At 38.8% G+C, this 72,089-nt stretch overlaps 3 protein-coding genes across 4 annotated transcripts; all 3 read right to left on the bottom strand.

The window, feature by feature from the left end:
- Positions 1-10,951: 10,951 nt before the first annotated feature.
- On the bottom strand, positions 10,952-28,060 carry slc1a2a (solute carrier family 1 member 2a). Its single transcript, XM_073464555.1, has 11 exons — positions 28,044-28,060; positions 19,321-19,460; positions 18,303-18,455; positions 16,413-16,663; positions 16,208-16,316; positions 15,399-15,525; positions 14,987-15,220; positions 14,060-14,254; positions 13,385-13,519; positions 12,133-12,343; positions 10,952-11,023 (listed from the first exon to the last, which is right to left on the bottom strand). Exons 2-11 carry the CDS (start codon positions 19,448-19,450, stop codon positions 10,952-10,954), a joined length of 1,617 nt encoding a protein of 538 aa, XP_073320656.1. The 5' UTR covers positions 19,451-19,460; positions 28,044-28,060.
- A 6,136-nt stretch (positions 28,061-34,196) lies between these two features.
- pamr1a (peptidase domain containing associated with muscle regeneration 1a) lies at positions 34,197-42,384 on the bottom strand. Its single transcript, XM_073463821.1, has 10 exons — positions 42,231-42,384; positions 41,862-41,987; positions 39,804-39,918; positions 39,305-39,516; positions 38,125-38,337; positions 37,823-38,017; positions 37,322-37,388; positions 36,950-37,206; positions 35,390-35,730; positions 34,197-34,769 (listed from the first exon to the last, which is right to left on the bottom strand). The coding sequence occupies exons 1-10, from the start codon at positions 42,358-42,360 to the stop codon at positions 34,197-34,199; spliced, it is 2,229 nt and encodes a 742-aa protein (XP_073319922.1). The 5' UTR covers positions 42,361-42,384.
- Positions 42,385-48,809: 6,425 nt separating this feature from the next.
- On the bottom strand, positions 48,810-54,397 carry slc35c1 (solute carrier family 35 member C1). 2 transcript variants are annotated; one of them, XM_073465288.1, is made up of 3 exons: positions 54,316-54,397; positions 52,592-53,103; positions 48,810-51,482 (listed from the first exon to the last, which is right to left on the bottom strand). In XM_073465288.1, the coding sequence occupies exons 2-3, from the start codon at positions 53,070-53,072 to the stop codon at positions 50,902-50,904; spliced, it is 1,062 nt and encodes a 353-aa protein (XP_073321389.1). In that variant the 5' UTR covers positions 53,073-53,103; positions 54,316-54,397; the 3' UTR covers positions 48,810-50,901. The 2 variants fall into 2 exon arrangements, with proteins under 2 accessions (XP_073321389.1, XP_073321388.1); XM_073465287.1 differs by lacking the exon at positions 54,316-54,397 and having other exon boundaries at positions 52,592-53,220.
- Between the last annotated feature and the right edge of the window lie 17,692 nt (positions 54,398-72,089).

Here is a 72,089-nt window from a genome sequence, read left to right on the forward strand (position 1 = left end):
AAGAATGTTGTTGTTTGCAGCTGCAACAACTCCTTGAAAAGCTCAGCGGAGAGCAAAATGTAGGCCAAGTAGTTTCACCGCTACAGTACTTGTATAAAACAGTTTACTCATTAACTTTCACGATTTAGTGGGAACTCTTTGCTTTGTCATGCAACATCATTAAAACGTCATTGTGTGCTTCCTCGAAGTTGTTTTGCAGCAGTGACTCACCAGCGTCTCACTGTTAGTTTAATATGCAACATAAACAGCACAGCGATTCACCACTTACTAAACTGGGAACTGATTTCAGACAAAAAGAGTTGGCAGGAGAGAGGAGAAACTTGTTACCCTGACTAAGGGTTGGATGTGACTCATTACAGCTACTCAAATTATTGTAATTTAGTCTTTTCTATACTTTCTCATGTATTTTCTCATGTCTAATTTTACTCAGACATAAGTATGCATTACACCATGTAATTGACTCACTAAAATCAGAATTGAGTACTGAGTACAATTTGAATTAATATCTAATAATTGAATTAACATTCAGTGTATAAAAACCTCTCATCTGCATTTGTAGCCAATAAGGCTATCTGATCACAAACAGGCCAGTGAAAACCCTGACATACAGCATGAAGAGTTGGAGAAATAGAAACCCCTTTCATTGAATGCCTGCTGTTCATAATGTATTAAACATCAACAATTAAAAAGTAATACTAAACAATAATAATGAAAGTATTATTTTAATGCCAGTAGTTTTACTTGTAATTGAGTAATATTTCAGTAATGTAACTGTGATTGTATGCAAGTGTAGATGTTCAGTAGTCTTCCCACCACTGCCTTTACTACAGCTTTGGAAAGCCTCTCTGTTTGTGACTCATATAAACAATGCACACTCATGTTACAGGGTTTTTAATTTAATTTCTTACTCTGAATGTTGTCTGATGTTTATGATTGAACTGATTTTTGGGGGGGTTGCATATGCTCTCTGACATTTTCTTTGTATTCTAACTGACCTCTTCTGAACATATCTATTGAGCACTATCTTTGAATGTTAATTAATTATGTGAACAAATGAAGGGTTAGCAGTTACTTGAAATAAAAATATGCAATTATGTATTTAATTCAGTTTACATTAGAAGCATACGGTAAGAGTTTGATTACTCTAAAACTGAAGAATACTTTAGATGAACAATGATGCATCAACTCTCCCAACTGTAATATTTCCAATTCAGTTGAACATTACGTTATCTTCCAGTGTCTATGTTATTATTTTCACGTCTCATTGATATGGTCAAAATTGGATCGTCGTCAGGCAAACAATACTGTTTTTCCTCACCCAAAACTACACTGAGCACAGCTATTATGTGTTGTTATGAATCAGATGCAGAAATGTGTCGGCTGAAGAGTATATTTGTCCATGTGGAATAGAGGAGATAAAGGTTAGGACTAGTTTCTTTAGATTATTCATGTTGCTAATAGATGTTTGAGCTGCAGTGCACAGGTCGCCGGACTCGGCTCCTTTGGGATCCTGGAGTCGGGAACAATGGTAAGTTTCATGAAACATGAGATAACAGCGGGTTGGATGGAGGGAGTCTTTTACAGCGGCTGCTAATTGGCCTGCACATGCCCAGTGGAGTTGCCCTTGAAAGACCCTGTGTTCTGCTGCTTTGCAAGTGTTTATCCATTCATACATTTGATTGTACATGAACATAGAGAAAATTTTGTGCTATGGAACAGAGATGGATGTGTTTTTCAGCTACTCGAGAAATAATTATGACCACTGCAATTTTCCTCAAATGTAAGACATTTGGCCTGTAGCGCTGTGTTCAGTCGATGTTTTTTTAAATTCAGACTCTTCCACTTTTTAAGACTTAAGTGCACTTGGATTTTTTAAGAAAACCCCACAGCAACAGGGGCCAAATGTTCACGGTTTTGTTTGTACACGGTCTTTTGAAAAATGAAAAATGTTCAACCAAAGTGAAATATTGCTCCCAGTCCAGATATCTTAAAATGCAAGGTAAAATCTCACCCCAAATTGAGAACTTAGTCATGATTGATTAAGCTGAGAAGCCGCTGAAGTTTGCAGGGTGATGAAACACACTGCCAGTGAGCTTTCATCGTTACATCTCAGCCTTTCCTCAAACTACTGATGTTATTTTACTGCTCCAAAATCATCACCACATTTCAGCAAAAAATGCATGTTTAGCTCTTACCCAAGTATTCTATCAGGACTTATAATGTTTGACCTGTTTAACCTACATTAAGATAACTTGACTAAAAAACTCTGACATACTTTTCCATCACTTTCCCACAATGTAATGTGTCGACCCACATCTGTTACCTATAGTGACTAAACAATCACGCCATGCAAACAATTTGATGCTGAATCATTAGTGTCTAGCCAGGGAAAACTGACTTTTACATGTGAATGCAACACTTGTGCTTGAGCCTTAAGGGTTATTCCTGTTCAGCACCATTGCTAATGTATTGCAAAATTCCAGCAGTTACAGAAATTAACTTTTGTCTGGGTGTGGAGTGCAAGACTGGACAAGTGTGCACCCACACATGCTGAGTAATTCATGACGACTGTCGCGGATTGAGGATCGTGCCAGATCGCCTGAAGCTCGGCAGTGACGCATCAATTTCCGTCACATACCAACGAATCACAACAGTCATTGCATACAGTACGCACTGCCTACAGGGATGTGATACTGAGCTGAGTTTGTGGCAAAATCCGTCTGGTCAGGTCTAAAATTCAATGCGAACATTTTGAAACTAGCTCAAAAAGTGAAGATTCTTGTTGTGTTGAGACGCGTCTCCTGTGACGTGGGAGTGGTGGAAAATAGAATGAGAGGGAAGTAGTGATAAGAAAGGTAGTGTTGTTTCATGTGTATCCAGAAACCGCACATATTTCATCCCGTCTCTTAAAGAAATGTTGAGCTGCTTCCAACAATGTTCCCAACTGTCAGGTCGGTTACTCACAATGATCCACAGAACTTGTTGTGAGCAGTTTCATGTAGAGACTTCTTTCTTTCTATCTAAATGACGAGCATCCTTGTACTGACTGTCATTTTCATTTTTTTTTTTACATATTTATATTTTCTTTCTCTTATCTAAATCCTTTTTAGTATTTTTAAGTCTTCTTGTTACAGTCCATTGTACTTATTGTATGTCTGTCTACCTGCTACTGTCACAAGTGAATTTCCCCGATGTGGGATGAATAAAAGTCTAAAGTCTAGGTCAGGTGTATCTATGTATGTATGTATATTCTTTCCAATATACACGGGCTTATTGCCTATACATACAAAGATGAATATTACATGTATACACATTTTTCATTTGTCATTGTCACCAATTGCCACCAGTTATGGCCATACTTGACCTCAAAAATAGGGAGGATTTTGAAACCAAAGCAGGGCTCTGGGGGTCATACACATGAAAAATGTGAGATTCATGGACTGTTTCCTGTTTTCTGGTGGCATCATAAGTAAGTTTTCATGTCAAATAATTTTAACTTTTAATTCTCAGAAAACAATGCAGAATATTTACCCTCTAGCGTATACTTACATAAATCGGTGGCAGCAAGTCATTTTTACTTTTCATTAATTTATTTTTTTTTTTCCCCTGCCCCTCTGCCCTATTTATCGGCCCTGATAATCGAAGAAAAATCTGATTTTACAGCCACTCTCTTTAAACTTTCCATAACCGCGGGATATCTTCTCTGGAGGGTGTCTGAAGTGTGTTTAAATACTCCTTCTCCTCTCCATTTCTCAGTCCATCTCTCACTCATTGAGGAGAACGAGGCGCAACAGTACAACAGACAACATTACTACATAGACTACATGACTAAAAGTGTAAAAAAAATGGACCCTGGGAAGAAACCAGGACAGGGCACTCACTGGAAAATCAGCAGTGTTGACAAGTATGGTTTTGCCTACTAGATGTTAACCAGTCGGTCACTGCTGTATCACAAATGTATTACAGGGCGTTCGTTGCTCAGGAGGTAGAGCATGTTGTTCAATAATCAGCGTGTCTGTGGTTCGATGCATGTCTAGGGCTGTATCTCAAAGTGTCCTTGGGCAAATTAAACCCCAGATCGCTCCCACTAGCTGTTCCACTGATGTGAAATATATCCAAGCAAAATGGTTAAATGGCTTTTCTGATGCTTATTTGTATATTTTTTTGCCCCATGACTGCTGTTTATGTTTCATTTAATTTCGAATTACATGGAACTGAAGGGGTTGATGACATCTTTCAGTCACATTTCGTCAGAAACCGATGCCATCTTCTTCCAGCAAAAAGTATCTGAAAACCACTCAACTTCCTGTACAACCTGATTTTTCATTTTTTTCCACTAGTGGCTTGTGTGCTGTGTCTGAGGAAGAGGGGGAGAGGGACCGTGAGAAAGTGTGTGAGAAGAGGAAGAGGGTGTGTTCACAGGTGTGCCAGCCCTCTTGTGTGTGTTTGTGTGTCACCAGCCATTGTTATACTAATGCAACACCTACCTGCTGTGAATAAAAGGCGACGACATGATTCATTTGCTTCAAATTATTGGTCCAGTGAGTCAAATAGTTCCGGCTCCCCAGCACTTAACTACTTCAAGTCTTTGGTTCCTTCACAAGTTTCCAGTACGAAGATGAGGAATCCTCTTTTTGTGGTTATTCTTGGACTTTTCGCTGTTGTCCACTCAACACCTCTAACTAGTAAGTGAAAGTCTTTTTACTTATCTTATCTGTTTTCCACAGTTTTTTCCTTTTTAACCAACACCTTCTATTTGAGTATCTATATGAGGGTATTAGCCACGTGATGTCTTTGTTAAACTGTAAAATTAAGACCAAAATCCAGGTAGATTTTTTCTACTTTTACCCTCATGTAAGATATTCACTGGTGGTCAATTAAATTCTTCATCAAAATTACATTCTTCCACCTCAGGACTCACAAGGCCATAGTCATTGTTTTTTGCAGTCTGACAAATACAGTAATTCTTCTACACAGACCTCTGAAATTTCAATAATTCCCATGGTGTCCTTTTTCTTACCCCGTGAGTCAGCACTTCCCTCACCGCCACCTAAGATGCTCTTTATATTTCAGGTCTAACTCTTTCTGTAGGAATGCCAGAGTAGTATTTCATTGCCGGTGTGCATGGTTTCACTGGCGTCTCCAGATTACACACAGAGATCATTGTAAAATGTCCCGAGCTGCTCCAGGAGGTGCATTAATGCGTATGTCTAGAGTAAGGTGAAACCGAAGATCAGCTAAGAGCTGTTTCACAAGTTTGGGCAACTGGTAACTTCATAGGGAACAGCGGAGCTGAACATGACTGGGCAGAAAAAGAAAGTGGAGATGTGTGATTTGATTCTTAGGCCTTTCTAATTTTTTCATTTAGTTTTTTTAACCCTTTTTTGACATTTTTGTTTGTTTGGTCATCCTATTCACAAAGGTTAAAGTACTTGTACTGCTGAAAAATGGGGATTTTATTTTATTGAGGATTAGCCAGTTTAAAAACTTTGTATGTCAGCTTAGGTCAGTGGTTTCCAATCTAAGGCCCAGGTCCCTCCAAAAGGTCACAAGATAAATCTGAGGGGTCATGAGGTGATTAATTGGATATGAAGAACTCATTTGTACTCGTGTTTTGAGTATCCTTTAATCTTTGCTCCTTTAAAAATGAAATATTCATATTTTCTTTTCTCTTTGGACACTGAACACTGATTCTAATGAGACCGTCTGAGAAGTTTAAAAATGAATCTTTCTTTGGTGGAACTGTCAACAACTTTTATACATCTGAAATCATAGACTGCACTTTTTTGTAAGCAGCGACACGCTAAGAAGGTTGGAAAACACTTGTTTATCTTGGACAATATATTGTATTGTGCAAGCTTATCAATTATTATTATTATATTTTGAAAAGTAAGCAGTTGCTTCAGCTGTCAGGTTAATACAATTGGGGAAATAACACGATATTTACGATTGAAATGTAGTTTTATAAAGTTGTATAAAGTGGAAATGCTCAAGTACAAGGACCTCGAAACTGTACTTAATTACAGTACTTGAGCACATGCCAAAGAAGAATCAACACTATCAAGCTAGTAATATATGATGATGCAGGGACTGGGAGAAGAATACTTTCCAATGAGCAAAAAACAATGAATACTTATATTGCATTGATGATAATTCTAGGATGAAGTACATTGCCTAATTTGTCCTTCCTCCTGATAAGGGCTTCCTTCCAACTAAAACAGTCATGGTTTACTCTGTTGCACTGGGCGAGTCAAAAGTGTGGTATGCTCTTGTTTAAACTGATACTTTGATGAGGCTGCCTCTCTTTTGTTGACCCACTCATAGATGATTAGTCACCCCTGTTAATCATTACTGTTTCTCACCACGCCTCATCAACCGCAACGCAAGTTTATACAAGAATTTGGGGTAAAGCACATAAGCCCTCTGTGATATTTAGTAATACAGCATCAAAGCTTGGTAACTTTCCTTTCTGCTCATGTCAGGGCTGGTTGGTAAACACTTAAGGTGACCTGTGGATTTTTCCATCTCTCTTTGTCCTAGCTGCGATCCAGGATGATGTTTACCGAGAGGCCGTGACAGACGGATACCTCGTCGATCATGCTTTTGAAGCTTCCCTCACAACTGAGTCACCCAAAAGCAACACAACCGTTCCAGCATCCCAGCAGCCGTCCTCTGAGTCTAAAGACGGTGGCTTGATGGAGGGCAGTGGGGACACCGATGACAACTCCATGTTCCCCCGGGATGAAGGTGACTCCAACTCAGAATCCTCTACCACTGAAAGCCCTCAGTCTGGCTTTACCTCCTCGTCAGAGCCAAATGAAGCCATGACCAAAGAGAGTGGCCTGATGGAGGGCAGTGGGGACACCCATGACAACTCCATGTTCCCCTGGTATGAAGGTGACTCCAACTCAGAATCTTCTACCACTGAAAGCCCTCAGTCTGACTTCACCTCTTCATCAGAGCCAAATGAAGCCATGCCTACAGAGAGTTACCAGATGGAGGGCAGTGCTGATGAAGACGAGTCCTTAACCTCCACAGTGTCCCCTCAGTCTGAAGACCAGTCAAGCGTCACCCCAGACAACATCTCTGTCGCTCAAACTACTGACCCCGCTGTCTCCACCACTGACGTCCTGGATTCTGGTTCTGGTTCTGGTTCTGGTGACACCAGTACTGCAACATCAACCACCACAGTTGCTAATGAAAATGCTCCACGACGCATTATAGAAGAAGAAATCATTCAATCAGAAGCAGTAAAGGAAGGTGAGGGTTCAATCCAAACTGCTAAATAATGGTTAATATCCTATACCTGCCCTAATGATTATTACATTGTCTATAATATTTATTGTTATTTTCTGGCAGTAGCTGCCCAGCCTCAATTACCCAACAAGCCAGAAGGAACACCAGGTGAGTCTAGATAAAAAATGCATGTAATACACCAGATGTTTGCATGATTGAACTCTGGCTTAAGACAGTTCATCTTATTAACTCCTACCCTCTCATATCTCCAGGCTGGATCATCATCGTTGGCTTTATTGTCGGTCTTGCAGCACTGGTAATGCTCTTTGTTGCCATCGCCACCAGAGACAAGTGAGTATCAGAAATACAGAACCATATTTTTGACTATAACTATTATGATTATAGGATTTAATTCTCATTTTTCCTCATTTCGCAGGTGGAATGGACCAAGGCAGGCATACCAGGTGGAACCCCAGACTAACTCCTCAGACCAGCAGAGGGGGCTAGAGATGGAGACATTCCTGCACAAAGAAAAGCCCAGGGAGAATGGAAAGGCTGCAGAGTACACAGTCATTCCCCTGGATGAGCTTCCAGGCGATTATTCATCACACTGAAATTCAGAGACTGACCATGTGGAGGCTTGAGACTCATCACTGAACCACAAGAGTGCATTTGAAGCGGATGAATTCAATCAGCGGAACAAAAGTGTCGGTTCTGGTGAGCGTTTTTGTGGACTTTCACAGCGCTGGGCCCGGTCTGAATCAGAATCATGGTCGGGTTTTTCCGTATGACTTTCAAAAACTCTTTTCATAGCTTAAATTTGAAACTACAGCACTATTTTGGTTGTTGTATTTATTGCAATATCAACTCTGTTAAACACAACTGTGGTAGGGTGAAAAAAATTGCCATTTATTTCAAGCAAAGCTGAAAAGTCTTTACAGTGTTTTTATTTCCTGTTTTCCATTGTAAATAATGTGTTTTATCAGTCTGGTGAAACTATCTCTTAAGTGTTTTGTTATAATGTTATTTGAACTCTCTTAATATTATTGAGGACTGTGTTGTGGATTGTAACTTATATTAAGATGCTCTAGTTCCCCTGTATTTACTGTGGAAGCTCTATACTAAACAGCCCACTAAACTCATTATCTTCTCTCGACAACCTACACGGCACTTCAGCTGTTGCAACAAGCACTTATGGAGCGTTAATATGCTGTATCACACCCACCCTCCTCTGAGAAATAAACACAACGGCAGCTCATCAATAAACATTTATTTGTTTCAGTTCATATTTACACACAAGTATTAAAACATTTACACACTTTCAGTCCATTTGCCTGACAAATATTATATTTGTGCACTGTTCTAGTTTATTTAGTACGAGTGCATTCAATCCTGCTTGCGTTTAGTCAAGTCAAAGTCAAAAGAAGTTTTGCATTGCAATGAAAGTCAGACACGAGGAAACTGTTGAACACATTCTTGGACCAAGTTGTGCATAGAATCAAAAAGATAGATAGAAAATATACATTTTAGTACCTAAAGATTGTACAATTTTACATGTTCATAGAAAACACTTGCTACACTCGGCCAGTTGACTAAGACATAAACTTTTATACATCAAGGCCCAATAACAAATGGAATAGATGGAGAATGGATGTAATAAATTAACAAATAATGGATTTTTGACATAAATCAGGGTGTGCTGATGATTACTGAGGAAGACTCTCTTCCATTTTTGGAGGAAGGCAGTGCTTGCGCCAAAAACTTGATGGCTTGTCAAGGTCTCAAAACATGCAGACATACTGTAGCTGCCAACACCAGTATTCCACACACACAATCACAAAGTTGCCTTAGCGTGCACATAACCCTTAATAATATTTTCACTCTTTATAAAAGTGAAAAATATTAGGCTTTCTCGCCAGACGACCATTTGGAGCTCAGTAGTGTCTCTTAAAAACGGATAAATTGATTGCATTGTTTGCAAATAAACAAGCTTACTGTAAGTTCACAACCTATTGTAATAACTACAGTTGTGGCCCATAACAGGAATATCAACATTGTACTAGCATTGTTATATAAATATAGTTATATTCTTTATAGAAACCTTTAGCATAGCAAAAACCCTTCTGATAGATTACATAAAATGTCTATACATTTGATTTATACACTTTATCTAAAGAGAGTATATACACAAAGTGCAAGGAGGCACTTTAAACATGAATATATAAGCTGTTGCTTATATGAAAAGAGAAATAAATCATCTAGGTTTGAAAAGAGTTGCTACACAGAGTTAAACTCAAAGACATACACATTCAGCCAACATCCAATGACCTTGTTGTTACGGCTTCAGATTTATGCGAGTGCTGGAGGCAGAATTTAGTGTGCACTTGCTAAACAGACATGACCATAGCTAATTAACTCTATTTGTAATTATCACAAGCTTATTATTTATATTCAAAATCTGCTGTGTAAAAACTGTAAAATGTAAGTATTGGTGAGGAAGGCCCAGCCATCCTTTGCTCTGAGTGTAGTAAAGCTGGAAGGTGGAGAAACTTCACTTCTTCTACTAAAATGTCAGTCTTTTATCCAAAAAATGTGTTTAGTCATCACACTGACTGCACTCTGCAGTTGACATCGTCAAGGCAAGGTTGCAATATAGCAAAGAAATAAACAGAAATAAAACACAGAGCAGTGCGCTGTCCTGCTGAGAAAGACACCACCTCCTATATCTCTGGTTGAACCTCAGAGCAGAAACTCAGCGCTTCACTCATAAAGAACATACACAAACATAGAAAAATAAATAAATAATTAACGGGAGAGCACCCTTCAAGTACTCTATGTTCTGCTTTACGGCTCTCTGCAACACATCCTGTACTGTTTGTTGCCACATTTAGAGGGCACATGCTCCCCTCTTATGGTCTATAAGTCCTAAGCTTTGCTTCTTAGGCTTGACCATGTGCGCGACATCAGGGTGTAATCCCTTAAGTCAAACAGTCAAAGGTAATGCAGTGTTTAAGTATCCTGCAGTTACGTCATAATGCCACATGAAGTATTGTTTCAATCAGTTAATTTCCTCCTTTTAAGAACCCAGTTTGTTTGTTTTTTGTAACCTTTGGTGCGTTTAAAAGAAAGACAGAGCGTGTCAGAAAGCACAAATACACAAAAACCATAGTGATAGTGACTACCATTCAATAATATCTGTCAAATTCTGATGAGCTGCTTTTGCTCATTTGTTCTGAGTCATTTCACACCAACTTTTACATTATCTCTCACTTGGTCCCTGTATTAAATTTAACTGGCAAGGCCATCATCCAAACCATCATCTCTCTGCTCTTTAAACTACAAAGAAAATGTGTCAGTACAAAAGAAGAATGAGATGTTGCACAAGGTCGAAGAATTCTTTCATTGACAGAACAGGAAGCTTGCGGCAGCACCAAGTAAGGCCCTGAGTGTTGTCAACCACGTGATTAATTCTTCTGTACAAAGTGCCGGAAACGCACCAGTTCATTAGTGCAAATGCAAGATCATACAAGTTGGTGAGTCATCTGTCGTTTGCACCGACTGGCCGACTGTTGTTGCAGTATGGTTGAGTCTGCTAACTTTTTTTTCTCTTTGTGAATGTGATTTTTTTTTTTTTTGTTGCGTTTGTATAGTCGTGTCTGCAGAAAGTAAAAGCTGTCGGAACTCAGGATAAGGCGCAGCAGCATCTGGATCTGCTTTACTCGCATTTCCATGGTCCCTCCTCAACAAAAGAGAACTCTGCAGTCTTGCCATTTTTGCCCATGGTGACCTGTAAGCAATTACCAAGAACATCTGACTATGGGGCCAAGGCACCATCATTTTACACACCATCAACAGTTGGGAGCAGAGAAGCCACTGATTGATTACTATCAGGCCATTGACCATGGGGCGGAGGTAATGTGTGAATCTCCAACATTGAAATACACTTCATCTCATACACTGATACAATAATACAGTGATGTTGTTTACACCTCAATGTGGCTTGTCAGTTACAAGAGGATATGAAAACAAGGAGAGTAATACTTTTTCAGTGTGTTGGCCATGTATTTTATGGATTCTCTGCCCAACCGAATTACAATGCTGAAATAATCAGAATGCAACTTTGTCATCAGACACAAAGTTGCATCATACAGACAATAAAATACCAACAAAATGACTCTACTGATAACAACAATTTTGCTCCTGTTTGTTTGGAAAGCTAGCTACTATTGCTAGCTACTACTATAACATTGATAGGAAAGGATCTTTGTTAGGCATTTCATGAATGTATGCGTAACTTTGGATGAAACATGGTGAAACAGCAGTCTTTATGTATACCACTGGCTATGAAAACAAAAGATGGCCAATGATTAGAAACTGTAATTTGGTCTGGGCTGCCACAAATACATGTCCAATTAAGTAGACAAAAGAAAAAGAAAACAGTTTCTTAATATAATCAATAGATATCACAACAGAATACAACTCAAATATAATTGGGTACAAGACAATGCATTAGAGGTGGTTGATGCTTAAAAAGAAACACTTTCATTTAGATTTTATGAGAGTAAGACAGAGTTTTGGAGAATGATAAAAAAAAAGGTATAATGTAAAAAAGAACAAACTTTGCTTTTGATGAAACTGGTATCACAAAAACTGCTTTTTCATATGATTAACAGGTGAAAAAAATAAATATAGAAATATTTATTCAGCTTTTTCACCCCTTAAAAAAAACACATTTTTTTCAATGAAATGTGACAATTACTATTCACATAGACACATATACACCAACATGAGAAGCCACATGGAAAAGAAACACGAGCACAGAAAGACGAACACAGACACAGAGCTGGGGAGGAGTCTCTACATACAAGTCTCTATGTCCGTTAACGTGAAATGTACCTTGCAGTCGTCTATCAAGATTGAGTTGTGGTGAGCGTATACATTCTGGTTGGTGTTATTTTCAAAGAAGGACTGATTCCTTGCCACCTCAAAGTCCTCCATGCGGGTCTGCTGAGAGTCGAAGGAGTCAAGCTCGTGTTTGGAAAGGTGGTACACGATACCTGCTCCATAGGAGTCCCCGACCACGTTAACTGATGTGCGGAAACGATCCCTGCATGTTGAAGAGGAGAGTGGCAGGAAAGATACAGGAAAATAATTAATAGAAGGAAAAGAGAAAAAAAAAAGGCAAGGAAAAGTGTGTTGGATAGAATTTTACTGCTATTCAGCCAAGAAGATGTAGCTCAGGACACAAAAAGAGGATTACTATGCTATGTTATGTTAATATATTAGCAATTAAAGGTTAATTAATTTCGGATGGATAAAAGCATTTCCACCTTTCATATGTACCATTTAGCCCAAGGGTTAACACGACCACAAGCAGAGTATGTCCTGGCTGAGTAATATCAGCATTGTCGCCGACAGAAAAGAAAAGTCTCAACCCTTTTTTGTCTTTTTGCAAATGGATTATGTTCTATAGTTATGTTAATTCTGTTCCTGAATTAACACAGAGATGTCAGTGAGTCAGCGAGTGGGAACATGGAGTAGAACTCTCCATTTATAGAAGAATTATCGAAAAAGCCTGACTGCCAGAGATGTTTACACCCGCAAAACATATGTTAGCGAACTCCTTGTATAATGAGACACACTGGTAAACACCTGCACATTCTGCACAAGTCAAGCATCTGTTTTGATGATACTTTGGCCAGTATAATGTGGTGTAGCTCCACAGTTTAATTGTGTACGAAAAAACATACTGAAAGCTGTCAGACCATGGAAAAACAGGCAATTAAATACATATATGTTTCTTTAAAATGTCAAAGAATGTTAATATGTAAAAGAAAACAGGCTTTTGGGTTGACTTTTAATCCCACAAAAATCATTAAGATTGTAAAGTAAAAGAAAGCTGTTACTGTTCAACCAGGCAATTAAGTTGTGCGCAGCTTTACGGTGAAGAAGAGTGAGATTTGCAGCTCCCGTGGATTATTGTTATTAAATTAAAAAAACACAGTGAGCATGTCATGTTTTGTTGAGATGATCATACAGTCTAAAGGAGGAAAATACGGATTTTGTCAGACAAAAACCAGAGCAATATAAAAGCCCTTGCACGGTGCTGGAATGTAACTAACAGTATTTGTATCTATGTTGAACTTACAGCAGCCAGTCGACAGCGACCAGGAGGCTGATGTCCTGAGTGGGCAGCCCCACCGCCGTGAGGATCAGAAGCATGGTCACAAGTCCAGCACTGGGGATACTGGCTGCTCCCACACTGGCAAGGGTGGCTGTCATACTAAACAGGAGACAAGTTTCACAAACAAAAGGCCTTAAGGCTACAAAAAAAACACCGACCTGTACACTTTCAACATTCAGTCACTGTATCTCTGATAAAAATGGAATGACGACAGTTTAAGTATTTGAAATCACTGATCGATCAAACTAGAAGATGTATGAGGCTACAGTCCCTCACTGTAATCGAGGTCAAAATGATCTTTACAAAATTGATAGTGAAATTTTATTGTGAGAAAATGTTTGAAGAAGAAAAAAAACATGATTTAATGTGACATGTTTCCACGTGTGAAAAAAAACAATCACTTTTGAAAATGTCCAGCTCACATGTGACATTATTTTCTTTTCACTTTTGAAAAAAAATGAGTTCACATGTGAAATAGACAATCACTTGTGAAATGTATATGCACATGTTAAATTGTGATTTTCACATGTAAAAATATCACGTATGACATTTTCACAAGGGAGCAGAATGAGGCTCATTTATTACCAAAATGTTACCTTTTCAAATGTGTTGTGTATCTTTCTGTCACCACACTCTTACCTGACAGTAATAATCTGGCCCCAGTCGAGCGCGATCCCGTTCATCTGAGCGATGAAAATGGCGGCGACAGCCTCATAAAGCGCTGTGCCGTCCATGTTGATGGTGGCACCAACTGGGAGGACGAAACGCGTTACTCTCTTGTCGATGCCCAGGTTCTCCTCCAAGCATCGGAAGGTGACAGGCAAGGTACCAGCACTGTGGAGAAATAAGAAAGAAAACAGGAAATAAGAAATACGTTATTATCATTGTCACAAAAAGCATGCAGAAAGGTTTAGTTTCTCTTCACCCAGTTTGGCACTCAAAACTTACAGAAACAAATAACTCGACAACAAATTATAGACTGTCTGTGAAGAATTAATTCGACTGAGTGACAGTTTTCAGTTTTCAACTTAATTGCATGATTTTTCTTTGCATATTAAAATAAGTCCACTCTCAACTATGGTGATTTATTAACTGTTAATTTGTTACATAAAACAGACTCACGTAGGCGAAGACTTTCATGACTTCATCAAAGAAAGTTATACTAGTTTGAATTCACTTGGTGGGTGAATCGTAGAGAAAACAAAAGTTGCAACTCAGCAGTCATTTCTATGTTTTGTTTGATTATTAATAAATATTCATCCTCAAGTTCAGGCCAGAACATTTGAGAACCGAGGTCACCTTAGGAGGGAAGAGCGCATCTATATCATTAATAAAACATCAAGTATAGAAGAGATATCCCACGTGGATTCAAAGTGAGAAACCATACTAACTGGCAAAGACTTCTTCATAAAGGATGAAAAAGGGGATTCGGAGTATTCACAAAAACATGCAGCACGTTGGGGAGGAAACCTAATTTAGAGACAGTCCAACTGTGCTCACCGGGGTCAGAGAGTCTGAACCTTAAATTATAAAACAGGAAGGACGGCAGGCAGAAATCCCTCATACCTGGATGCTGTTCCAAGAGCCGTGACCCAAGCTTGGAAGATTCCCATGAAGAACTTGAAGGGGTTTTCTTTAACTATCACAAAATATATCAGCGGAAGGAAGATGCCTCCATGGATGATGAGACCCACTATCACAGTGACCATATACATCCCCAGCTGCCTCGCCACCACCTCCAAGTCATTAATGGAGATGATCTTTCCACAGATGAGGCAGGCAATACCAACAGGGGAGTACCTGAAGATAGACACAGGATATGTTCGTGATCAGGTTACAGTAAGTGTTTGATATGTTGCTGCAGGTGTATTGTTAATATTTCCAACATAAGTTAGCTGTTGAGCTCAGCTGGCAAAAACCAGGTGGTTTGGCAGTGTCACTGAATGTGGAGTGATGCCTGTAGTGGAGAAGCACTTACCACATAATAGCGCCAACGAGCTTCATGATTATCTCATTCAGGACGTTGAAAAACTCCAACATCAGTTTGGCCTTTTCTCCCATTTTCCCCATAATGACTCCAAAAGCGACAAAGAATCCAATCAAACCTGTATGACACAGAACATGTTCATGTTAATCAGTATTGGACAAGACCCGGAAAACCACTATTGTCCTTTCTTTCTTTTTTTTTTTTTTAGATATATCTATATTGCCTTATATGATATCCAATATGTGCCAATATAATTCTTTAGAGATTATATTGCAGATAAAGATGCTTGAGGTAAACTATCATTATTAAATACCAAGTGAAGTATTTTGATGATATTGATGATAAAATGGGACTTTTAAATTCAGTGTTATCTCTGCTGAGGAGGTTCGGCTTTTAATTCTGTTCTTTTGTTTTTCTATCAGCAGAATATCTCAAAAAATGAGAATCAGCTTGGGTGGGCGGTTCAACCATCGAGTAATAAGTGATTCATTTTGGTGTGGAAAGTCTGAACTCTTGCAGAATTAAAAAAACAAAAACATTTTCCAAGGAAATACTGAGCTTCCTTGACTTAAAAACAGTTGGCACATGCATCCCATGAGTGTCTGTCACTACATATATACTGATGCCAAAGCAGAGATTTTCTTTTATTAAATCTGTTTGCTCAGCATAGCGGGTGGTATGTGTCATCTGAGTGTTTTCTATTCATTATGTAACAGTATATAAGAAAATAACTTTTGTTTCTTTTACTGCTACTTCTTCTTGGTTGTGCAGTGGGTGTGTTTCCAAACTTTTTCACCTACCCAGGACATTCATCCCACTCTTGAACTGAAGCGACCTTTTGACTGTGAACTGCGGAGGTGCCTTGGTTCTATTAGTGGGCACTTGTACTTTGGTGATGACTGTCTGGATCTGGACAAGAAGCAAAGAAAAGAACAAACAGTTGGGGCGACTGACATATGAATCAGATATCTTGTGGTGGGTGAAAATCATCTGTGGGACTCCTACCTGCTGAAAGCACGCCTGCACCAAGTTCTCTGGGAAGAGGTTTCGGATGAGATCGAAGAAAGCATCCACGCTGGACACCTCGTCGTTCTTCTTTCCCTGTCCGAGATTGGCCCTCAGCTTTGGGTTGCCGGGATGGATGAGCAGCACCAGGACCACCCCCAGGATGGCTGCGATCACCGTCGTTGACATGTAGTACACCATGGCCCTGGTGCCTAAGCGGCCACTGGATTTGGCATCCAGACCGGCAAGTCCTGTTGGCATAGTATGTTTGACAGGAAACTAAAGTAAGTGTCCATTAATAAAAAGATAGTTTGAAATACTTATTACAGTATTGCATGTATCCTACTGTAGGAACTCATCAACCTCATCTTTCAGATAATGTCAAAATTGGATTTGAGATTTTGTATGCATACAGTATACTGACTTCTTCTCCAGGCAGTTATGAAAGAACTGATGAAGATCACATTTAAGTTGAAATGTTCCTCCAGTCAGACCAGCTTGCAGCGTTTGAACTGTGAAGCCTCCACACATTAGGCTATTTAGACAAGAGGTGCTGGTGTTGTGATTGGGACTGTTTTGTCTGTGTATATTTGGGAAAACAAATTCTGTGTCCGGAAATTTCATATGAGTTGCTTCCAAAGTGAGATGACTCACTTAATTACACATTACACTTAGCTAGACAATGGGACTTTTTGAATTCAGTTTTTAATTATCCAGTCTGACAGCAAGTGGATGTAACTCTGCTTATCTGTTGTGGAGGGATTAGATGTCTTGAATTCCAGAATAGCACATGATGAATAACGGCGGTCTTCAACACGTGGATTGGTAACCGAGGGTAACGGAGTTGCTGGAAGTATTTGTGCAACTTTTGTATTTGCACTACCTACTTCTTTACTTGTGGAGAGGCAATATTATAAATGTGTCTGTACACTGTGCTATAGACAGTACATCTAATATCACATGTGTAGGTGATTATTATGATCACATTAACTGGAGAACTGGACTTTTGAGCATGATTTAGTATTATCTCAGGTTATTATGTTGTTATGTTATGTTGTTGTTATTGCAAAGTTGCAACTGATCAAATCCAATTGTTAATTAATACTGCATAGTTAATCTATTGGCATGATTTGGATGGCCAGTATAAAGTTGCAACTGATGGGAATAAACGACATTAAATCCCCATCAGCTTTCTCATACTGTCCAGTGTTGCAGCACTGCATTTCCCCTCTGTGTGAAATGCTCTGTTTTAGCACTTGTCTCTTTAAGGCCCCCCCTCCCAAATACACAGTCTCCTCTGACTGGTCAGCTCACACACGCCTGAGCCAGCACCGCTACCAACAACAGAGCAGCTTTGCTAAATCAAGTCTTACATGCCAAACTAGCAGTGAGGCATAAATTCTGCGAATGTATTTACCTTTAACATTATACAGATGAGACTGAGACTGATATTTGCGCCCATAATTGTAATACTCACAGGTGGCATGCAGTAATTAAATAAAAGAATATAAAAATATATAAATATAATTGCACCAAGACCTGGATTTCACAGGATTGCAGGCAACTTTGCATAACTATGCTTATGTTCTGAATATCAGTAGATTTTGCATTCCTAATTTTATTTTCTATGAGGTTTGTGTTCTCGCCAAAAAAGTGTGAAAAAACAATAAAATGTGTTTACTGGTGCCTGTGTGCTTCCCGTCCTCCACACAGGTCTTGTTTATACACAAATAGCCTGAAAAAAAAAAAAAAAAAAACGCCCACTCTCTTGTCTCTTCTGTTGCAGCTCAGCTCCCAGAGAGCAACAAGTTGCACCATGCGACCTCATTTCAGGACAGTTGTCAGCAAATTGAGCAGAACATTTTGCAGCAGCCACTGTACCTTACCCACCTGTGACCAGACTGGAAACAACAAGAGGCAGAATGAGCATCTTCAGCATCCTCATTAGGATCTCCCCAGGGAAGGCGATGATCATAATAACATCAGGAGGGAGAGGAGATATGTGCCGCAGCAGCATTCCAGCAATGGAGCCCAGAAACACACCTGAGCCGGCGAGAGGAAAACACCAATCAAACACAAAGCCAGGTGACTCAGTCATGAGATACTAACTGTGAACAAAGTTTCTGAAAAAGAACACAACATCGGATTTAAATAAACTCAACTTTTGCTTTTTTGAGTCTAAATTAACATGATACCTCAGTCATGTTGCCATGTAGGTGTTACCTATACATACTGTGATAATCGTGTTCATGTGTGACAGGTAAAACCTTCAACTTCACAAGGGCACTTCACATAATGACACTCAGATAATCTAATAATCTTCGCATCTAGAAAACTAGAGTAAAACATCTAGTTTAAAACAGTGAAAAAATAATAATGAAGACAAGACTTTTTCCTTGTTTAGTTTGCCTTTGGTACATTCAAATGAAACTCTAAAGTAGCTTTTCACACACAGTTTTACTATCTAATTTAAATGCAATATGACGTCAGAAACAGAACACCATGAAACTACTTCTCTTTGCTAAAATGCCTGCTATTTTTACATCAAGAAAGAAGCTGTGAACCATTTTCCTATTTAAATGGTGTGTAGTGAAATGTTTTGGCTTCACGTCGGGCGGCACCAGTGACTCAGTGGTAGGCGCTCTCAGCAAGAAGTTACTGTATTTGAAAGACTGAAGTTTTCTTGTGTGAGGGGATTTTCTCCTGAAGTTTCATGTTATTTCCACACTCGGAAGACATGCAGGTAAGGTTAATTGCCCTTATTGTAGGTATAAATGTGTTTGTCTTCTTCTCTGATGGACTGACTAGCTATCCAGAGCATACTCTGCTTTTTATCAATTGCATGCTGGGAAAGCAGAAGAAGTAATTCGATGAATTGTGGATGGAAGTAGCGGGAGCAAAAACTCACCAAGGATTGTAAGAGTAAGAACCATGTTATTCATGATTTTGTTACACAGGCCGCCGCATGGATTCTCAGGAGGGTCCACTTTGGGCTCCAGGTGGCTCTCGGCCATCCTGACCTCCACTTGCTTCTGCATTTTGTTGGCACTGAAAGAAATAAAGAAGGAAGGATAGATGTTATTTATTATGTACTTTACTTACTAACATGTTAGACAAGATGTTAAGCTAAGAAAAGCAGTTGAAACGAAAAGTAAGCTGTTGCCAAACCAGCCTTTATAATTCACATTGATTAGCGGCACATCCATCTTTGTTGTGCATTGCAGCGTACATAAATGGAAATGTTTACCGATGGGAAACCGGAGACAGATAATGTGCTTGCTACTGCAATTTCATCTCCTCCTGCTTGGTCAGGAAGTCTTCACAGGTATGCATACGATTTCAGCAAAGCTCCCAAGCAATATATCATGGCAACAACTCTCATTATCTATACTACTACTATACCAGGCTTCAAGCACGTTTGTCTGAACCACAGGGGTTCAGATCAATCAGTGTCCTATGAAGAACTAAGGATGTGGTTCAGATGTGACAACCAGCGAGAGAAGTAACTGTTGATTTGAACACAACAAAGGCAGCTCCAAAGAGGTCAGCGTAACTGCTACAGCATCATTTATATATCTCGGCTGGCTTTGCAAAGACTTTGATTTACCAACTGGAATGTTAGTTGGGTAAAAGTCTTAAAGTATCAGATAGTAAATGTATTTAAATATCAAAAGTACAAGTAAAATTTAATTATACACATATTTATGTAAATACTGTAGACTATGGGTCAGTTGATTATCGGCTTATTATATTGGATCTGATATTCAATTTTTTGTTTGTGAGAATCAAATTTATTTAAAAATGTGCACAATATTTGCCTCCAAACTGTAGCGAAGTGGAACTATAAAGAAGCAGCAAATGGAAATACTTAAAGTAAAGTACAAGTACCTCGAAATTGTAATTAAGTGCAGTTTTTGAATAAATGTACCTTTTCTAAACAGTTTCTAATGACGACATCCAGCTGGTTCTATGTAACAAACTATCTAGCACGTCAGCTTAATCTATACTACGCAATAAGAAAAATTCTCAATAGTGATTACATTCACAATATTGCATGCAAGATTACTATTTTGAAAAAGCGTTCATTGTGTCATTAAGTAATTAGCGGGGCACATGCTCACATGATTCAACTCAATTAATTCTGCCTACCCTCATTCTTAATGCTTGCAAATTGGTTAAAAAAAAAAAAAGTGTGCAGATGGCCTTTCAAAATAAGCGACTGACATTTCCAAACAATTAGCACAGAATCAATTAAGAGCCTGTTTATAATCTGCATTTTAAACAATTTATTCCAGTTTCACTCGATTCATCTGAATAAACACATCACCAGCTGCTTCTAACATTCTCCCCTCTGCCACTGCAGTTACTTCTGTTGGATGTCTAAGCACAGTAATTTATGATAATGTGAGACATTTTACTTCTGTGTTGAATAGAACCTGAATGTAAAGTTTCGTAAGGATACAGGTAATGGAGATTTTTTTAATTAATTATTATTATTTATTTTTTTTTACAAGCAAAGACTTTATAGGTACACATTTGTGTTTTTGTTATGTGGTCAGTGATTTGGCATCATGTTATCTGGCAGTTTCCCACACCTTCCAAATAATTTCACTGCTTAAAGATGTCAATTTGAATTGATGATCCATCTCACAAACCCACTCCTTCGTTTTCCTGCTTCATCATATCTGTGAAGCAACACGTATCTCAGGTTTGTTTTGGTCTGGCGCAAAGCCTCTTTGACTTAAAGATCAGCTCTCCCCCGTGTAGCCTTTAAATCCTCTGTAGAGCACAGACGTGCATAGTTATGTAACAGCGAAAGTCGCTTGGACACTTTCGACCTTCATGACTTGAACACCTGGAATATTAATGCTGGCTGCAAATGCAGCATAAAGCCACTGATGATTCTCTCAGTGAAGGTTGTGGATTAAGTGAAAAGTTCCCTCCTCATTTACGATGCAGAGTGGAAACCAAGATTTAATTATAGACAGTATTGAAACATAATGGACTCTTCTTCACTTATTCAATGTTGATGTTTGATAATTTAATATTTGAATTGCTTTCTGCAGGAGACATGAAAGGGAACATACAAGGTGAGGACAGAACAGCTGCCAAGTCAATCACGACTGTCTGATACACTGTGCTCTAGCATTAATGAGACTTAAGCCTTTTAAAGAGGATAAAATTAGCACCTGCAGAACACAAGTGATTGTGTTATGCAACAGAAAAGGGGCTTCCCAGGAAAAGTCAAGGTGTCACTGCCACCTGCCTGATGACTGTTATGCAGGAGATTAGTAATTTGAACACCAAACTTAAGTGTTAAGACCCGAGTTATCCTTGTTTTCCTGACAGATGACCACTCCAGCGTCAGTTATGGCAGAAAACTCCTCATGAATTAGCAAAGTTATACAGTTTGGTGCCAAACAGAGAACGTGTTTGAAATGGTGAGGGATTTCTTTTTCAGTGCAAGCTAGCAATTTTATGCTCTTACTATAAAGAGTCACACGAGATGCACTCTATGCAAAAGGAATCAAAGGGCAGGACAGCACAGAGCATATGCACTGCTTTTAAAGAGCAATAACCAAATAATCTGAAGAAATCACACTTACTCTTCAAATGCATCACCAACTCTTACATAAGTTAAGTACCTTCAGAGCAGTTCTTTCTTGATAACAGACAGCAGATCACAGCTATTACGCATCATTGATGCATCAGTCAGCTTTCAAGGGAAATCCTCACAGGAGCTGCTGAACATTATTCTGATGGCACCTCTTCAATGTCAATGTTTTGATGACTCATCTCATAAACTACCACCACATCACTACTACGTGCTACCAATAATTCTTACCAGTTGTTTTTTTTTATGTTGCTTGAGATTGAAAGTGAATTTGTGGAGAGATACTACACAGCCATCGGCGTGAGCGAGAAAAATATCAAAGTCATGGCTTATGCATTAGTAAATCCAGTCAGAAGCTCCAAAAAAGTCTTTTATCCCGTCAGAGAGGTCTCTTCGGTCCTTAAAAAAGTGCAGATCACTTCTTGCTCAGCATTCGGTGTACATCCACAATCACAGATGCCTTCTCATTCAGCTGCTGGGTGGTGCGTAAAGGTAGACTGACTAACCTGGAGGTCTGACAGGAGTGTCCCAGACATGAAGGGTGGAGTCAACCTGCTAGGATTAGTGAAGGAGTGAAAATCCTCGTTGCAGCCTTTCCCTTTTTTCTTTTTTGCTTACTTTTATTTGTTTACATCTCCTTCCAGAGGGAATGATTTACATTGCTTTAGATGTCCAAAGATATTGAGTCTCAAAAGGTCCTGACCAAGTAAAAAATGGTTGTAAAAAAGTGCTGAGAGTTATATTTTAACTGTTAAATTATTTGACTGCACTGAAAACACAAACGTGTTGGGATATAAAGCTAATTAGAATTTTATAAATGATGAATCAATGCACATTTATCTGAGCCACTCTTCAACCATGCTGCACTGACAGATCTTATGTACGGAAGCTTGGTTTGCAGGGCTTTTATTTTGTACAGCCTTTACAAGAAATACTTGAAAGACTAAAAAAACACCTTGGCTAAACATGATCACTGAGAATTGTGGACCATAGAGAGGCCTCATGATGGGATAAGTGTGACTTTGTGCCCCCAAGAGTGTTCACAGCTCACTGACTACTGACCAATCTCTTTGGTCACTTACTTATATTTAATGGGAGGAAATGAGACTTTTATATAGGTTTCTTTTTATAAATCTGAGTCACACTTCATAATGGCTGATCTAAATGTTTACTGTTCATGTGTGCCTCTGTGAAGGTCTAATCTTATAGCAATCTAAGTGAGTCATTTGTAATGTTGAATGGTTGCACTTGGTTTATTCACATGCTTTGCCAGTTACGAGAAAGGCACAAATTGATGGGGTTAATGTCAGGTTCTCAATTATTGTTCACAGTAAACAATAGCTTCCAAATTAAGCAGCAAAAAGCTTCAAGGAGAACTCATTTGGTAGAATGAAAGTTAATTATGAGGCATACAGAAAAGGAAGAAAAAGTGATTGCAGCTGTTCCCTCCACACATTTTTGAATATTTAATCATTCATAGATTATGGCTTATATTTGTGTAAGATTTCTTATTTCTTACGGATTTTACTGAACGTTTTGGAATACAAGCTGCTTCTGTCAGTTCTGTTCCTCAGTTTGGACCAACATTAGATCGCTTGATATGACTTAATAATTTGGATGAAGGCAAATAAAACGCAAATCAAGGCAAATATAAACTTTTCATAATTGAAGAAAATGTATGTTTATTGTTTTCCAATGAACCCTGAATGTTTCAGAGCAGCACTATATCTTCTTCCTGTTTCCAAGTCATGCAGCAGAAACTTTGCACAGCAACAACAGCAGCGAGTTAGGTTAAGTTTAGTGTTGCTATAGTCACTGACTGTGGGGCCATTGGTTCTTGAGTTTTCATAGAAAGTGACGTGGCTATTGAACATGTAGTCACTGTGATAGTGCATGCTCTTTAGCAGTAATGGAATGTAGTACAATTACTCAAGTATGTACTTAAGTACAATTTTGAAGTACTTGTTCTTGTGTTTCCATTTTCTGTTAATATATACTTCCACTTCACTACATTTTGGAGGCCAATATTGTGCTTTTACTCCACTACATTTGTTTGATAATTTTAGTTTCTAGTTACTTTGCAGATCTGCACGCAGTGTCAAAGACAAGGAAACACAATTTTAACTTTATTTTATAAACAATGGGGGAAAAAAAACCTGATTCAGATTACAAAAAAACGCTGAATATCGATGTACAATTTACTTTTACTTGTACTTTTTGACATTTACATCGACATTTATTGCCAGGAAATTACTTTCAATACTTGAGTGCATTTAATATCAGATAAGACTTTTACTCAAGTACTATTACGACGCTGCTCTTTAATGATCTGTTGGGCTGACTTGCTTTTTATGTGGACAAGATGATTACTGAGGTGATGTCACTGGAGCCATTTTAACATTTCGACAGTCCTCATGCAACATTTGATACCTCTGAAACATTTGAGCCTTATTCATTCTTATACAGGATCATTTAGTTGTTTCAAACAGGGCTTTGATAGTTCGACCACATAGTTACTTTAAACCTTCACATGGGAATCAAAGAACTGCTCGGTCAGAATCAAAGGAGAACTCCAGCTGTCTGATTGCATCGTGATAGACCATTAAAACACCATATAGGTGCTGTGGGAAATAAGTGGATTATCCCTGCGTAGTTTCTGTGTGCAAGTGTATTGAGTAGGTGGCACTTAATATCCGTGAAGTGTGTGTGTGAAGATTCCCATTACTGAGCCGCTCACAGAGCTTGGACAGGGAGACGAGAGACAATCTAAGAGCACATGGCAAAGCATTCGTCCATGCAATTCCACACCTGGCTCCACCTTTTCTCCCCTCAGCACCAAGCCGACCTCATGCTGCAACACCTGACAACACACACCACACTTAGACAGCAGGTGTCTATAATTAACTAATCTGTTCTGAGCCATCCTAATCCAGCACACATACACACTGAGATGGATCAGACTCACTCAGAGCAAGTCTACAGCTGTGAAATCCTCGAACATATTTCCACAAATCATAAAACAAAGGTGGATCCTGATAATGGATCACTTTGTAGCAATCAGATATAGTATATAGAAGTCAAGGAGGAAAGCCGCTTGGTTGTTTTAAACCCATACCAAATCAACAACATGCAACACAGATATGTGTTTCTTATCTGTCCAGTTTTCGCCTAAACGCAAGACACAAGGTAGGCAGGAAGATGTAACATAAAGCAAGCTTTATTAACGTAGAGCTCCAAGAAAAACTAAAGAGGAATACAAAACTAAAAGAAGTACTTTCATGAGTAAGTAAGTAGTAACTAGATGAAGCTCGAGGAACACAGGCAGGATTGCAAAACAAAAAAACCAAGGGCCAAAATAAAGAGGGCAGAAAACACAGCGACAACAGGAAAACAACAGATGACCTGAAAAAAAGTGAAAGCACTGACTTAAATGAACAGGGACTGATTAACTAACGAAGCACAGGTCTACACAGAGAAAGGGCAGGAAAAAGACAAAGACAGGAAGTTGAAAGTAAAATGAGACACATGAAGAGAAAATCTCCAAAATAAAACATCAAAATATCTGAACTAAAGCTGAGGAATGTTACAATGTAATGTTCTGTCCCGCATGAACATAACGATCATGTGGTTTTCTGCCTCTGCACACCACTCAAGTTTACATATGTGTCTGTCTGGACTCATGTAATATACATAGTGAAGACTTCTCAGAGACGTTGCATTGACATTCTGATGAACATTAATAAATGGTATTCAGTGTATTTTATGTGGAAATGTATGACACCAGATAATAATTTCCAGTGAGAAACATGCTGCCTTCACTCTGAAATACTTTCAAAAAGAAGCTGAAAACCTATCAGTTCAGTCTGGATTTTTTTGTAGTGTTTGATTATTTTATGGTGTTAGTTATTTTAATTTTTTTCTATCATTATTATTTATTCTATTATATTTTATCAACATTTAATTGTTTATTTTTTAAAATTCTATTATCAATAAATGAACTACAAATTTTAACACGTGGATGCTTCACACACATGGCAGCACAGACAATTTATACAATCGGCTCCTTTTTTCAAGGTGGACACTCAACAATAGTGTCACCAATTCAGTACCTGACCAAATGTGAATTATGGGCACAATCCTTCTCTTCCTGAGTCATGGTGTAGCCAGAGAAGTGTTTTTGCAGAACATTTTGCTGTCAGAGTGAAGATGACCTTTTAATCTTTGGATGTTAAATGTCATCACTTTATCCTATTAGACATTTCTGTGAAATCTTTGGTGCAGATCCGGATAAAGGGACGGATCTAGGATTTCCATAACATTGAGAGATTTTTTCACACGGACAATAACTTCCATTTCACCAAAAATACACTTTGTAGCTTTTATTAGATTCATTTAAAGTCATCACTGCATATATAATATGGGTCTGGACAGACACAGAGGTTTACGGCCACTGACACACCAGCAATTCAGGTGATCTGGAACATTTTAAAAGATTTTTCAGGGAGAGACAAGGCAACTCCTAGAAGTATAAAGATGCCCAATATTCTGTCCATCTTAGGTACTCAAGGTACTGTACATGACAACCTACCCCAAACTATTTACTATTTATGGAATCAGTCGGGACATCCTAATTCTTCACAATTTCTAGCCAGAGGCTGATTATCAGTGGTCATTGACGAATAAAATGAGCAGAAACTATCCGATCGATCAGCTAAGATGCTAGGGGAGTAAATACACAATTCCTAAATTTCAGACCAGATGACATAAAAAGGGAGAGTATATAAAGCATTATAAAATGTATACTCTATATATACTCATCACAAAAACAACGGCGTCCAAATGATAACAGCAATTGAATTTAGCAGCTGTCTGAACGTCAGTTTTGAGACATCATTGCTCTACTGGCCTTCATCAAGAAAATCTTAAAAAAACAAGTAATAAAACCAATCTCAGTATGTTGTAATAGCCCCCTTCAGTACAGCAACAGGAAACTCAGCTCTCACATGCACAGATCATCTAATTAAAGTCAAACTTAGTCAAAAGATACCACAACCTAGGGGTCAGTCAGTCGGTAAAATAGTGATAATTCAATGGGCCAGAAAGAATGAGGATAAATGAGCTTTTCTGATGGTTCCATGCGCCAAAGTGTCAACGCTTTTAGGGATTTCATGCTTTGTGATCAGTCAAATTTCATCTGCTTCACTACAGTTTTAAAAATCTCCATCTGCTGTAGAGGATTATGAAACTAGATAAATATTATCTCTGGAGACTGAGAATGAAAACCAAACTTTGCTCACAGTTCAGACGCAGGAAAAAGTTATGTTTAACTTTATATGATAACTTTAATGAAGGGATTTATATCCAAATGACAGATTTTGATGTACTGCAGTTCAGGGTAATCAGACATTTTTAGTTTACTAAAGGCCATGACATTATGAAGACATCTTAACATTTTTTTTACCCATGACCAAACAGGTGATGGTTAATGTTAGATGATTTCATGTTGTGAAGAGATTCTATGATGCTCCAACCGTTTCACCTTAATACATCGATAGCTCCAACCGAGTTTGGGCGCAGCTTTGCACCTGCCCTGTAGGCGCAGGGCAGGTGCAAAGCAAAAGAAAATCACCAGAGAACAAAGCTTCTGTTATCAATTATCTCATCCATTTGGTAACATTCACGGTGGTTGGTGCTGTGTACCTGGAAAGCCTGATTCTGTGATTGCAGATGTTACCTCTTCAGATCCACTGCGCTGAAGTGAAATTTGGATTTAGGCTGTTATGTTCTTTAGCCAGGCTTATAGCTGGTAACTACTTTTCACAGTCTGGACCAACTCTGCTGTGAAGAACGCAGGAAGGCACCTAGTAACGTTGCATGACCAGAAACCTTTTCTTTTCCTCTTGTGCGTCAGCGAACACAACACACAGCCTTTCAGTAACTATCGTGCTGCAACCTGAGCGTATCCAGACAATTCATGGATGAGTAAAGTAACTTAACTACCCATGACAAAACTTAACTGTGGCTGCGGCGGCGTGCTGGTACTTCTTTCTCACACTCACTTCCTCATTTCCCACAACAAACCCGCAAGACTTTTTGCACATACAAGGATCGCCCAGTAACACAAAGATTCTGAGCAAAACCCGCCACTATGCTTCAATAAATTAGCCTATAATAGGCTAAGCTCTAACTTGACCACTGCAAAATGGCAAGATTTCACCACAGTGTTTCAGCATTGAACGGGTTGTTGCCCCCCTAGCTTTAACTTTGGGGGCATATATAACTCAAGACCTCACAAAAGCATCCCAAATAATCTGGATTTGTATTTTCAGATAAATGCATTGTTTTGTTTTGGGTTTTTTTTTTTAAGGAAAGGGCTGTCACTTTTTCTAGTGTGTGATATATTTATTGTTTATTTTATTTTATTTTTTTATACTGGTTTGCCAGGGGGTATAGCAGAACTTCTTGTTTCCCATGAACACAGCAGCCACAACATGTCTAAAAATCACAGATGCTAATCTTCAAACCCTCCAAACTGATTCTCAGGAAAACAACAGTGCATGTCTAAACATTTACCATGGGCTACAACTGCTGAAGAAGTGTCAGCCAAACTTTAAGCTTCACTGAGCAGGGAACCACATGAGAAGTAAATTCAACAGTGCATCGGATAATGGCTTCTGATGTTCCACCTGTGTCGAATAGAAATCAACTATAGTTTCACCAAAGGCTCAAAGATGTGTGGAGAAGGATTTCCAACAGGACAGGTAAAACACATCAAAAATACAAGTAAAGGTAAAACTACTACTTATATTTACAGGTTAATTTACTGCACACTATGAGTCCACCGATCAGCAGCCTGGCCGAGTATTGGATCTGATTTTCAGCATTTTTCTGATTGTAGGGATCAGATTTTTTTTTAATTCAAATCGAAATGAAAGTGTAAATAAGAATGAATAACAACAGGGTTATAAGGTCTTTGAAGAAATATATAAGTGTGCATGTAAAATGCAACACAGTGGATGCACATATCAGGCTAAATACAGTTAGTGTGTTTTACATCATCAGGCATGATGCACGGCTGATGATCCTGTTTCATTGATGATTTTAATTACATCTTCTCGTGTTGTAAGAGCAGGGTTGGATCTGAGCCAGAGCTCAGCACCAGCTCCTGATTACGAGGGTTAACTGCTCTTACTTATGCAGAAGAAGCACAATTAAAAAATTTCAGATCGGATGAGCACCTCTTGACTTGCTCTGCCATCATGCCCTCCGCTTGAGAGTGAAGTTGGGAAGGAAACGCCAAGGCTCATTTTTTACAAAATCTTCTTGTCCTTCCTCACACAGAGTCAGGCAAAATTAAAGCTAAATTATTCAGCTGTAGGATTATGTGCTTCTTTGCTGTCTTAGTGGGAGTGGGGCAAGAAAATTGATATCAATTTCCATCTCTGTGCATTAAAAAAAGGTTGTTCCAGAAGGTGTTAGCCTAGCTAAGCTGGGTGTAGAGAGAATAAGCTACCACTGAGCAGAAAAAAGAAATTTACATCTCTTAAGAGCTCCAGCGTCTTGGTATCTTGTCGACTAGACATTCAAGTTTTACCTTAGGTTTTGAGTTTGGAAATTTTAGCAAGCTGCAGTGCAAGTGTGTACTGTTCAATTAGATTTTACAAGTGAATGTTTAATTGTTAATATTTCCATGAAAACATGCATTTTCAAGTGTGGAATTATGTAACATTGTGGACAAGGGACCACAGTGTTTCAACATTAGTAGGCGTCACACTGGATATTTTGAAGGAGACCGGGTATTTTAAGCCAATCGTGATGATTTCCTAACCCTAACCAAATGGTTTTTTTTGCTTAAATATAACCAGGACATAAGCAAATTGAAAATGTAACCTAAAGAAACAAAGTTGCAACAAAGTTTCATCATATCAGTGGTTTGCAGTGTTTTTTCTGGTGATTGGGTTGGGTTAGGGTTAGGAATAGTCAAATCATGGTCTGGCTTAAAATAAATGGTTTTGTTACCACAAACACGGCTGGAAATTATCTCGAGGTCTCCTTAAAAATTACCAGCGTCGTCACGCTTAAAAATGTTTAAACGGCATCTTCCAACCTGCAGTCATTGGCTTGGCAGACTTCTCGTCAAGCTGTAACTCCACCACCATCCCTTCCTCCTCCCGACAATGTAGGCAAATACAAATTTGAACATATCAGTGGTTTGCAGAAACATTAACTGCCAACATTTTATTCTGGCGAATGGGCTGAAGGTTCAGTCTGCAATTCTGGAGACAGTTGATTATTGTGTGTCATTCACTGGTTGTCGAATAAAGACACATTGGGTTGGTGGTTTTTGATGAGCTGCCAACCAAAGCGTTGCTACTGGATGACGTGTGAAAGAGACTCAATGATCGGCTCTATTCGTTCTTCAGAATTGCCGGTGCAGAAGAGAGTTTTTCATTTATTTTTGATCAACAAGGCAATAAGACAGAATGACCATTTACAAATATTGTATAGGAAAGACTTAAATGAGTTCCTATATTTGTTAAAATAACTTTTGATAACATATGGACATCATGCTGAACAGGGACAACATGTCATTTTAGTGAAGGAGCATTGATATTTTTCATCTCAGGGCCTCCAGCGAGCCCTCAGGGCCTCTCACTGACGAGATGCTTCAAAGTTTCTTTGATGTACAAGTGAGTAGCAGGGGCCCTTCTTCAAATACAATATTTTACAGGACTGCCTTCTGATTTTGTGAAAGTATAGTATATATATTTTTTCCTGGACTAAGAATAAGAGACTGTGAGGGTGCTCTTTGCAAAATAATAATTATTATTTGAAGAGTTGAAGAGCGGATGCTACAGTACAGGTGTCCATGTATGGTATCGAGAGACTGTGACCCTCTGCAGTCAGAACAGTTAAAGTACACTGAGGACAGTGTCACAAGGTGACATGTGCAAAATGCACTGTTGCATTTATATATTGTCAAAAGAAGATGTGATTATGTCTGTAGTCAAGTTCCCAACAGGATGCATAAAAAAGAAGAAACTGTCTGATGTGCAACCCATCTAGTTAATTTTACTCAGAATTTACAGTGTAACCCCTCGGGCTATTCTTTTGAACTTCATCCTCATGCAGCCTTGTCTCCAATTGAGGATTGTGGTGGGAGTGAATCTCACAGAACAGCATATCTCTAATGATGCACATGTGGCCCAAGGCCAGCAGTTTTGCATTGCTTTAAGAAACTGTCACTTCCATAAAATGCACAAGTTGACTTGTTCCTGTCCTGAGATGAAGTCATTAATCTTTTAATTCGCTAACAGTCTGTGTGTTTGTAGCATTTTAGGTGGATAAAGCCCAACACAGCTTATTTAAAGACTCTGTTCACCGATGGTTATACTGGTGGGCATTTTGCCAGTATCCTGAGTTGACCTACAATGAGTCATTCACTCAGGAGCAGGAGAGGGAATACAACAAAACACTGCATCAACCATTACATTCAGGTTAGAATCGGCTCTCGGCACAAACATTGTTACAATCCTAATAGCTAAATATTACAATATACTTCCGACTAAGCAATCATCTTCAGCGTGCTGAATGCTACTAGAGAAGATGAACCCTGGGTCACCTTGAGGGAAATAATTTGGATCACATGCAAAACTTATCTCCTTTACATTTTTAATTCATTAATTTAATTCAAACAGATGTTCTCTTTAGGAAAGGAGACTAATTATCCACCTATAGTACCCTTAAATGAAAAGTGCTCACCTGTGGAAGTCTTGCATTCTTCAACTTTATGGGCGGTCCCGATAAACGTTAATTGCGTAGAATCAAAGCAGCATTAAGATTTGCAGAGTTTTTGGAGAGCAATCTTACAGGTATTGTGGCAGCTTCCTCCTCCTCTCCTACACTAAGGTATAGAAATCCTCACACCTCCCCCTTGAAACCTAAACAAGCACCCTGCACATGCACAGTGTGCACACTGATGCTCAGACAGGGGTGGGGGGTTGGGGATTTGAGATGACAGGTCAGTACCTCCTCCCAGGTGTGTGGGTGGGGTGTTCTCTCAGTTAAAGAGTAATAGATTAGCAGACTTTCACGGCATTTTTAGCATCATGACATCATAGAGTAAGATGGAGACCTCTGCTCGAGCATAACATGGAGGCCCAGGTCCATAATGGCAACTCAAATGCAAAAATTCGAAAAGGTTGTGAATACATTTGAATGTACAATGGGTTGCTAACATTTGCATGTGTTTACTCATGTGCTTCTATAATTTTTAGATGTCCAGTGGAGTTGCTAATTAGCTCACAGTTGCAGTATAATGCATTTTCTAGTCATTTTTTTTTTTTTATTGTAGAAATAAAATCATCCGTTTGCTTTTTTTCTGGTAATTCAGTCTGCAAGTTGCAGAGACAGACTACTGAGCTACTCATTGTTTAATTGGTCGGGCTTAAAAGGTGTCCTGCACAAAGCCGCAGAGAGCACAGCGGGTGTCTGCGTCTCAGGAGTAAGAGCTAAGTTTAGCAAATCCTCTCAGTGTGTTCCTCAATGACAGCACATGTTGGAGAGTCTGCAGAGAAACTCACGAATGCATAACCTCACATGCGAAGACACCACAGACACACAGGTAGCGTGCATATTTACTGAGACGGATAAACAAGGTGTACTGACATGCACATGCACACATGCAATTCTTGGAAATGCACGCAAATAAGGGAAATGATCTCTCATTGTATTTTAAGTGACAGGTTGTTTGAAAAGTAGTGCTTCTTAATAGACAAATAAAATGTGCACATTTTTTGTTTGGAATTGAAACTGTGCCCACAAACTGAATATTAAATGTCCTTATCTCAATTTAACAGAAAATAAACGTATCCATATTAGCACACGAGTGTCTTACTTTTCAGATAATGACTTATCCTTGGAGAATGTTTATCTCCAGGATAGTCAGAGGTCAGAGACTTGGAGCTGGCAGGGAGTCAGTGACTTGCTCAAGGACACTTAAGCAGGATAGAGAGCTGGAGCTGTAGGATGGGGACAGGGAATCAGCTATAAAGCACCTTTTAGATTTGAAACTGGCTCTTGGGTGTAAAGTTTAAGCCTTTAGCATATTATATTATATTATATTACATTACATTACATTACATTACATTACATTATATTATATTATATTATATTATATTATGTTATATCATGATGACCGTTTTAAGCATGGATCTAGAAACAGCTCGAAGCACAAAGCTTGGAGAAAATCAGTAAAGTTAAAGGATAACTTCACCCAAAAGTGAAAATTCAGTCTTTTTCCACTCACCCCGTGCTCCCAAAATATTAAAGTAGCTGCAGACTTGTCTTGGGTAATCCAAGTTTCTGGAAGTGCAAAGATCCCAAATTGATTTGAAAAGATGTTATTTACATCCTTTTTTATTGCTGAAATCTTTTGTCTTTTGAAATCAATTTTTGGGCTTCTGGAGACTTGAATTATGCTGAGCGAGGTGTATGGAGCCATTTTGTATTCTTTATCCACCGTTTTTCATCGTTTTGAAACAAGTCCCCATCTACTTAAGTTGTTTAGCAGCGCTGTTTTCTTGTGAAGGTCCAGAAACATTTTATAGACAACAAAATGTCATCCTACTTTCCATTGGCATGAGGGTGAGTTGATAATGACTGACTTTTCATTTTTGGGTGAACTTATCAGTAAAGAACACTTACTGATTTCATTCTTGTTAGTAATGTTATATTCCTCCAGCTGGGCGAAGACACTGATACATTTGGCATTAAAGACTCCAAATGGCAACTACAGTTTTTATTTTTTAAGGAGCAATCGTTATCACCAAAATTTTATTCTGAAAAATACAGCTCACAAACACAAGGTAACATTCAAACATCATGGGTATGATGATGTGGGTGTGTATCTTATCGTTGTTTGAAGTGGAGGTGGCTCAAATACAGAACAACATAAGCACACATAGAAGTAGAGTTCCAGGGAAACAGCTCTCGCCTCACATGATATTGACACAGATAGGAGGACAAAATAATCACAGCGAATGGTGTGTTTGCACTGTCTGTTCCACCTCCACCATTTTGACCAACTTTGAGGTTTACAAAACAGGAAATAAACTACGATTTAAAATCTAAGTTGCTGATATTGGATAAAAATAAAAAAATAAAAAAATCTACTTCATGTTTTTCTCTATCCAGTCTCGAAAGTTGCCGATTCGTGTCTGAACTGTGTGAGTCTGCTGTTGGCAGTTATTTTCCTCAGAGCTGAAACTCTCTAAACCAAGAAGCTGCCAGCCTGTGATGGAGGCTTCTGGAGCCTCTTCGTGACCCGACAAGACACCACTCGTGGATGAAAACACAGCTGGCAAAGCTGTGATGCCTGGAACAACACTGGGGCAAGGGCTTTGAAGACTGGTCGGCTTCCTGATGACACACAGTGTATTGTCACTGATCATTGTGGTATGTGCTCCTCCTTGAGCAAATTCTCTTTCACATTGCGAAACATCACCCAACTCAACAAGTTTTGTCTGGCTCAAGGGAGTGTAATGACTCAGACGCCTGTAATCGTTTGGTAAGATCCACCTCGCAGTGTAAGCCTCCTGCGCTGTCACTTCTCCTCCCTGCACTTTGGGTAGACACACTGGCAACACACGCTCACTAATCTTGGCCTTGTCTGTTAGCTTGAGTACAGCCACATCTGAGTCCGGTGCAGAGTGAAAATTTGGATGGACTATAACGTCTGAAACCTGCAGAAAGAGAGAAGGGATAAAATATAAATGGATGAAAATTGGAAGTTAAGAGTACCTGAGAAAGCCTGATTCCACCAAGAAGCTGCCAAGATTTGTTGTTTTGGGAATATCTGTCCCGATCAGATAGTATGCGTCAAGATGTGCAAATAATTCAGATCCAAATCAAATACAGTTGTATCCTTTAAGCTTTAGGTGCACATCTAACTGCCAACGGATTTCTTTCTTTACCATTTACAAACAAAAACCTATCCAGAGGATTATATCTATTTAATGAAGATTCCTTGCTTGTTTAATACGATATCACTGCATCTGTTGTTTGCAGTCGTGGTAAACTTGGTACACTGTCTGACCTGAAAATAAAATGATCTACAACTATGGTAAAGGCTATGATGAGCAAGGTTTTTGGTAATATGCCATCTTTTTAACCATGGCATGAAAATATGTCTAAATATCAGTTCCAAAGATCCATGCTTGCGGTGAAATGACATGATTATTATATTTTATGATGTGGAATCTTCAAACATCTCCATGGGAAAAGATTTGAGCTTTCTACGAACTCATAGGGCAAAACATAAAAAATCAGATGGATTTTCTCTGACAAGCAGACTGTGTTTTACCCTGAGGTGGTGCAGTCTTTTCAGCCGATCCTTGGATGTCTGGTACTGCGCGCCTATGACAACCTTCACTTGTGCTGGGTGAAGGGTCTGCTGCGTGTCCTTGTCTACGACACACTGAGCTGCCACCAGGACGCTACGCTGTGTGAGCAGAGCCCCGCTGCAGGCCAGGTACCAGAATGTGGACTCCTCTGAGGCCCCCTGCTGGATAGACATACTCATTCCACGTGGCCTGTGGGTGCTGGCAGTACGATCAGGAGGTGAGCGGATAAAGATGGCTGCGTGCCACGGCCACTGACTGTCTGTGAGGTTGTGCAGGCTGAAAGTGTCAAATTTGCCACAAACTGTTGGATGGTTGGAACAGAGAGGTGGAAAGAGTGTGTTAAAAATGACAAACTGGCACCAAAAATGCATGCACAATATTGGTTTAAAACTCAAGGTAATACTCGGGTAAACATAATTCTTCTGCCTTTTTCTTTTCATGGAAAAAGATCTGAGACACTTAAAGGCCCTGCACACACAGACGCAGGTGTTTCTACTGAGGCCGGTTAATCAGACTTCTGCTCAGGTTGAGGTTGGTTGGAGCTATGCTGCAATTTCAGGAGTTCATCAAACTTCAGAAATATGAATTGTAGGCATACATTGTTCCAAACAGGTGCACCAAAACTAATAGGAAGATCAAAGATATGTCAATCTGCACACGACCTCATAGTCTTGAAACTAATCATGAAGAATAGGTGAAAACTGGGGTTATAATGGGGGCTTTGAAAGGAATAGTTTGAGCTTTTGTTAAAGAGTTAGATGAGAAGATTAGTTTTGGACACAGTAAGGCTAGCTGTTTCTCCCTGTTTCCAGTCGTAATGCTAAATTAAGCTAAGCTAATTGGCTGCTGGCTCTATACCTTTATAGTTATCATGCAGACATAAAGGTGTAATTTTTTAAGAGAGTTGATTTTTGAATCTCATTCTCAACTCGTCAAATACTGACGCTTTAGGATTGTAGATCAGGTCGACTGCCATTCCAAAGACTCAACTAAAAATCTTTTTTTTTTTTTTTTTTTACAAATTGGACCTTTAAGAGCTGTATCAATCTTGTAACTCTGTAACAAAGACAATAAGTCCGACATTTTCCGTAATGTTGAAAATGTACTTCAGAGTGAACCTCTGTAACCTTTGCTCAACAGCGGCCACTGTGGCTACAGGGGGGAATTGCAGGATGGTGGTTAATTTTAAAGATAAAAAAATAACTAGATATTTTGGTCTACTACTCAAGCTACCATCTCCATGATCAAGACTTAACTTTCACACTTCTAATCTGAAATTTTATGTTAATTAACATTTCTTTCCAAAGTATACAAGCGTTTGCTATCATTAGCCACCATAAGTTATTGGTCAAACCAGACTGAGACATGGTTTTTAGCAGCAAATCACACATGTGTGTTGAATTGAGTAATGATGTGAGTAAATTCAGCAATTATTACAGGAACAATATTTTTTAATCTAACATAGCCTTCCTTTAACCATACATTTCTGTTGGCTAAATCTTTACAGCTGCTGCTCTCACCTGGTGAGCAGGAAACATGGCGTCCGCTCCACCTGCCAGTCTTCAGACAGGTGCGTCGGGAGCTTCCCGTGTGGTGGTAGAACGGTGAGGCACACTTGTACTCAATGCTCGTGTAGACTGGGTGAAAGCCACGAGGAAGCTCCACGAGGACAGGGTTGTCTTTTTTTGACTGTTTATCCAACGTAAGTGGAATAAAACCAGCTGACAACAAATCGTGCACGTTGTACCTGGATGAGAGCCTTTGGTCTGGACTCTCTCTGTGGAAAAGACAGAAGTTTTGGCTTTATAGGCCCCTATCAGCGCTTCACTTGATGTGGGAATACTGTTTTTCATTTCAGACATTATGAATGGATACAGTGTCTTAGTGCCTACCTGGATATCAGATGTGGCTTCACAACACTTTGTCGCACAAGTTCAGACACTTTGGGCTCTCGACATGCTGTAAAGGCAAATCAAGCAGGTGACAATTAGTGCAGGAGAATCAATTTTTTTCAGCCACAATTGCAGAAACAGACTTCAGCAACATGAATAATAGTGAGGGTAAGTTATTCAGTGCAAATCGGAACAATATGCAGAAACTATAAGGGACAAACATTAATTATAAAGAAAAATTCCAAACCATTACTGATACAAATGACCTTGTTTACTACACACTCATCACAGTGCTCCAAATCCTAAACTGTTCCATTTTCACATGTCAGGATTTGTACATTTCCACGTAAATTTGGGTGTCAGATAAACAAATAGTAAGATTTACTCTATGTCGGAAACATTTTGTGCCTACCTCACATAGTAATACGGTAGAAAAATAGGTTAGTTTGTAAGTCTAACAGTGTGTTCCCAACCCTAATGTATTTTTTAAAAAACAGCTACCTCTCACACACTTTGGCGGTCTGCTACTCCAGGATCCATTAGAGAGGCAGGTAATCTGGTGGTTTCCACTCAGAATGTAGGACTTTTTGCAGAAAAACTCAATTGTCTCTGCACCTCCAGCTGTGTCAGGAGCTGGTCTGTGGTAACCATTGAGCAATTTGGTTGGAGGGGAACACCGGCCTCTGCTTGTTTGGCCTGTGTGAGTATGTGTTTGAAAGGAAAAAGGCACAAATTCCCCCCAATAAATGCACTGTATGTGGTTTTACTCTGTACAAACACCAGAAATGGAGACCAAAAGCCACCTGGTGAAAATTTACCTTTAACACATGTGGAAACTGTGCCACTCCACGTGCCATTTGGCAGACAGATCCTCTGCCGGGGGCCGTTCAGTGTGAAAGGTGGATGGCACCGGTAGTCTACAGATACAAGCTTCTCTTTGGGGCCATATACAAGCTTCAAATATCCATTCACCAGTTTGTCTGGGGGTGCACACACTGGATTCTTGTTGGGTGAAACTGTGGAGAAATCTGGTGATAAATGAAAGACAAACTCCAACTGAACCAACAGATTAACTAAATCCAAGTTTTAAATTTACTCCTCTCATTGTGCCCTTGTTTGTGATTTTGTGTTGCTGTTCGGAAATACCGCTGTGGTAGGTAAAACATTTTTCTAACCAAAACTTTTAGAAATTAAGCTTAGAATTTGATTACATCATAGCCTCACATTAAAGCTATAAACTAAAAACGAATTCCCAATAAATAAGAGTACTTATAAGAGTACTTATACTTCCTTGTGCTCTGCCAAAGGATTGGCCTTCGTTATCCTTAAATGAAAGCCAGTTTTCAAAACTTTTCTATATTTTTGACTAAAACTTCATCATCTTTGGGATGATAAAGAAAGAGATCACATCAGGCTGATTTTGAATCATTATTGTATGTTGTAGAAAGAGTAATGGCCCTCAGACACCGCCCTGGGGGACCCCCAATCCAATCACCAGAATACACGTTAGCCAAGTATACGCTCTGCTAATGCTCTTATGTTCAGTGAGATAGATCGGATGCAAGTTAGATGCATAATTAGCTTCAAAGAGGTCAAATGGAGAGGGATGAATATGACAAATCTGTGTTGCTGACGGTCCATCACACTTGACTGCCTTGTAGTATAGGAGGCTGCACACACACAGCAGACTAAAGGATAAAGGTCTAGGAGCAAATGGTGCGTACAAAGAGAGGTGCATGCATGAAGGGACATCAGCGTATTCTCTGTATCACGTATTAATGATACATGTATCTGTAGTGAATACCTGCAGTTTATCATGTACAAGAATATATAACACTTCTTAATGGTTTTATGTGGATTCCACCTTGTACAATGCATCAGAGGAATGTGTGGGGAAAATAAATTATAATACATTATTATACAACGTAGTCCAAGTGAACCGCTATGGACTGAATTACCAACAATGGTTGTACCTGCCTGAACTCTCTTGAAAAGTAAGAACGAAGCCATCGAAGTTGTTGTAGCCATCTGAGGTGAACAGGATGTGCAGCACGTTCCCAGAACTTTTTATTGGCCGAGGCAGCTGATCCCCGCAAAACCGGCCGATCACAGGGGAGTTCAGAGTGTCGCCGTCTCGCACCTCCACATAGTCATAACGACAGTTATGGTCTGACTCCAGACTGAGCAGTGAAAACCTGCAGCAGAACCAAAGAGAGGTTTTATTAAACTGATTTTTCAGTCCAATTCAAAAGATTCAACATCAGTCCTCAAGGTGCAGAAGGTCATAAAGATGTTCTATGATGCAGGGCTGTCAGTAATATCTCTGGATCACTTTTCTCACTTTTTATCACCTGAAGTGACTTTAATAACATCACATGCGGAGCCTTTACACATACAGACTGACCACTTTTTTTTCTCTTTCAGACATTGACCACTTTCCATTAAGTCCATTCACATGAAAGCTTTGAAATCGGTGACCCACCTCAACTCCATTCTGCTGCCCCTCTCCACTTGCACCGTCCATTCACATTGTGCATTTGTTGGGTAACTCTCCAGGGCTATGTGACCCTGAGCCCGCTGAATGACGCCTCCACACGCTACCCACAAGAGAACTGCGATTACTTTCACTCATTCTCATCAGATGTGTGTTTATCACAGCAGCACTGAACATTTTTACCGTCGAAAGCAGGACCAGTTATGTGACATGCTGTGTAAGAGGGCAGATAATTTTACAAAAAAGAGATTACAGGTACCAGCCTGCCACTTCAATAACCATGATTATAAATATCATCATATCACACTGACATGACCTGTGTTTTTCACAGGAATTAAAGACCAACACAAGATACTGAAAATCCTACGTATTAATGCCAGTTCTCACTGCTAAAAGGAACCAGGGTTTGAGTTAGGTTTTAGGCCTTTAGAATATTTTTGGGACCTATAGAGACTCTAAACAGGTTGTATAGGACGACAGATGTTTCACAAGGCTCCACACCTTCCCTTGTGTACGCCCAACTTACAGTAAATGACAGAATGGCATCCAAGCTGTAATTTTCCTTGAGGCCATGTAAAGATAAAGAATGGCAAAAATGTAATAAGAGTAAGCAAGTAAACTTTGTTGCTCTCCTCCTCTATTAAAAGCATAACGTCACCCTGGGCGTTACAGTACAAATCTGATTTGAATCATCTGGGCGTTGCTGCTGCAGAGCCTTGCTGATAATAATGTTTTCAGAAGACAAACAACAGGCTCATACACAGTAACTGATCAATATTTTAATCATGAGTGAACATGAACTACAGCTAGATTATTAGCAGTGGATTGTAGCATGGCTGACACCTAACAAAGAAGCGTTATCGCCACCAAGTGTCCACAAGATGTACTACAAATTTCGGAAATCTGAAAAAAAGTTATTTTCTCACAGTCATAGATACTGTGGGTGATGGATTATATTTCCTTACTTTACTGAATCCTGGTGGTCTGCTCTTTTTGAATTCACCTGATTAGAAGTTGGACACTGTTGTATTACTGGCTGTGAAACCACTGTACTCTGTATGCGGCTGCTAAATGGCCGTCTCTGTATGTCCACAGACTTTCACACTCGTTTGTTTTCATATCTAAGTCTCTACTTGGGCTGGTTGCTTTTTACCTGTGTACATACATGTGTAAAAGCCAAGATCAATATGATCTGTGCTCTGACAGTATTCCACACATGTTGGTCTCTAGAGTTAGAGTTTAAGTCAATTTTAAAAGATTGTGCTGACTCGTTTGTAGTGTGTTTCAAATATTGACATATATGTCCAGCCCATACAAATATGTATGTTTATGTATGTAAATTACATATTTGGGTATTTTGTCACATATACAATTATTTATACATATAACACATATGTATTTGTATAAATATGTGATATACAAACTGAATATTGTGTATATATGTATATATGAATAATTCATCATATATGTATTCTTTTAATATATGTACATACACATATTTTACTATGGGTATTATAAAATTAAATCTTTACATATACAGAGAGATCATATATTACCTGGTAGGTAACACATATGGCAGCATCACTCTTGATATAGGTGCATATATGTCATATATTACATTTCCTTATGGGTTTTAATCTCAATGAGGCTTTAACCTGGTTAAATAATGTATATACTGTATATAATGTGGATAATTACTCAAAAGAAAACAGTTCACAAATGCTGCAAATATGTACAAAGACTTTAAAGCTTTACAAAACACGAGGTTATTTTAAGCTGTCACATTATGTCAGTCTTCAAGAGCTCTCAGTCTTTGTTGAATGAGTCACTTATCAGTGGCTGCATTTACCTAAGGATCTTGCATACTGACAAATGTAATCTGAAAAGAAAATCTCAATGGCAGAGAAACTCAAGCATACACCCAAAGAGTCAGACTGCTCAGTTCTTCACAACTAAATACTTCTGCACTGCGTGATCCTTGTTTTCTCATGTCAGCATTGAGATGAGGGTGAGATAAGGCCTATAGCGATACAGCTTCTTACTCACTTCTACAGTCTCCACCACTCCAGCCTTGACGACACTCCGTACAATACTTTCCATTAACAAAGAAGTCGTCATTGGCTTTCCATGTTCCGTTGTGGCAGATTTTACAGTTCTCAAACAGACTGCAGCCTGGCAAGGACAAAAAAAAATAGAAAGTAATTTTCTGAGTCAAATAGTCACTGACGGATACAAACCCATAATGACTCTGGATGGATTGAGCATCAACATATATTATCATCATCAGAGGTATTTTATGTCTCTAAAAGCAGCAGCTGCTTATAAAAAAAAAAAAGGAGGAGGAACTGAGTAATAAAAAGGCACTTCAAAGAATATTACAGAAGAAAAAATCTAAAAGCAAGAATGAGAGTGTACCTGGATGAATGATACAGGGGTCACACTGATCCAGAGCGTTGCGGCAGCAGGGAACGGTGTAGCCTACCCTCGACCCTTTCGAGGGACACCGACATTGGATCAGGTGATACTCACAACATGGACGACACATGACGTTCCACTTAGAGCTCGGGCAGTTGTCCTCTGCTGGAGGTGTGGGACCAAAACAAAGGACAGTGGCATCAAAATGCATGTACTGAAACCCCTCACTTCTGATATTTATGAATGTTTTAAGGCTGTAAGATGGTGGAAAGATTAGTGGAGGAGTTAAAGGTGCATTAGGTTAGAACTGATCGCCCATTGAATTCAAAACAAATAGGGGGCATCATATCACTTGAGTAACCGCTAACTGCTGCTAACTGAGTGTCGGTGTCTCTACCACTTGCACAGAGCTTTAGACCGGCACTGGTCGGGACTAGCTGGTTAGTGTATATATATATATATATATATATATATATATATATATATATATATATATATATATATATATATATATATATATATAATTGCAACACAGGATGAATATGTAATCACATTATTCACATTCTATTGATGATTTTAGTGAATTTCTCAATGTTTTCAAGAAAAATTCTTACGTAATGCACCTTTAAGCATATATTTATATTTAGCTCTAAATGTGGTGTATTGTCCCTTTATTTTCCTGTTATTTGATGATGAAGATCAAGGTTATTATAGTAAAAATAAATAGGTGTAAAAAGTATTTTACTTAACCAAAATACCAATAAAAACTAGACCATCGTAATAAAACAAAAAATAACAAAAACTAAACAACATTGTGTTCTTACAAAACTTAAATAAAATATAGATATACTGGAAATGACTTTAGTTTTAGTCTTTGTCTATTTAGTCAAATTTGTCAAGACAACAAGCACGAGGAGGCAGGAGTTTATTGGGACTGGGATGTCGACATGACTGTGAGTCAATTACCTTCACAAAGTGTTGTGTTTTTGTTGCATTACCGTTTCTGAACATCTTAAATATTGCGGTTGACAAATATCCACCATATTATATAAAAATCTAAAATAAACATGAAACTAACAAAAGCTAAAATTAAATTAAGTTAAAAAAACAGTTTAAGTGAAATAAGCAAACACAATAGTAAAACAACTAAACTGAACTGAAAAATAAAAAATGAAAAACAAAAAATCACTCATAATAACTAATAACTGATGAAAAACAAAATTATAATAAGTTTGATACAGATCAGACTTCCTTATGAAGAAAAAATGTTTCACCCGGTTTCACACATGAATTTCTTTTCTCCTGAATCTTTTTTTTTCTACTCAGTTTCATAAATGAAAAAAAAAAAAAATCTGGAACATGCTTTTTTCTGTTTTTTTTCTTTTCACTGATGGAAAAAAAAAGGAAATTGGAAAGATTATCCTGGCAACACTTTTTTCCCACTAGTTCTCAAGTCATAAACACAGGAGAGAAATCCAATGAACCATTTTCCAATGATAAAATAGATCACCAGAAAAAAACATTTCCTCACTTGCCCCTCAGTCCCTCCGTACTTCCTTGCACAACACGTGTACATCATATCTGATGGCTGCACAAACTGCTGGGGTGTAAAATCGGTCTTGGCAGATAATGCTATCAAGCTAAAACTCAATAGACTGTATACAGTTTGTGAACCAAATCTGAGACCTTAAGCAGCCAAAGTATACCTTGAGCCCAATGCTGAACAGCTTAGGATGCAGAGACAGGTTAAAATATGTCCCAAAACCATTTCTTGTTCTCTCAGACACAATGAACATCCAAACAGAGCAGTGGGAAGTGTAGCTCACAAGGAGCTACAGCCAATTGTCATCATCACAGGTTAATTGTTTCCATCAATAGTTATGGATTTCTGTGCTAAATGAAATGTTAAAGTCTCACAGATATTGAAACCTCACTAATGTGACTAGTGATTAATATAACCTGGCAAGGGAAGTGACTCTATACAGGCCATGCCAGGAGAAGCTGAGGCACATAAAGTCTGTAGCATGTATTGAAACGAGTCCGAGCAGCAAATGTGACTCATCGTCATGAAATAATTCCACAGTTAGTCAGCAGTAAGCCACCAGGCTTATTTTTGATTCAAAGTTAGTAACATTTTCACAAATGAGAAGCCATGCAATGTAAAGACTCTCCAATATTAAGGGAACAACAACCAATTAAAACTGCAATAAATGTGTTTAACTTACCACGTGGCCAAGCTGTTACACAGAAACAGAGATTTAGGAGGAGGCAGCAGAGTTTGGGGTCCGGAAGAGTGTGGAAAGTGAGCATGTTGGCTGCCAAGATCACAGCAGTAAACTTCCAGAGACGTTCCAAGAAAGTTGCACTAACTCAGTGTTATCTCAAGATCCTCCTGTCTGCTCAGAAATATGACGTAGCTCTGGATGATGAATTCCCCCATCTCACCATAACGGACCAAAATTCTTAACTCATTCCTCCCATGATGTTTTAATTCGTGAAAGCCTGTATTTGCTTTGTTCAGCTCAAACCAGTGCAAGGTCTGCAACTGGTTCCCGTTCCTCTGCTGTCGTTGAGAGTTCAGAATGACTGCTGCGTGCTGAACAGTAACAGGGGAAAAATGCTTGCTGGCAAAGGGAGTGGAAAGTGCATTTGAGGGAATAAAGACATGCTAATGAGGAAAACAGTGAGGAGTGATGAAGAAAAAAAAGTCCCATCTGTCACTTTACTGAGTGAGGTTTCAAGGAAACAACAGAAGTGAATCTCTCTGAAGCTGCAAGTTAGATATACAACATCACTGTTTTTGTCCAAACACACTTAAAAATATCACATGATAAAAAAACATATCTGCAGGTGCATCAAGCCAAATGTGTTTACAGACGCTTTATCATACACCAGCTGTCATGTCTGACGTGACAATTTCACAACGTCCTGGCAGACAGATACCAGATGTCCTGCCTGTGAAATGTTTATGATGTCAGTCTCCACAGAACTGCCAGGAGCAATGAGGCTGACAGGTGCGTCACGGCCCATTGCATGACCGAGGTCGCTTTTCCATTACCTAAGCTTTCACTTAGAAAATGTCTGTGTTTCGATATCTGTTATCATCTATTCCATTACAGCAGATTGTAAGCAGACAGATTGAGACTGATAACACTGCATGACATCAGCTGTTGTTTGCTGTTTCTAAGGACTATTACAAACTGGCATTACTACTTTAAACAAGATGATTGAGATCATTTTGGCGTTCACAGCAAACGTGCTTTCGGCCTCGTTGGTTTGATTATTTTTGGTATATTAAAAGTTAACTCTATCTGAGATATTTCTTCTGCCTCACCCTCTAAATGAACAATCTACCTATTGGATTACCTGAAAAACTGTATAGTCACAAGTTGGGCTGTTCTTATTGGCTCATGAAACATTGACGATGTGGAGATACAGTGACAAGATATCTTGTTGATGCACCCCAGACCTTGAGCAATAGACCGTTTCCACGGCAGACATTTTGACACGTCATAGCAGGTGTGACCAATACAACAATGATGGCTGCATTCTATTAAGTTTTACAGTGACCCATGTCAATGACTAATTAATCACAATACCTGAGCCCTGGAACTAGGTCACCTAAATGCAATGCAGCCATCATTAGTGTTATAACTTCCACCTGTGCTGTGAAAAGTGTCTGTTGCCAAAGGCTTCACTCAGACTTATGTGTTTCAAATAAATGTGACCACTAGAGGGCAGAAGATCCCAACTATACATTGATGGTGACATAGCCCATAGCATAATTGAACCATACTATGTTACTAAGGCTGAAATATTAGGATAGAATTGCCTATATACACATTTAGCAGATGTGAAACAACAAAAGGGTCAATATTCATTCTCCTGGTTTTAGTTACATTTTTGTTGAAAAAATCGGATCTAAGTGGGCTAAATGTGTGAATTCTCTTCACAAGCTTGTCTTCACCTGCAGGCCTTTGCCCTTTGGTGCAGGGAAGCTAGAGGGAAAATTGGTGCAGCTTTACTGAGTGTGAGCAAATATGCAGGAGGAGTGGGGGAAAAACAGGTGAAAAATACAGATGTGTCAAAGCAAATGAAAGCTGTAATTACTGTCACATGTGTTGGTATTTCCATTGGTATAAGTTTAGAAATAATTATGATGCTTCCATGCTGTCTCTCTACTATATACACTATATTTTGATAAACATGAGCCCCACAAGGCAACATAAATTATATTTTACCTTGATCATATGGCAGTATCATATAGACTGGCTGACAAAATAAAATTACACTTTGAATCCCACTTAGGAATACATGGTAAGGTAAAAATTGTGGTCACACAACTTTGGCCTATAGAAGTCCCTCCACTTCTGGTGGATCACCATGAGACCTTATTTCAGAAAAAATATGTATGGTAGTGAATGGCAAGAAAACAAATAATGTTTTGATCCAGTTTGAATTGTGCCATGATTTACACATATGATGTGTGTCAATTTAAAATATTCTAAGGCTGTGAAACCTAATATGTTATTACAAAGACTACACAGCCAATGGTCAAGTAAGTGATGTCGTAGCTCACAAAACTGACTCACTCCCCTTTCAACTGTCAATGTGGCCAGATTTATTGTGATCTTCACCTTTTTAAATACTTTTTCTGTACCATGTTGGTGTATATTGAGCGGGACGATATAGGTCACTGTGGCTTTGTTGGCTTGCAAAACGATCTTTCAAATTGACAAACATCATGTTACATATCAATTGTAATTTAATCTGAAGAGCTTGGATGTCATGGAATCTGCGTCACCTTCTTAGGGTGTTCTTTCCACATCTGTAGTTTATTGTATTGGATCCAGCCAAGGGAAACAAATACATACTTATATTGTGAAATATAATTCATCACAAAGCTGAGGACATTGAATTATTTGAAACAATATAACTAACAGGGATCTTTAAAACATAAAGTATACAACTTCATTGCATATTGAGAAAGTGTTCCAACACACAGCGGGGGGAGTCTGTGGTCACAATTTTTTCTGAAAACATCCAAGTGGTAATTATCTGTGACATAAACATCAAGTGACAGCCACATTCTGACCACCACTCTGAGCTGACACATATAAAGAAACATGAGTGACTGCTTAAGATTCTCGCAGCCTTTGAACTGTCAATCATTATTGAAGATTTTGCCTCGTCCTGTCATGTTGAACCTGACCCGACCAGACATGAGAGAGACAGAGAGATGAGTGGAGGGAGGATTATGTATTCCACATTATGACACAGTTATAAAACTTTCATCGGTGTCACAAGGCCAACTTGACTGTTGAAATGAGTTCTCGACATCAGAGACCAGTGTTTTTTGGTTCGTGTAATTACCCATGGTGCTCTGTCAGCTATTTTTTATCCCCCCTGTTGCTCATAGAAATATTCCATTTGGAGCCCAGAGACTCTCATCCAGCTCTGCTCCAACATCCACTGACCCTCTTCACCTCCATCCGATGTTGACAATAACCAAGCTACTCGCATCGTATTGTCCTGTGTCAGTAGTGCCAAGGGGACCTCTCACTGAAACACATCTTAACACCTCAAATGAGGCCCCAGAAATAGCAAAAAATGATGAAGATAAATAGCGGTGAGCTTTGCAGCAGTCACGACATGCACTTGTGAGTGTCTTTGCCAGCAGGCATGTGGATTTATACAAATCCAAGACACACTACAATGATCAACTATAATTATACATTAGCTGAATATTTAAATGTCCACAAAACATTTCTGGAGCGTCACTGCAAAACAGTGTTTATTTACACCCCCGTTTTTAAGCTGAAATCTTCACTGTAGCTGCCAAGCTAAAAGTGTTAGCACACACACTGTCTGATGTGGGTGCACAACCTCAACGGTGCATCATGGGTGTAAATAATGTCCTTTCAAATCAATTTGGGATCTCGTGCTTCTGGAAACTTAGATTGTGCTGGACGACCTGTATGGAGCCATTTTTTCTTTGGTTGTTTTTGACGTTTTAAAACAAGTCTCCATCTACTTCAGTTGTTGAGGAGAAAGCTGCAACACTGTTTTGCTGTGAAGCTCCAGAAATGTTTTGTGGACTACGAAAATTTTCATTTTGGATGAAACTATGGATTATCAACTTACTTAATGCTCTGAATTATGATGGCTCTCTGTATTCTTCGGCCTTCATATTAAACATCACCTCTACTGTACATCAACTGCTCCATGTGACAAGCATTGGTCCCTTTGACAAATGTAATGCAGTGGCCTGTGTGGAGATACTCCATGATTTTACACTTGAAGCAGATACAGTATTGACCTTTTGAGGCCCACATGCAACACCGGTGTGTGTCAATGTCTTGCTTCAATGGGCCAAAAACACACGTGACCACCAGGTTCATTAACTTCTCACACACATCACGGATGAGCACGGACATAAGGCAGTTAAACTGGATTACTGGAGTATGGTCTAGTCCTGAGAGATGACTGTTGTGAATTGGTGCTATACAAATAAAGATTGATTGATTGATTGCTTTAAATTTTCTCCACAAAAGTATAAGACAGATAATCATTCAAAGCTCAGACTTTACTAAATTTATTCTTGTTCTTATCTAATAACATGTTAACAACATTTGGAGATACAGTATATTGTTGATAAGAAATGTCTAATCCCTAAATTTAAGATGCATTTAGATAATGCAGATATACAAAATATGTATAAAAAACTATACATATTTTATTTGACAAGTGTGCCAAAATATCACACATAAATACAAATACCCAGTGAAAGCACATTGTTCCCTTTTAATAGGAAAAAAAATGAAATTATCTGAATTATACACCATCTTCAATGTTCTTTCAAAGGTCCAGTGTGTGGGAATTAGGGGGATCTATTGGCAGAAATGGAATATAATATTCATAATTGTACTTTCAGTAGTGTACAATCAGCTGAAACTATGAATCACTGTGTTGCTGTTTCCTTAGGATCTGTCTATAACACGCTACAGAGGGAGCTGGTCCTCCTGAGCCTGGGAGGGTTTGTAATTTTCAAAACACGGATAGATGCCACTATATCCTTCACACTGGACCTTCGAATAAGTGACCCGGCTGAGATTCTTTTCAACTGAAATGTCACAATGATTTACAAACATGTCAAAAAGCTGGTTTTGAAAACAAACTATGGTTCACAAAAACATTTTCAGGCTGTTAAACGGGTACCTGATATGTCACACCAGAAATGAACAGTGAATGACGAGTGCAAACAAAGATCTCAGTTGTGGTGCAATCTGCTGTGACGTGTAAAGACACTGACGCATTTAAATGTGTCACGACGAACGAGATGTGAAACCTGAGAGCCCTATAAGTAATTCTCACAGAGGTCCCTTTCCGTCTGCCCCACTTTTGCTCTGAAATGCAAATATATTTTCCGAGACCTTACATAATTGCCTGCGCTGACTTTACATCTGAGTCAGAAACGTGATGTGCTGTAATGAAAACAATGTTAAAGTTTATGACTGCAACGGTTCAAAATGCTGATGGATGTTTTCTTTGGAGATAAAAGCCTATTTCAATGCCAGTCCAACTGACACGAGGTATTAGATTACCTCGCCTGTTGTATCCGCCATAAAAAGCAGGATATTACAGATCCGGCTGGTCCGGCCTTGTTCATATTTAAGAAAGCAGACATGCCAGATCATTATGCTGCGTTCCAGTCAAAGTCGGAGATCGTAATTTCCTAGTTGAAATTTCCAACTTCCGACCTCCAAGCGTTCCTGGTGCACATCGCCAAAAGTTAACAAAAAACTTGGATGACCAGAACTTTGGTGAGTGTACACACAATTGAACCCTCCTATATGAACTAGAGGAGGAAAAAAATATTTATTTGGAAACAAATCTAAATATTCCAATACATCCCACCACCTCCCTTTGTGTGCTCCCTGGGTAGATGGATTTGCCCCGAGTTTACAAGTAGGAGCACAGACTGTGCAGTGCTTCAGATTAATTGTTTACACTGGGTGTGGAGCACCAGCACCTAATTTAGGTGCACCCAATGACACATTTAAATTTGATTTCCAAACACTTTATGCAAATGACCGGAAAAAGGACTGAAGGTTCATTTAAAAAAAAACAAGCAAGATGAAATTGCAATCACCTCAATTGTTAATAAACTGTTAAATTTCAGGGGCAACGCTGCTTTTTTAGGGCAGAAATAAAAGAGTTCTGAGTTGTCTGGAACGCAGCAATAAAAACATTAACAAGATAGTGAAACACATTCATAAAAATGGCATGTAGCTGTAAAAAGCTTACCCTATTCTGCTATGACACCATACCCTCAATCTGAGAAATCATACCCTTGAATAAAAACATGATTTGATCCTTCACTTTCACCATAAAAGACACATTATTATATTTCTTACTTATATCTTTTTAAAAATAATTGTAAAAAGGCCCCAAATGAATATGAATAGCTTTAAATAAATATATATATATACAAACTTATTCAAGTCTTAAGTAAAATTGTATAAAACCACGAGACTACTATACCAAACCAAAATCACTGATTCCATGTATCACTTCTATCCCTAAACAATAATATCCTTAATGTTACATTATTTCACATTCTCACATGATTCTGATAAAAGCTGAAGGTTTCCCACACTGGTAACAATGGTTAAACGCTCATGCTGCCTTTCTCCCCTGGCAGCAGTTTTTCCTTGGCTGAGTCCTGAGGGTCTTTGGGAGGAACCTTCTTCATTTCTAGACTTTTGACCCAAGTATAGGCTGACGAGCCAAAAAGAACCATTATGTTACTGGTCCACCACAGCATGCTCTTACTGGAGGAGTAGAACATGACAGCAATAACAGTCTGCGCACAGGCCTTTGCAGTCCCGGAGACATTGTGTGTGAGCGGGCTGGTAAACTTGATCTGGAGGCCGGTGACGTAGCCAATGGCAAAACCAAACACTCCTCCGAGTGTCATCATGCCCCAAAAGCCGAGGTCAGTGAGGCGGTTGAAGTTGACGAGACTATTCAGCTCTCCAAAAATAATAATGAGCGGGACAAAGAGGACGCAGGCGTTAATGTTGTTGTAGAAGGAGAGTCTCCAGATGTTTCCGTCTACTGCTGGCATCACCTTCTTGGTGTAGATGGCGTTCAGAGCGACACAAGCGCTGGCAATCACCCCAAAAAAGACGCCAGTCAAAGAGAGGGACCCTGCAATGCCTTCCTGGTCCACACCAAGCCAGAAACCACCTGAGAAGCATGAAGTATTTTTAATGCAGGAGCAGCCAAGTTTACTTTTTTTAATTTGCGAGCTAAATGTTGAGTCAGTACGACAGTATGATGAACACATCAGGCTGTCATTTTCAGCTGTATTCACAGAACTTCTGTCATGGCTCCACAACATATCAAATTAAAGTTTAGAAAATGATACAACTTGTTCTGAGTTTGGTTTATTTATTTCCTGTTGTGATTTCTATGCACCAATTAGGTTTTGAAGAGGTCAATAGCTGAAATGTTTGTGTACTTTTGGGTTTGTTTTTCATGATTTGGGCCCCTTAGCGCTGATTAAGGGACATCTTAAAGGGTAACTCCACTTATTTTACATATTCAAGCGTGTTTACAAGTCTTGGGAAGTACTACTACATATGTGAAAAGGTAGTATGAAGCCTTTTGTGGCTCAAGATGAAGCTGTATTAATCTGATAGTGGGTAATGTGGGTGTCAGGTTTTGAAAAGGAGGAAGAATGTGTGGAATAAAAAAGGTGATATCTCTTGTTCTGAGGTATTGATTTTGATCATTTGTTTTCAAGCTGTCCATAAAGAGTCCAACAGTGTTACTTGAGTACAATGCTTTTTAAAACCTGACACCTACATTACCCACAATGCAACTTAGCCACTGGATGAAATATATCAGGTTACATGCAGGTTCTTCTGGAGCCACAAAAGGTTTCATACTACTTCTTTCACGTGTGCAGTAGTACTCCCCAAGCCCTGTAAACAAACTCTATTATGTAAAATTGGTGGTTGCATTTGAGACAAAACCATGCTTCCAACTAGGGCTGCAAAATAAATTGAAATTTCATTGAAATACAGACAAGTGCAATATACACATTGCAGACGCTGCAAGTTTGAATCCTATCACAAACTTAATATCTGTCTTTAAAGGCTCGTTCCTGTCTCATCATGACAATATCCACATGCATAAAGGCCAGGTCCATTGTAAAGAGAGAGGTGTTGGGTGTGATGCTCTGGTGTCCACATACTTTGAGTGCATGAGGATATAGGTTAATGTCTGGCATTATGAAGTACTATAAAAGTGCAGCTCTGACCCACAAACAGGAAGAAGGAAAGTTGACATACCTAATATGACCCCACAGCACATTAAAGCTCGGTATGATGTGGTCTGTTTCAGGATGATGTAGGTGGACAGCACATTGAAAACTGTGCTGAGCGACCGACCGACCGTGTAGAAGGCCACTCCGACATATTTCAGGCACAGGTTGTTGAAGGTGATCATGCAGATGAACACGATGGACAGAGGCAACACCTCCCGGGACGTCTTCAAGTCGAATGAGACCGACGGGAAGTCGATGACTCCCGGGCAGAATCTGGACAGCAGCTGCAAGACCCAGCACAGTCCGACAGTCACCAAGCACTGGTAGAAAGTGACGAACAACGGCGCGTCCAGGTCCCGGTTGTCCAGCAGGTAATTATTAAGGAACACCATTGTTATTGAGACGAACCAGTACAGGGCGACCACAGCTGCTATCCTCACAGCTCGGAATATAAAAGTCTCTCCATGTCCGTCCTGCTCCATCGACTCCGTGCCACCCAGAGCCATCCTCAAGATACCGGACCGCTTCAGCTGTGTCCTGTTCATGATTAAAGACAAGGAGGAACAACCCGGGTCAAAGTCAGAGGCGTACAAAAGCTAATATGTAGCTACAGACCAGCAGTGCTACATATTACTTACTACACGATACAAACATGACGGCCGAGTTCCGCCAGCGGCAATAACAATGCCACTTCCGGTCTAATTGTTTCACAATAAAAGCTCATCTCCACAAACGTGAGACCGACTAAAAACAAAGTTTGCACGAAGTAGTAACAAAAGTATTTCCACAGCTGAATGTAACGTCTCATTCATATAAAAGATCAGAAGTATACAGAGTCACTTCTTTTGAAAAACACATTATATTTCCAATTTATGCTTCATTATTTTATTTGTATTTTTATCTTATATTAGTGTAATTTCTATCATTTTAATTGTTGTTTTATTTTGATTGTCTGACTCTTTTTGGCACATTGCAGCCCTGCAATATTTAAACACTGGTTCAACCATGTAAACAACTTGTAACTTTGTTTTGAAAAGTGCTATACAAATAGAGTTTATTATCATTACATTACTACATAGATCTGTTATCTTATATTAAAGAATACAACTGTTCTCTATTTTAAGTCTAATTCTATTATTTAGCCTATAGTGAAAGAGACTATACACTGAGGAGAGTTATTGCACCAAAAATGAGTCAACTCCTGCTGTTCTGCACTTAAACGCTATAACATTTAGGCACAAAGAAGAAAAGAGGGCATGCATGCAAAATGAATCATGGTTTTGCATTTTGACACTAAAATAAGAATCTAAATTATGTATGTAGCCTATCACATTTAGGGATCCTAATTCAAAATTTGTTCAAACTGCATTTATCAATAGATGTGTTAAATATCAAATAGGCCTATCAATGTCCAAATAAAATAAATAAATTAAAAAAATGTTGTTAGTCAAGAAATATTATATTATATAAGTGTAAAATCTAAATTATTATAAGACAAATAAACTTGCAGAGGAGGGACAACTTTTCGCTCTTTCCAGCCTACCGAGTGTGAACAGGATGTCTACCTGAGTGTGAACATGCTTCAGTTTATTTGTAAATGAAGCTAGCATGGCTAACAATACCCTGGTGTTTAGTGCTTGTTAACATCCGGACACTTGCTCTTGCAACTCTCAAATTCTTAGATCCAGAGGTGAGCAGCATTTTATTAGTAACAAATGGTGTTGAAGTGGTTGTGGTCAAAACTCGTACCTTGTCGATCCGTTTCTGTCTGTTTTACACTGCTCAGAGTGGCTAGATCTCCTTCTCTTGGTGACTACAGTTACAGGACGCATATTCCGGTATCATTTCACCATTATTGTGACAGCAATTCTTGTCAAAAATGTCTTTCATTAGGTGAGTTTTGACAACTAACCCCCCGCCCCCCCAAAATGCTCACTTTTATGTCGAAGGCGGACACATAAGCCGGAAGTGTCATTGAGTGTGACTACTTCCTCATCTGAACACGTTGTCTTAAAGAGACAGTGTCCCGGAAGAACCGTTTTCACGGATCAAAATAGTGGTTGTTCAAAAAAAAACAAAAAAACATTTTGAGCTCTCATCAGTCAAAATATAGATTAATTTCCGAGATGTCTCAGCTTGAAGTACATTGCAAGCTTAACTTTAGCATTTCCCATCCTTTTACACAGCACACCATAGTATTTGTATTTACTTTTTTATATCAACTGCCAGAAAACAACTAGCCTGCAATGACATTTCTTCTTCATCGGATAAATGATTCATTGTTAAAAAGGTTTTCATAGCTACCTCAAGTTGTCTGAGATTTCTCTGTATTTGATCCAGCACAGAGCGTGAATGTCCTCGGGAGCATCTGATCTTTCTTGCTTCGCTGTCCCTTCAGCTCAGGTGACTCTGCAAGTAGGACCTGTTTTTCCTGGTGCAGACAAGTTGCCCTATCAGAGGACAGTATATGTCAGAGATGGTTTGTTTCAACAAGTGCATGACAACATAGTGTAATATAACACAGCAAGGTTGGAAAACCACTACTGAGATTGCTAACTTTTTTTTAGATGATTACTCTGTAAGGAAGTACCTGATGATCTCAGATTGCACTCCAGCTCATCAAAGACAGGAATGTTTTTGTGAAATCCAGAATCTCTTCTATGAAACTGGGTAAAAGGAAATGCCACGCCTCACAGCAAACTATGCTTAGAAACAGCATAGAACCGGAATAGGTGTGGACATCATAAACGGTGGTGTGTGCCTTTGAAATGTAGTGTGAAAAACACACAGGAATGCGTTTCAAATAAAAAACAGCGTAGTGTGGTTTAATTTTGTTTTGTTTAACTATTTAAGTAAAGATTTTCTCTTTTTTTGCTCATTGCGAACTCATTGTTATTGTATTTATGTTTTTGTCCAGTTGTAACAGGTTTTGATTTTATTTTAGGTAATAATCCAAACTCCTGCAAAGATGAATCCTCATATGTGTTATCCCACAAAACTGTTCTTTGTGAATATACATATATACATATATATACATATATATATATATATATTCTCATTGACCATCAACATAAAGGTTATATTTTAAATACGGTAAGAAGATGTTTGAAACTGGGAATGTTGTTTGCATTGGGCGTAGTTTTGATTGATTTTTTTTTTTTTTTTTGAGTGTGGAGGACGGTGGTTCTGAGGCAACATGACTTCTGCTGCACCATCTGTCATTTGCTTTAATTAACCCATCATCTGTCACAAGATGTCGACTAAACAATGACACCTTTTACCAATTCAAAACATCCAAGTTACTTTTCAAAACAATTTCCCACTAAAATATTAAATATAGATGTATCCTTGTTTATACAATCATAACAACACAGATTTCTCCTTGTGTGTTTTCTCTATAAATGATCATTTTACACAGGCAGCAGCCTCATTAATATATTTTACTGTACTAAAGCCTCCAGACAGTAGGTGGCAGCAAATACTCAATGATGGTTATGTGGCTGCCTGCAGGATTATGAATTCATGACTAACACCTGGTGCTGGTGCAAACACATTATGTAGTTCCATTGCACCGATCAGCAGAGTTTTTCTTTATTTTAGAAGTGAATGAAACAATACATAGTGGGAAATAGTGTTTTGAAGAGCAAAGTGAAACACCACAGAAACACCACCACCACCACTGATCTTTTCTCATTCAGGGCCCTTTTCACTTGCCCAGAGAAACAGCCCTTGGTCATCTGCAGCATGCTCAAATTGTGGCCATCAGACTCTTAGAAATACTCTTAAAACTCTTAAAATACAATCCGTAGTCTATTATACCAGGGACAACAGATGTAAAATATGAAAAACACGAAGAAGCAATCCGCCAAAAAAACGCAGACAAGGACCAACGATTGCCAACAGTGTGGGACACACCACAACAACCAGGGCCACAGTCGCTTACCAACATTGGTGTGTGAAGGCCATTAGACCAGTAATCTCTGAGGATACACAAGTTTTGCTGATTCCCTCAGTCCTCTCATTACAGAAGTACCAATACCCATTCACTACAACTGTTAACAGCTTTAACTACTGCCTTAGTTGCCTTACCGGCTTACTGTCCTTGATTATCTGAGTGAATGCTTTGTGTTTTATTTTTGGTGTGTTTTGACAATCCTTCCTTTAAAAATGAAACAGTAGCCTAAAGAACTTTAACTTCCACTTCACTTTCCTGTCCAGACCTTTTGTCAAACCCCCGTGTCTTGCTGCTGTCATCGTTCTCCTGCTACACAGTCACAAGCTTGCTCAGTTGCTGGAAAATTGCTGTAAGCAATGTTATCTGTTGGTGTCATATTTTCTGCTACAGTACACAGCAAGTCACTCTGCTGGTGTACCAGTGTTAGCTGCTGAGTTGGTAAGCTATGCCTATGGACTCTCAGCAAGAATGTAAAACTCCATTTTCCACCAAGAACACAGAGGCAGTGTTTGTGTAGCCTGACTCAGCCTATACAATACATCCATCAGGGGGTGTCTGACCCCTCATTGTGTTCATTTTTGCTCAGACTTTGGTAGGGGAGAAATGCCAAGCTGGAGCCAAGTTTGCTATTCACAAGACGGTCTGCCTCCCTGACTCCTCTCAGCTGGGGAGATTTCCACACTTTGTAGGCAAACACACAGTTGGGGGGAAGATGCCGCTTGTGGTATCTGGGATCACGGAGGCTCTGGAGCATCTACAGTATAGTTTAGTCTCAACACAACATTTAAGTGAAAAGCTCATGCCAAATATGAAACGTAAATTATAGTAGACAAACAGCGCAAATCAGAAAATAAAGAAGAATAGTTACATTGGATAAATGCAACACAGGTTTTAAAGATGCGAGAGAGGTTCGAGCTACTTCTAGAACACAAAAAACGTGAAAAGGGGAAAAAGATAAAGACAGGAAGTGGAAAGTAAAACATTACAGACAAGGATATAATCTGCAAAATAAAACAGGAAGAAAACTAAACCAAAAACCGAAAACCATGACAAATGATGTCCCCAGTAAAAAAGAAATTTACTGTAAGTAGTGTGGCTACATACAGTATAAACTACATACAGTTTTGTCAGATGTTTGGATATGATGCCACAAAGCTTGACTGAACGTATCAGTGTGACTCCCTTTCCTATTAACCTTTATCTTTTACTAGCCTACAGTATTTCACATATCCTCCAGATGGCACTTTTTACTACATGATCTATGCTTGCATTAATCTTGGTTGTGATGGTTATAAATATTCTTTTCAATTGCTGCTCCTTAATCACTGGTAATCTTACACAGTGGACCTTTAAGATACTATATAGGTTTTGGCATATGAGCACAGATGACCAACAATATAACCTGAATAGAATTAATCTGCTGTAGAACAATTTTACACTCCTGTTTCAACTACAAGTGAATTTGGTAACATGCAATGACATAACAAGCAGAAGAAAGCATACATGCCACTCTGTAGAACAACATAAAACCACACAACGACACAAGCTTACATTCTATTAACTGTTCAAGTTGGCTGATAAATGATTAATAGGTGCTTGGCCGAGAAAAGTCAAGGAAGCAGACCAAAGACAGTAGACCTCCTTTTCCCTCGAACCACAGGTTTATATTATTAATGACACCACTATCATTAAATGAGCCCATTGTGACTACAGTTTCAGCTAACCCAATGCTGGTGTTGTGCTGGTCTATAGGTAATTGCTGTTCATAATGAATCTTCCAGCAAGTGGAGTGAATAGATATTAGGCCAGCGAGGGTGAGCTGTGTGGTACAGTCCACAGGGCAGCTTAATTTCAAACACATATAATCCTCCCTTGTGGACCAAAGCTGGTTTCCCAGCTATACTGCTCTTACCACTTTGATATCCCCGTGGTTGTAACAACCTCGCTGTCTGGAGAGAGGAAAGAGCAGGAGGTCCTCCTGAAGAGTGTTTTCTTTAAAACTGGAGTGTCATAATAGGCTTGAAAGGAAAAAAACAACAAAAAAAAACGCCTGATGGACAGAACATAAAAAACATAACATTAGCTTTTTCCAACTACTTGTCAAGTGAACTTGGAGTGAACTTTTAACATGTTGCATAAAAGAAAAAAAAAATGAAAATATGAATTGCCATCAACAGGTTTGGAGCAAATAAAAAGTTATGCAAAGTGTATTTTTGTCAGGTGTTATGTTATGCATTGCTGCAATAAACAGTGGAAGAAGAAGAAGAGGTCATCAAGAGCACATCCTTCCCTCTTCTTTTTCTTCAGTTTATACATCCTCAATTCCTTTCCTTGCATTTTCTCCTGGCATCTTAGTCCGTGGATAAGACACAAGGAAAGAGAAGTTGAGGCAACAAGCATTTAACAAAATGAGACATCTGTGCCTCAGAGATGTATTTTAAAGCGACGTCATTAAATATGACATTGCATAATATGATCGGCATAATTTGTTAATTGTTTTACTGCTGTATTTCATGATCTCTCTCAGATAAGCTCCAGTGTTCATGACAACGTACTGTATATATTTATTTTTAATTCAGTTCAATTCAGTAATAAAAAACTGTGCATCCTCGCTCACAGCTCCTGCAACAAGCCTCCTCTCTCCTCGAGATACATTTTAGGAATTGAGAGACATCCTTCAATATGGCTTGCTGAGATTGTTTTCAGGGTCACAGGCAGGAGAATGGAGGAGAGACAGGAGGTGCAAAATAGACAGATGAGACGAGTCATATAAAGAAAAGAAACAAAACCAGTTGTCTTAGCCATCTCAGAGAAAAATGGATAGTGCTCTTCAAGAATTTATCGGCTAGGTCTCAGACAGAGGAAATAGCTTCTTCTTCTTCTTCTTCTTCTTCTTCTTTTCTCAGAGTGGAAACAGCCGATCCATCATGTTAGTTAAATACTTGCCATGTCAGAACTTTTTTGAAAAAGGTGTCTTCATCTGCCATCAAGCACAACTCAAAAAAGAAAATATCAGGACATATACTTCAAAATGTGCAATAAAAAAACGCTGAAGGAACACAACTATTGAGTTCCCTCATAGATGCCTTTCTCATGAAACTATAACGTTTTACAGGAACAAATCATCCAAACTAAATGAATGGAGGAAAATAAAGAAAATCTATACTGTTGACCAAGCAAAGCTATTAATTTTCCTACACTGGCTAATATATCAAGGTTGGATTTTCAACCTTTTTTTTTTACAGTGCAGTATATCAATATATGTTTGAGCTGTTTAAGTGCTTATGTTGCTGAAGTTGGCCAGAATTTCTTCACCACAAATATTTCCTTTCAGTGTGTCTAAAGCCGCTCCCAGTGGTGAGAATTGATGTGAAAGGCATTTAATTGAGGGGACACTTCTTTGGCCATCATGGCACATAAAGCATCACATCCTTGTAAGACTTTTTAGAGCCAAGAAAGGAGGACATCCTCCTGAAGAACCAAGACCATAAAACATGAATGAGCTATCCTCTCTGAATTAAATAGCACCATGGAGCTATTAAGAATCCCTTGAACTATTCAGAATAAGCTGACCACCATCCTCTAAGCTGTGCAACATGAAATACAGCTGCAGTATGTATGCAGATGTCCTATTTCTCACTGTCAGACTGACATGTTTGGCTTTGTTCCGCAGGCTGGCAGACTCCAAACTCCTGTCATCAGAGACCAAGACAAGTCTGATGACTCATCCTCATCCTCATCCTCGTCGTACTGTGGAGCGGCACGCTGACAATTGAGCTGCCATTTTATTCACCGAGGCTCACCATCCATCCATTCTCTCATTTACTTCTATTCATTCATGAAGAGGGCAGAAGTCAGCGTGCAGTTGGGAACAGAGAAGCGCTCCAGATAGGTCACCAGTCAGGCAACGCGACACAGACTCATTAGCACCTAAAGGCAATTTACAGTTCTGCTTTCAGCTGGATGTGCTAGGAGCGAGGAGGGATAGTGAAGGAAAGCCACATGAACAAAGAGTGAACATGGAACTCCACACAGAAAGGTTCAACGTGACTGGAATTTATTTTCTCACTGCTGTTGTTAGTGCATGTGCTTGGCGTAACACTCACGCGACCTTTATGTGAAACAGGCTGCTTTTAGTGATGAATCCTGTGTTCTGCGAAGCTTTATAGCATCTTTCAGCTTATTGTTTCCTGTCCCACAACTTTATTGTTTTGGTTAAATTTAACACAATCAACACCTGCTCAACAACAAATGGTAGACAAAGTTAACAGTCTCATTCAGTGATGGATGAATTGTGGCTCTTTGAAGGGAGTCAGATCTTATCACGCTGTTCCTTTCTGAGAACCATTCAGAAACGGTTCATTGTTTTTCTTTTCTTTTTTAGGTGGCAGGAATTTCAAGGTGACTCGGAGGTTTAACATCATAAACATAAATATAAACACATGTGATGCTGGAGCAGAGAAGGTGAAACCAAATGCACTGCGGGCAGGAATATATGTGGATGAAGTGTATTCAGGATACACGGCAGGACCAGGGAAACATGGCAGAACATCAGGAACTGGAAAACACAACAGATGACAAAGACTGAACTAAAGGCTGGGCTTAAATACAAACTAAACTAACGAGGGGATGAGGTGCAGGTGGACTGAGGCGGAGAAACACAGGTGAGGGTAAAGAGTGGAAAAACAGTGGGAACAAAGAAGGAGCTGATAGGCTAGAAAGAACACTGAGATGCAGTGCAGGTGTGGAGGGAAGCAGATTGGGGAGGAACACTGGGAACAGGGCTGGGCTAATCAGGCAGATGCAAGACAGGTGTGGAGGGAAAAATAAGGCTGGTGACGAGCACAAGAAAACAGGAGGGAAACACGACATAAACCCAGGAAACACATGAAACACACATAAAATGAAACTGAATGACAGGACCATGACAGAAATACATGCAAGATTCTTCATCTGCAATAGATTGAAATATTCTATCATATGAATGCTTAGGAAGTGGCAAAGGCCTATGTCAAGAATAACTATCCCAGTTCACAAGATAACTACTCACTACGAGAGAAATAGTATGGTTAATAAGGAACTAAATAACTCTAAACAGACACATATTTCAACTGATATAATATGTAACAAAAATACTTGCTCTATTTCAAATTGTTATTTGTTCATCATGAGTCTCTTTTTCCACAGTTTAAAGCTGTGCTTCAGGTGGGGCGTGGATAGAATCACAAATATGCGACAGGCCCATCTTAATATTCTGTCTTTTATTAATTTACTAAAACAAAAGAAAGAAAAAAATCCCCTCTTAGAGCCGACTGACACATCTCCTGTTTTCTCAGGAGTTTGTGAGAGCACAAACAGAGCTAAAAGAGTAATTTTAATCAGAATTTCTGCTTTTGCTGCTCTTTGTATCGGTTGGACATGTACAAAAGTAGCTGCTTGCTAAAGGATTCACCATATCAACCTTAAAAATTATACAGTTTGGAGTTTTAGCATTTGCAGTCTGTTTCTGCTTCCTCCAAGTGGCCAAAACAATCAGTTAATGCAGGTTTAAATAATTTACGAAAACTCTTCCTGGGTTTGTCACAGTAATTTGCTTGCAGCTTTTGTAAAGTCAGCACCTTTGGATTTGCATTAATGCTGGAACACTATGTGATATTTTTAGCAGTATAAAGGAAATATGTGGTTTCTGTAGAAAATATGAATCCCTCATCGATATGTAGATTAGGAGCCATTTGTGTCAGTAACAACTGAGCAGAAATTTGATTTATTTCTTTTGAAACATTCATGATCCTGCAGTGGAATTGAAAACAAAATAAAACAATAATGTACTATACAGAGGTACTTTTAAAATTCTCTCCGTGTATTGCCAATTCAACGGCTCTGCCAATCATTTCTAGTGGATTAAGTTAAACCAGTTCATCCCTGTGAGTTGAGCACAGCAAATAATGTTCATGTGAGTGCACTACAAAGGTCACCAGCAGACTACCACACTGAGTGAGTCACTGGCTACGTTATAGTGGAGTGGAGAGGAGTGAGGTGGTTGTGTACTGCACTCTTGTGTTTCCACGCTCCTGCACTGCTGCCCAAGGGCTTAGTTAATTATCTCCTTTGTTTATAATTGTTCTTACACCGGCTTAGAATGTGCTGTTAGTGGGGTGACTGAGCCTGTTGTTCTTGATCAATAATAGGACTCCAGTGTAGCAGTTTAAAAAATCAGACTTTCACTCCTCTTTTTTGTTTTCTTTTTATTTTATCCGTCCTTCAATTACTGTTCATCTCATCTGTTATTTTCCCCCTTTTCAGTTCCCTTCTTCATTTTGCTGTTTTATACTTCTAATTTACATCATTAGATTGGTATTGTTTTCTTTCAGTGTTGTTTTTAATGAACTAAAGGGCTTTGTCTGTGGTCTTTTTAGCCGTCTGTGGTCTGAGGTGAAGTGCCATGTGAGGTTTGTTATTAGTGTTGGCCCTCATAACCACATCCATGACTCTTGCGAAGAGAGTAGGTGGTGGATGGAAACCAAGCCACTGATGTTAAAGGCCTAGTGGCAGTGCTATACCATACACTAAAACACTGCAGGGTAATTTTGCACAGTAGTGAGGGAAATTTCCATGCCACAATAGGCTTACTACAATAGTAAAAAACAGTGTTATGAGAAAACACACAAAGCACACACCTCAAACTTGTCAAATGTACAGTAAATAAGATTTTACAGTTCTCACAGGACAATCCAAACAACTGGCTCCAATTAAGTTTCATAGTTGACAAGCTATCAAAACATAAAACAGAGAAAACAACATGGACATTTCCTTGGTGCAGTGAAAGCATCGAGTGTCAAACAGAAACAAACACAATACTGGAGCTATGGAAACCAATTGATTTTTGTCAAAATTGAATTTTTTGCTCTCATTAACAACTTTCTGTAGTATTGCCTTTCTGACTTTAGCATCTTTCAAAGCAGGTATCTGGTTATGTAGTCTGGAAAATGAGTAGCACAAGTTTTACCTATCAAGCATGACTTTGATTAGCAGGTTGCTAAAACACACCAGTGCAAGATTGTCACTATCAGGCAACCCAATCAACAGAATAAATGTATGTTTCTGCAAACCACAAATATGTTGAAACTGTGTATTTCTTTATGTTGCAACTTGTTTCTTTCAGTTCAGTTTTTAGTTTTATCTTGTCGCAACAGTGTGCTTATTCTCTGGTTAGGTTAAGGCGCAAAACCACTTGGTTAGGGTTAGGAAAACATCAAATCAAATCAAATCAATTGTATTTATATACCCCAAAATCATAATCACATTGCCTCAGTGGGCTTTACAATCTGTACAGGGAGTGACATCCTCTATTTGCGTAAGGAAAAACTTTTCATATTGAGATAAATCACAGAAACAGGAAGAGGAAAACACAACAGCAGGACCAGGGAAACACAACAGATGACTCGACAAAGAACAAACCAAATACTGGACTTAAAAACATACTAAGCTAACGAGTGGATGAGGTGCAGGTGGAGAAACACAGGTGAGGCTGAGGAGCAGGAGATACCAGAGAGCAAAGAGGAAGCTGATAGACTGGGAAGAACACTAGGAACAGGGAAGGGCTATTGAAGGTGATGCAGCGCAGGTGGGGAGGGAAAAGCAGTCAGGTGAGGAGAACCATCCGTTATCTGTATCCGCTTGTCCTTTGCAGGGTCGTGGGCGGGCTGGAGCCGGTCCCAACTGACGTTGGAACTGAAATGACAGGACTACGACACACAAACCTCAAGGGAGCCATTTATAAAGAAACTAAAAGAAAACTCAAATCATAACTTTCAACCCACTAACTTTTTCTGGAGCCTTCAATGGCATCTTGCAGTGTTCACCATTTACTCTGTTGTCATGGTGATGGTATATATAGTATATGGAAATTAATTAATCTGATAACAGTTGGTCATCTATATATATATATATATAGACACTTCTGTGTTCGATGACACCCACTCAATGTTCTGACCAGTTTTGGTTTGGCGTTCATGATTTGTGTTTCCAGTGTTCATTGAGTGTCTTGTCTTCAGTGTTTCAATAATGTTGTCTTCCCTACAGTTGCTGCATCTTACGTTAAACAGGACTTCCTCTCAGGGGGAGTCCTGTGCACCAGCAAGGATCATCAAGTGTTAAATGGTTTATGATAAGTGTTGTGATAGTGCTCCTTGTGATCTAAAGTCTCTGGCTTTAAATCCTCTGAATGGGGGGTTGGATAGATACCACTTTAATCAGCAGTTATGATCAGAACATTAAATTGCTTCCTTGGTCTTAGTTTCTGCCCCTTAGTGGTCAATAATTGTCTGTGATTGAATGATTTATGACACACGTGGGTGAAAGACTCCAATTCAAACACAGCCAGTAAGTGCATGTAATGCTATTGTACAACAAGTTTAAGGAGGTGCCATAAAAAAAGAAAATCCTTCTTAAATTCAACTCTCACTTGATAAAAGTCTTAAACATACCGAGCAATCAGCTTTGCCTTTTTTTTTTTTTACATAAATGGATAAAACCCAATCTCATTAAGGTTTTATTTTATGGGCCTCCAGCATCTGAGGAATAACAGCTGCTGGAACACACATCACTTACTTCTTAATGTCTCAGAATAATACACTTTGAGTTAAAAAGAAAATGTTTACCAAAATTATGTTTACTCAGCATCTGTGGTATTTCAACAGGGGGTGGGGTCATCCTGCAGCTCATTGGTTTGTCCGAACACATTGACTAAGACATGGAATTTTAGTCCAATTCATCTGCCAAATGCATCGATTTCATCCTTAAAACAATTTTTATTTTCTAGGCCAGGGGATGTTTGATGATTCATAACTTGAGTGATAAATCATACTTTACTTTTGGCAATCGTTCAGAGGGTGTATGTCTAATTTTGTAATCTCCTCAGTTGCAGTTTTGTTCTTTAAATACTTGGTCAACTTTTGACTTTTCATATCTTGCATCACCCCATCCCTCAAAATCAGTCACCAGGGAAAATAACTCATCATTGTGAAGAGACAGATGATTAAATAAGTGGGTCGGCCTCGTGTGTGTGCACTCACATTTACAGTGCGTATAGTGGAGTGCGATGTGGTGGTGGAGGCGGTCTGGTAAAAAGAAGCTGTATTCTCCATTATCTTGTGGCCGAGGCGGCGTTTCTGCTGACATGGTGAAATATTGATGTGGAATAAATTCCCGTCTAATTAGAGTGGCTGAATTAATCAGGAAGCGTTTAATTAGCAGAGTTTTCTTTTCAGTTGAGGGGAGGTTTTGATCCGAGCCATATGGCTGCTCCCTCTGATGTGCCGTGGTTCACAGGCTTTTAAATATGAATAACTTTTGTTAGAGGCCTCCATGAAAATGAGCTTTTTGGTGACAGAGTGAATTGTGAAATAGACCCAGGTAGTATGGGATACTTGTACTGGCATTACAAACTGTCTTTTAAAGATATCATATGTCAGAATTCTGTGTTAAGACATCTAAGAATGACCAGAACTTATTATATATTTTGTTGAGTTTTGTATTTACATTACTCCAAATGTTTCTAACTGTGTTCAGAGCCAGATAAATCCACAAGTTTACAGGATATTTGTTAGCCTGCCGCTATAAAAAAAAGGGGGGAAGTAAGCCTGCGCAAGTGGCCAAATGTAATGCTAATAAAACTAAATCATTACCTTGTGAACATTTGTGCCTAACAGACTGACTAGGGCCATACTGCTAGCATGATATAATAAGACACAATTTCTGATTGTCTGTATTGTCTGTATCATTTCTATTTCTATTTGCTGCAACCTATCCACGCAGTTTTGTGACTGGCTGAATAGTTGGCATTTTTAAATAAAGACTTTTTATAAAGAGTTCAGATTGTCACAGTTCAAGGATACGTCTGCAAGAGAATTCCAGTGACATCCAAACACTATTGGAAACACAGAGAAGAGGCATGGTGTTAAGGCGACATATTCTTTCGCTACAATGAACATGTCAAGTGTAGTTAATTCCTCCCAACCCATCAAACAAGCAGTGCAATGTCCCCGAGGATGCTCAAGGATATCTATCTGACATGAAGTACTTCTCTAGTCTAGAGAATAAAAACTGCAGCTGCAAAGTTGTTTCAGAACAAACGATATGTGTCAAACAGTTCATCAAAATGAATGACCTTTTTTAAACACGTGTTGTGGCTCATTGTGCACAAGAACTAATGCATTTTACAGCAACCTATAGAAGGAAATTAAAGGTGAGAAGGATAATTTATGTAGCAAAATCAATGATAACCACTGCAGGTGATTATACGAAAGGCAAAAGTGATTGGTAATCATGAATTTACTCGAAAACGAGAAGACTTATTATATTAAGACTTACTTTTACAGTAGAAGAAAATGTAAACAAGAACACTTATGAATTTAAAAATACTCACCACTGTTCAGCAAAACAAAAGAGAAGACAGGCTCATCGCACATTTAAGATTGCCCTGCACAAATCTGTGAAATACATCATCATGTCAAGCAATAATCTCAGATAGCACCAGCTACTTGTGAATCATATTGCACATTAACATTATCCAAACGTGTGCATATCTCTTAATGTGCAAACTCACAGTATCATTGGGCGCTTGTGGGTTTGATTGATGACACGGTCAAAAAACAATCTGCCCTACTGTCATCAGTCCATCAGTGATGAGTGGGATGACGGAAATAATGATTGGAAGAGCAGTCAGTGGTGCAATTTATGAGTTTGGACTCAAGCATTGGTGAAGATGTACATGCATACAGATGACTGTCACACATATTGTCTCAGCAAACTTAGAGGAAGTTTCTTACTAAATTCTCCACACAATGAAAGCATAACTTATTGCCAGTCCTTCATTTAATAACATTGTGTGATATCTCAGACAGCACTGGTGCTGTTCTGAATGGAGCTTGTGCAATTTGTGTGACATATTCTGCCGTTGTAAGTCCTGTGGCAAAGTTTATGATAATTACACATTTTGCTTAGCAAGATAATCTTCACTCCCACTTTTATGAATTTTGAAGCAGTAATGTGCTCACCAGAAGCAAAAAGCTAACATTTGGTTGAATCATGGTCGCTTGACTTCATCATCCCCACTAAGCTTCCTACTACACTATACTATATACAAAGCCTGCCTGTAATAGAGTTGATGAGCCTCCATGTTTAGTGTAATGAGGTTTAATATCCCGACAGCCTTTGTAGTTTCATTTAGCCACTTGTTTTTTTTTTTCAAAGACAAGTAAACACTGTTTAATCCAAACACGAGCTATTCACCTTCATATTTTATGTTGCAGAACAAATTGTGAAAATCTCTTACGCTTATTTATGTTATTACAGGCATTTAACCAAACCCTAACCTTAAACCTTACCCACTGACTTTTAGATAAGTGAACCGAGAGTGCTAAAAATAAAATGTTAATTTATTTCCTGGTTTAAGGACTCATTCCTGCAGCACTCACTGTCGGTCTGAACACTGAACAACAGGTGTTTTAGCACTTTGGTATTATACACTGTAATGCTATTTTACTAAAGCTGGCTCTTAAGTATAAATGGTTTGACCCTGGAATAAAAATGTCAGCCATTAATAGCTGGATAGCTAACATTAGCATACTGGCCATGTAGCCTCCTGCAGCTGACCTATGACTTTGCTGGAGGGAACAAAAGGCAGAACATTTTCACTACAGGGGTAAATAGTCCATCACACGGCTATTATCATGCTGGCATCAGCCATACACTCCAAAGTTGTAAACTGGTAATGTATGCATATGCTGTCACCTGTTTAGATAACAAGCTGAGAGAGGAGAATTATCACAGCTGCTCAGCTTGCAGAGCAAACATGGCACTGTTTGTTTGTCATCGGGATCTGTCTGTTTGCTGTGGTAGGTCATTACCTTCGGAGTTCAAAACTGTAAGTGGATGACCTTTTTGCAAAGTTGCCATGACTGTGGGTAATTCAGGGCTGAAATTGCCTCAGTTATTTATGTTGATTAGAAAAGGTTTTAGGCTCTCATATTTAATTTAGTCAGAAGGATGAGTGAATATTGGCTTCAGCAGCTTACATGTACCTGATGATTATGTTTGTTTCCTGTATATGTAGATGATTACAGAGCCTGTTGTTTTTCCCTTTAAATATTCAAAAGCCTCCAGCAGAGTCAGTATTCATTTAAATCATTTAAATGGGAAAGGTGAATGGATATTTGCATGATCTCAATTTGATGTTGTAGAGCTGGACAGAGGTCTGCACTCACCGCAAGATTAACAGTCAGGTTGAAGCTGTCAGTTTCAAGATGGTTGCTGCAACTGTTAAATAGATTAAAAAGTCTTCCTCTCTGTTTTCCACATCGTTATATGAGAGTCACTGAATGCAGGTACGAGAGCAGCTTTGATACATAACATCAAAACACAGTGTTAGTATTTGGTATCCACTCTGTAGGCCCAAGGGTGATATAAACATAGTCTAAGACTTCCAGCATCAAGCCAAGCACAAAGATGTGCACTAGATCAATCAAACATGCCACTCAGCCACCCGTCTCAGACAAAATGGCCAGTTTACCCTGTTCTTTGTTATCATCGGTGAGCACAGAGAGCCGAGGTGCTGGCTCGAGCGAACTGCCAGGGATCTCCTTTGTTGCCCCCTGAAATGTGACACTGATGACTGAGCAGGGAAAGCGATATCACAGTCTCTTCTTTTATCCCGTTTTTCACTACTTCACCATTCAGGAAGTATCACAGAGACAAGATAAGTGGCCATGTCTCCCATCTCGCCATCGTGTCACCACTAAAGTCATTGGATCGGTACTGCGTGCAGATCCAAGAAACAGACTGAGAGAATATGGATTTGTATTTAAATGTGTCCAGCCTAGACTCATGCATATCAAAGTTATAAATCAATATATATATAACAAGTTTAATCATATTTATAGATTTTATGAGTATGAAAATAACAAGTATTTTCTCAATCTATCATTTCTTATATGTGTTTTGAGTACAGAATACATTTTTATACCATTATTAATCATCTTATTTTACACCCATTAAATTGTCATCATTTTTATTTGCTGCACTGCGATATTCCTAACAGGTGAAAAACATCCTCTCATCTCGGTTCCTCACATCTGGGTCTCACCCTCTGATACATTAAAACCAAATTATTGAGTGTCACTCAAACCCAGGGGGGATTTTTAATGGTGTCATGGGGGACAGTATCGATCCATAACACTATCAGCTACTCACAGCTGTATTGTGGTCATTCTGTGCTATGGGGCAATAAAAAATCTTTAATGTTCTGTCAAAGTGAAGGTAGAAAATGCAAAGAACCCACCCATTTTCTACAGAAAATACTCTTGCACTCGATGCTAATGATGAGGAGAGTGACCCAGAAATCAATCCAGGAGCAGATACTTGGGTAAGTAACTTGACTAAGGAGGTTCTTTCTTGGACACACAAAAGAGAAATGGTGAGCAGCGATGTAATCAAACAAGGTCAGTGAAGGGCCATATATTTCTGGAACAGAATGGAGTCTGTCACTGGTTTACTAATGGGCTCTTGACTGAGAGTGGAGGGGGAGGGGATCCTGGACTGCAAGACTAATTTCTTTTAAACCAGCTGCCAGCAGCTCTGTGTACATCAGTACAAATCTGCAGTCAAATTTGTCATATAGATTGTATTAAATTTTGTATGTCAGGAAAACTGTATAGTAAATTTTCTAGTATGACTCACAATACCGTTCATAATTCTTTTTTCCAGTCTGATTAGAGTAAGTGTTAAGTACCTCACTTAATCCAATAAAAGTACAAGCTTTCACATTGGTGGACTTGGTGTAGACATGAGAAAAACAGAGGCCTAAAATGCATTTATTAGACCATTGTGGGAGGGATCTTATGTGCATAGCTTGGGGACAGTGCAAAAGAAACTTTAAGACAAATTACACTATACTTTATCATCTAAAAATATACACATGCCATTGTCACTGATTAAATGTGGAATAATAATTCATTGAGTTCACTCTGCAGCGCCTAGTTTTGAGCTTTAGATGAGTTATATGTGAAAGCCTATAAGTTCGGCAGGTCATTTGTAATGACTATTGCAGCTAAAAGTAAGGGCTGAATTTAAAAGTTGGTTCAAATGCTGCATTCCTCCTCCATCCGCTCACACTTTACAATAAGGCACACAAAAATGAGAGTAGTTACTGAAGAGCAAGTAAGGAATGAATCAGGAACGACTTGATAATTAATGAATTGTGGATGAGTAATACCTAAATAATTGTAATTTGAGGACTATAAATCAGATAATGATGAATTACGGGAGAACATATGAGGAGAATTTATATAAATTAATCATTAGTTAATGATTGTTCATAAATATCTTCCAATCGACATTCTGACAACTTTCTTCACAAGTTGTTGCTGATTAACCAGAAACTGAGTAGCACAAACAAGTGATGACTCATTAATGACTAATTATTACTGAGTAGTACCCGGCATAGACTTATTAAATACTAAATACTTAATCGTTACATAGTCTTTTTGTGCACCTTCAAGTAAGGTGGAGTAAAATACAGAGTAGTTAACAAGTAGACTTCTTATTTACTAATTACTCAATTATTTATTACTCTTTTTGTGCCCCATCAAGTTAAGTGATACATAATACCAAGTAGTTACCAGATGGACTCATAAATGACTGATTACTTAATCATTCGTTACTCTTTTCAGAGAAACATAATACCAGGCAGTTACTGAGTTTTCCCTGGGAATTAACGGTTAGTGCCTTAAAAACAGACTATAGAGCCTGATTCTCAAAACATATTTTATTCATTATAAAAGTCTGCAAACCTTCCTTTGAACCTTCTTTCAACCAGCTGCCAAAAATACTCAGTATTATATATCACTTTACTTGAAGGGGCAAACAAAAGAGTAACTAATGATTGAATCAGTAATTAATGAGTTGTCACTAATTTGTGCCACTTTTTCATAGTTAATCAGGAACAACTCATGAATGAAATTCACAGGCACTGAGATTCACAGATATTTATGAACTAATCATCATATAATGGTTTATTAATATGTTATCTCCTAGTCTGTTGTCTAAGTTATCATTATCTACTATATAGTCCCTGAATCACCGTTATTCAGGGATTACTGACTCACTTTTTTCGTAACCACTTACATTTCTTTGTACCTTATAGTAAAGTGTTACCGATAAGCATATGCATCCAGATGTCAAATCTTGTGGCTTTAATTTGAACTGATGTTATTAATCTTATTCAGACTGATAATAATTTAGGAGAGGAGAATAGATAGACTGAGAACATCAACAAGTATTATGCGCACCTTTACATCCAACTCTACTTAGGGTTTTTCCTCAGTATATATGACTATTAAAATAAACCCAGCATGCCGTAGTATCTTCAATCACTTCCTCCCCTCTTCCCATTCCTTTTGACCACTATATGTCATGTAACCTGAACTGTGATGGTCACTGTTTTTGATTTAAAATCTGATCTGAAATAGAGCCAGTACAGTAGGTTGTCAGTAAGCTCCTGTGGGAGGAG

This window comes from Pagrus major, chromosome 4 (genome assembly GCF_040436345.1).
Source record: "Pagrus major chromosome 4, Pma_NU_1.0".
NCBI classification, from domain to species: Eukaryota; Metazoa; Chordata; class Actinopteri; order Spariformes; family Sparidae; genus Pagrus; species Pagrus major.

Excerpts from the sequence above, each read along its gene's own strand:
- slc1a2a (XM_073464555.1), bottom strand. The coding sequence starts at position 19,450 with ATGCAGAAGCAAGTGGAGGTCAGGATGGCCGAGAGCCACCTGGAGCCC. Across the intron at positions 18,456-19,320 it reads TCTTACTCTTACAATCCTTG|GTGTGTTTCTGGGCTCCATT; the intron begins GTGAGTTTTTGC and ends TCGCCGGCTCAG. Across the intron at positions 15,526-16,207 it reads GAGTGGGATGAATGTCCTGG|GTTTGATTGGATTCTTTGTC; the intron begins GTAGGTGAAAAA and ends TGTGTCATACAG.
- pamr1a (XM_073463821.1), bottom strand. The coding sequence starts at position 42,360 with ATGTGTCGTCCATGTTGTGAGTATCACCTGATCCAATGTCGGTGTCCC. Across the intron at positions 39,919-41,861 it reads GAGTGGTGGAGACTGTAGAA|CGTGTGGAGGCGTCATTCAG; the intron begins GTGAGTAAGAAG and ends TCTTGTGGGTAG. Across the intron at positions 38,338-39,304 it reads CGTTCTTACTTTTCAAGAGA|TTTCACCCAACAAGAATCCA; the intron begins GTTCAGGCAGGT and ends ATTTCTCCACAG.
- slc35c1 (XM_073465287.1), bottom strand. The coding sequence starts at position 53,111 with ATGAACAGGACACAGCTGAAGCGGTCCGGTATCTTGAGGATGGCTCTG. Across the intron at positions 51,483-52,591 it reads GTGCTGTGGGGTCATATTAG|GTGGTTTCTGGCTTGGTGTG; the intron begins GTATGTCAACTT and ends CATGCTTCTCAG.